We start from the raw sequence: 70,948 nt of genomic DNA, 5'->3' as shown, positions 1-70,948 counted from the left end.
TATCTTTCTGACTCATACAAATGGAAGATACCCCTGCTCCTTCCTTAACTCCACATCATCCTTCCTGGGTCCTTCAGCTTGGATAATACTTTGAGCAGGGGATGATGGGAGTGGGGGGGTGGGGTGATGATTTGCAAAAATAGATTTTTCCTATTACTAGAATTAGCATCTTTATCTACTAAAAGACCTGTCCCAAGAAACTCTGCACAGTAGGATATGAACTGGGACCACCGAAGAACTTTTCACTAGCTTAGATAATTGAGGCGGACCAGAAAAACTTCAATGGAAAAGTCACAATGGAAAATGACCACCACAGTGATTAAGCAGAAATAGAAAAAAGTGGAGGTGGGCACTGAAGATTTTGCTCTGTGAATGCATAAAGTTTTTTCCTTTGGCAGACAGGCCAATTTCAGACTCAATCATTCTGATTTTCTTGACATCTAAAGTGCATTCTCACACATTTTCACAGGACATAGTAAACACAGGACTTCTGGCCTCTGTGGCATTCCCAGATCAAATTAGGCCATGACTGCTCCTCTATAGACATACGTCAATAGCACATTTAGTCTCCTTCCTTTCCTAACCTTTCCCCATTCCTTTCTTCCTTTGCCAACCATCTCTTCACCTTCTACTGCAACATGCACTCTCCAAATAAAAGTGGCCTGTCCTTCAAAGCTTTTTTCCATTATGTCCCACTGCCCCTTAAGCAGGAAGCCTTTCAGGGTTCCTCATCTGTGGTGCAGATTGGTCACACTCAGGGACATCTTTATCCTCCCCATAGCATCTCCCATGAGCCTTAGGTCAACATGTAGAGCACAATGGGCCTAGAACTTCAGTCCTTTACTACCACTTCACATACTTGTATACAAGTGTGTTCTTTCTCAGTGGACTCACATAGGCAAGGCTCTATTGCAGCCCTGGATGCAATGGGTACAATTACTCAACTGCTGTTTCTTACAATTGGCACAGTGATGATCTTTGCTAGTCTTCACAAGTGGGAGTCCTAGTTTGGAAACTTTCAAAGGTTGTAACCCCTTCCTCTGGCATCTAGCATGAATATGTCCTCTAAGAACCTTACAATTAGAGATATTTCTCTATATTTCCAGACTAAATGTCAATTGTCATGTACTTAATGACTATGCACAGGAATCCTGGTGAGATTGAGAACTATAACTGAATTTTGAGACCCATCGGTCCCAAACCACTATATCCTGTGAATAATGGAATATAGTGCTAAAAACTTTATTCGTTTCTTCTATTCGGTTCAAGTTTGTCTGTGCACTGCAAGCCCTTTCTTCTCTCCACTGAGAAAGTCTTAGGGTTGTTAAGTTGCTGTTGGTCTGTGCTCACACAAGAAAGGCTCATCCCTTCCAGAATGAATTTTTTATTTGAATTTACATGTGTCCATTGTCATTTAAGAATATTTGGTTTTTCAGTTTGAATTAAAAGTCCTGTGAAGAGAAGCATACTTGATCACGTGTGTTCTTTGAAAGCTAGAAAATGGGTCTGCTTGATCCAGGATCCATCAGTGACCAGTACCAGACACCTCAGTCCTGAGTTGAGAAGTGAGTGACATGAGGAAAGAGATGTCATGTGGAATGTATTTCTCTGCTTAGACAGAGGTACAGAGTTTTAAGGTACCTCAAAATCCATGGTCTTTGTGGCAGGGCTCCCTTTCCGAATGTAATGGTGACCCTCTATGCTTGTGATTAACATTGGGAATTGCGTGACTACTAAGACACAATAGAAATTGAGTACTTTTCATGGCTGCCTGTTTTCAGACTGTAATTGGAATGTCTTGGAAATTGTGTGAACTGATTAATATTCATTATTAAATTTACTGTATAAACTTTTAAAAAGTCCTATGAAGAACCTAATAAAAACTTCCCCAATTTTGAGAATGAAAGAGAATAAATTAGTTAGTTGTTACATGATCTTCATTCACTGCCTAAGAAACTGAGCTGTCCTGGAAACTGCAAGTTGGGATGCCATCTTCTAGACTTAGACTGCCAGACACCTTAGGGGACACCGAATGGGAGAGAAGAAACTGACAAAAAAATGAAAAAAGAAAAGAAAAACAGTTCTTGCAGAAAGACACAGACAGCATACTGGGTGTGCTCGCTCACACACCTGCTGGGTCACAGCTGTACCTACAGCGTGTCTCAAGTTAAGGAACAGGCTGTGCATGCATCCACCCAGAGACAAAGCAGAATCTTGGCTGGAGCTAGCACTGAAGTGGGCATGACTGTGACCGGGATGGGGCCACAATATTTGCTAAGGAAGCAAGAAGTTTAAAGTGGTGAACCACTCCCCATACTTTTAAACATCAGCTTTTGCATTTCGTGAATTGATTGAAAGTGGGATTTTTGTAATTTTTTTTCTTTGCTTTGAGACAGGGCTTCATTGTGTAGTCCAAGTTGACCTCAAAACCCACTATCCTCCGGTCTCAACCTCCTGTGTGCATGTGCCACCAAAATAAATAAATAAATAAATAAATAAATAAATATTTTTTGAGATTCTACACATGGATTAAATTCTTATACAAGAAAAGTTGAAGAAAAATAAATTTTAAAAACATTGAAATAAATTTTCATTTGAGGGCTGTCAACTTGACATAGCCCATAGTTATGTTAAGGAGTCTAAAACAATTAGGATATTGCATTGATCTTATTAGCCTAAGGGCATGTCTGTAGGACATTTTCTTGATTTCATTTGACAAAGGAGATCCAAGCCCACTGTGGTCAGTACCATCCCTGGGCAGATGCCCCTGTATTGTATAAGAAAGTTGCCTGGGCATGAGCCAGAGACATAAAGCCAGGAAGCAGTATTCCTCCACAGTTTCTGCTTCAATTCCTGTTTGAGTTCCTGCTCCAATTTTCCTCAATGACAGATTGGGATTTAGAAGTATAAAATGAAATGAACCCTTTCCCTCCCTGCCATATTAGAGTATTGGATTTTTATTGGTTTAGCAATTTTCCTGTTATTACTGTGTACAAATCTTTCCCGTCAATGTTCCATGTCATAACAAATTCCAAAAGTGTGCTTTTCCTATATGGGAAAGTTTTGACAAGTCTTTTTGAACATTCCTCATGAATGTTTGGGGCCATTTCAATTCTAACTTTTTATACTGTCTTGTTTACATTTTTTAAATGTATTTAATGCAGCCAAGCTCTGGGCTAAATCATATAAACTTACCTTTTTCTACTGAAGTCTTGTCATTTTTAATACCACAAAGACTATTTCTGTTGACTGTTTGAGGGTAATTGATGGCATGATGCTTTACAAGCCCTGAGTCATTCAGCATGTTTCTTAAAAACAAGAACGTTTCCTCCCTATCTACAAGATGCTCATCACAGTCACAGATTATGACAGCAATGATGTTATATCATCTACTGGCTAAGTTTCAACAAGTTTTCAATAACATTTCTGTAATGGAATAACTCAAAATGATTACAATATCACACTTAGTTACCACATCTAACCAGTCCCTCCAACCCAGAATAGTTTCACAATCTTTCTTTTGTCTTCATGCTCTTGATATTTTAACATTTCTACAGTTCCTCCAATTGGATAAGTCCACAGTGTCTGCATGATTACACCAAGTGATGAATCTGTAGCCAGGAACATCACACAAGGTTGAATACAGAACACTGCGTTCTTCCCAGTACCTCCCATCCACGAGCAGGTGATTCTCTGTCATCACTAAAGATCTTAACCTATGACAAAGTGGTTTCTCTTCTACAAAATCATGCATTTTAAAGAGTCCAGTCAAGATGGTAGCATGAAAGCAGGCTTACTGTGACACCAGGATTGAGAACACTCAGAAAAACAAAGGATAAACTTTAAACCAAAGAGAGAGAAAGAAAGGGGCATCAGAATTCACACCAGAGTTCATTTGACCAGTAAAATAATTTCCCAGTGAGGGCAAGGGGAAGTTGAAGATGAAGACGCACAAATTAAGCCAGGTGGCACTGTTCAGAAAGGGCCTGGAAGTCAATCCTAGCTACAGAGCAGGCCCACAGTTGTGATATTTTGTTTATCTAACAAACAAATCTTGCCTGAAGATTAGAGTGCAAAGCTAGCCACACTAGTTAGCCATAGAGGACAGGCAGTGGTAGTACACACCTTTAATCCCAGCACTCGACTAGGGAGACAGAGGCAAACATCTCTGTTAGTTCAAGGCCCACACCTTCCCAGTAGCTACATGGTGTCTTCCTGTCGACTGTGTCTCTGCCTTTCCTCTTCCCAGAATTCTCCTAGTCTGGTGGTCCCACCTATACTTCCTGCCTGGCTACTAGCGAATTTATTCATCAACCAATAAGAGAAACATATATTCACAGTGTACAGAAGGACATCCCCCATCACAGCCTCTAATTAGAAGCTTACAGAATGAAATTTCTGGTCGCAAATTTGCAAATTGTTGTCACTACAGAGCTGATAGACAGTAGAAATGACAGTTTTTTCTGTGGTGGGGAGAGAGTGGAGAGAAGACTCACTTAATCTGAGAAAGCTCCCAAAGCCTGATTCATGCACCATCCAATGCAATCCCTCTTGTCATACTGGCTAGGAAGGTACCCCACCAAACACAAAGTTAAGACGGAAGCCTGAGGGTCCTGCCTGCCTACTCTGTGCCTTTGTGACTCTAAAGGTAAAAAGAACTATGACAGGTGTGCCCAATCTCAGGGGTAGTTGTTAGGACTTAGGAACTTGTACTTAGGTGGTGGGGAAGAGAAGGAAACACATTTAACTGTAGGGAACCATGGAGTTGATCTGCCCTAGCTGCCTTGAGAAACAGGCATCATAGGTTTTTCTGGTGAGGGTCCATGGCTCCTTGGGGGCACAGTATACCTGCCTATTATGAGAGATCAGTGAAGTGTTCAGGCTGCTTTGAATTTCTCTGTATGGTCCCTCAGAAGTCAAGGAATCATGGAAGCTCAAGAGATCAATTGGTCTTAGACATTAATCCTGGGTACCCTGCAAAATTTGCAAACATCCTAGTATCCTAGCAACTACAACTGTATTGAGCCTGACAATTGCCATTAAATTATGTTTCTGATAAAGCTTTAAAAAGTCTTATTGTTCTCACTTTGTCCCCTGGAAAAGGGGAAAGGGTCACCATCCTCTGAGCAAATTGAGAACATGGGAAGAGGGGGGAGGGAGCTACGAGAATGAGAAGGGAAGAAGAGGAAGGATGCAGAGGTCATGAGGGAGCAGAAAGGTTGAGTCAAGTGTAGATTAGAAGAAAGTATATGTGATAGGTAGGGTTTTAGTTGGGGGTGTTAGGGGAGGAAGGGAGGGAGAAGAGAACTGGGATTGTCATGTAATTCAATCTTGTTTGTAATTCAAATAAAAAAGTCAAAAAAGGTCTTATTGTTCTCAATAAAATGCCACAGCCTCAGTCTTACTGCAGCCCTTCCAACTTGGTCCAGTAACGAAGCATGGGAGCTTACATTTAACAATTCCCAATTTAAGAATGAAAATTTAGACATTCTCCAGAGTTGTTGCCTGTTTATGTCTTTGAATTCTCTAACAGTATGGTGGGTTAGAAATAACTGACCTTGTCTTACTGATGAAGACCAAGGAATGTTAGAGATGAAACAGTTTTTCACCAAGGCAACAAATGTCCACACCTGTGTGATTCAACTAGATGTTAATCTTTTCAGTCCAGCTCTGTATTTAAGGTCTAGAACTGGGTTCCCAGGGTTGGTCTGGATGGCTTCTCCCCTAGGCTCATAACAGCAATGGTGAGTAAAACATAATGGAATCTCTCACCACCAATAAAAGTGAGTTTCTCTCTGCCTAGCAGAGACAACAGTTACTAGCAGATTCCATGGAGACAACAAAGCTCCATGAGCCTGACTAGACTCTAGAATTTACAGGCCATTGTAGGAAAGAATTCCCATGCTGGTTTGCAGATCTCCTTTATGAGACTCGCATTTGGAACATGTGACATTCAGCACAGTCCAAGGGGGTTTGAGCTAAGAGCATCAATTCATTCCTCCCAGCAAAAGAGCCCTTGTCCCAGCCCGGAAAGATGTCCATGATTAAATATGCTGATGGCATGCTCCACACAACCCCCGTCTTCTATAGTTTTCCTGGCAACTCTGAACATGTTTCCCAAAATAGGAGTAATAGGAAATTTAGAACTATACCAAGATTGCTTAGAAGTAAATGAAGCCAGGCATTGGTGGCGCACACCTTTAGTCCCAGCACTCAGAAGGCAGAGCCAGGCGGATCTCTGTGAGTTTGAGGCCAGCCTAGTCTACAGAGAGAGTTCCAAGACAGTTTCCAAAGCAATAAAGAGAAAACATGTCTCAAAAAACCAAAATAAAGGTAAATGAAAATCACTTTTCTGTCTCTAATTTTAAGACATGACGTACATCTTTCCATCCAGTATTATTTCCCTACATATATCACAAGTCCATGTTAATAAGTTTGGTTGAAATATTAATAAATGTGTTGTTCTGATTTTTGCGCTTAATATGTTACAGTATAATTTATCACCTTAAAACATTATTGGTTCTAGCTGGGGTGGTGGTGGTGCACACCTATAATCCCAGCACTCAGGAGGCAGAAGGAGGAGAATTTCTGTGAATTCGAGGCCAGCCTGGTCTACAAAACAAGTTCCAGGTCAGCCAGAGCTGCTACACAGAGAAACTCTGTCTTAAAAAAAAAGTCATCTTCCTTCTAGAAGGTGAATTGAGCAAGCAATGAATAAACCAGTAGTCAGGGGAACCCTGGGAAGGGCAGATGCCCATGATTGCCCTTGAAACCATTCATTCTAGCAAGGTTTGTTTAGACCATAGACAGTCTTGTGATACCTGAAGACCCTTCTCCCTCCCTCAGAGAGGGGACTTGCTGTCCAACCTGCCCTCCCCAACTCTTTATCTCAGCTTCCAGAATCACCCTGGCCTTTCCTTGAGCCTTCTCCTCAGTCTGGAAAGTATAATCTTCTCATCCCCAACACTGGCTCTGACTTAAAGCCTTGTCATTCCTCACTGCTCTTTTTTACACCAGGGATTGCAGGACAAACTTTTCTGTCCTTCTGTTCTCCTACCCAGAGACTCCCCTCACCCATTACCCCTCTGTTGCCAAGGGAGGGCCAAGTGGTAGATTTGAAGCCACGTTAGGCTTCTCTGTGTTTACCTCTGTAGGGAAGCAGAGGGAAATAAACTAAGACTAATGTCTCCCAAAGGAAGTACTTCGCACTCAATGAAAATAGGGAGGAGACCTGAAGAGTAGAACCATCACACAGCAGTGTGCCAGAGAGGAGGCCACATGGTGGGGCTCCACCAGAGCCTCCACACAGACAGAAAAAGGAAGCAAGTGTCCCAGCAGTCATACTTCTTCTCCACAGCATCTAACCCACCTCACTCCCAGGTCTGCAAGGCAAATGGAGCCGGGGCACTTAGGTCTCCTTACCTGTAGACCTCCTCGGACCCAAGCATCCTCTGGCAGCTACGCTCACCTGGGTCATTATCCTGCCCACCTGGATGCCAGCAAAGAGTCCTTTAACCTCCATTTCCTCATGTACCATCAACCAAGGGAAGCCTCCTGCCAGAGCCCTTGGGACCCTTCTCCTAATCACTCTCCAAACCTGTTGGCCTTGGGTGGTGTAAAGGTACCATGGATAATAGTATTTTGTCATCTGTGTAAAATAAGGGATTTAGGATTAAAATCCATAGAGTTTAGCATCTATTTTACACATGAGAAATAGGAGTCAGTTAAAATGTCACCAAAACACGAAGGCAGAGCAAGATCATGATCCATTTCCTCTCAGTTATCAGGCCAGAGACCAGGTGAGGAAAGTCTGGAGTATAAATTTAGTTTTAGGTAGGGATTCTGAGTCACCTCTTTTCACAGGTCATGTCTACCATGTCCCTGACATATTGTCGTCACATATTCACTTGGTAAATGGAATTCAGGGAAGCCTAAAACATCTGCACTTAACTTCCTCAGGAAGGTTTCTCTACAAGGCTTCTTACATGACCCCCACCTGCATCTTTGTCTGGCCTGAGACAGCAGGATCTCAGTGTGCCAGGGTAAGAGGCTTTGCCCTGAGTCGACTCTCACAGACTGTCCTAACACATAACCTCCTGCCTCCCAAGCTCTCCATCTGATGGGAGCCACCATACTTGGTGGGGGGAGGGTCTCAAGAACAATTCTGCTTCTACTGTCACAGTTGCAGTTACAGAAATTATGTTCAAGTCATTGGAGAAGAGTGACTGGAAAAAGATCCACAGTATGACTTCTGACTACCTCTTCTGCCCACGAAAATCTGTATGAGCTACTGACTAGGAGTTAGACAGTCTGATTCCTGGTAAGCAGATAGATAGGAAGAGGGTCCATCCCTAAGTAACAACGGTGGAGAATTTCCAAGATGGCTATTTCTTCCTCACCCTCCTGGCTTGAGACAAAAGCCTGGCAGCTTAAAACAAAGAAAGGCATTGCATGCTTTTGACTCCCACCAGCAGGCCCTCTGCTGATGGACTGGTTCAAGGCCTACTCAGGACATGTTATTCAACAGTTCTGAGCCTTCCGACCATCCTATCTTTTTCAAATTGACCAACCCTAAATTAGAGGAGGAAAACTCTTTAGAGATTTTTTAAAACCCAGGATCTTATTATGGGGTTAGGGAGAAACCTGGTGCCAGGGAAACTCCCAGGAACCTACAAGGATGACCCAAGCTAAGACTCCTAGCAACAGTGGAGACGGTGTCTGAACTGGCCTTCCTCTATAATCTGATTGGTGACTGACTACCCTAATTGTCATCGTAGAGCCTTCATCCAGTACCTGATGGAAGCAGATGCAGAGATCCACAGCCAAGCACTGGCCAAGTTCTGGGAGTCCAGTTGAAGAGAGGAAGGAAGGATTATGGGGGTAGGGGTGGTCAAGAGCATGATGGGCAAACCCACAGAGACAGGTGACCTGAGCTTATGGGAGCTCACGGACTCTGGATGGGCGGCTAGGGAGCCGGCATGGAACTGACAGTTGTGTAGCTTGACCTTTTGTGGGGCCCCTAGCAATGGAAGCAGGACCTATCCCTGATGCATGAGCTGGCTGTTTGGAGCCTATCTATTCACTATGGTGGGATGCCTTGTTTAGCCTTGATGCAGAGGGGAGGAGCTTGGTCCTACCTCAACTTGATATGCCATGCTTTGTTGATTCTCATGCAAGGCCTTACTCCATCTGAATGGAGACGGAGGAGTGGATGGGGGAGAGGTAGAAGAGAGGTAGGGGAATGGGAGGAGAGGAGGGAGGGGGAACTGTGGTTGGTATGTAAAATAAAATTTAAAAAATGATGAATTAAAAGAAAAAACTGGCCCTTAAGAAGACACTGAAATTTCTGTCTTTCTGAGCCCCATCAATGCCACCACCCATTTTGCAAAAGGTCTTTTTCTCTGTGTCTGCTGCATGCATGCATTTCCTCAGCCCTAATAAAAGCCTTTCTTCAGCTGCTGATTCTGGCTGCTACTGTTTACAGCGCCTGAAGATTTCTCCACTGCCTCCTGGTGGGTGCACTCAAGATTTTCCTGCCTTTTAACTGACAGAGAAAATGAACCTGATCAAGTTCCCAACACTGTATCGCCACCATGTGGACCTTCTTTTTGCACAAATTTCTAAACAGGATCCTGGGGGAAGAAACACTGCCATGCAGCATCATTGTCTAGGATTCATTACATCAGCAAAAGTGACCCCAGGTCTGCCTTGCTCTCCTATGCCAATGCACAATACAGTAAGAGATTCCAGGTAATAGAACTCTTGGCATTTGGGATTCTCAGGAGCCATATAGAATCTCTAGCAAAATCAGGTCTCAGAACTAGGTGAGGTAGTGTGCATCTTTAATCCCTGCACTTAGGAGGCAGAGGCAAGTAGATCACTGTGGACCCAAGGACAGCATAGCCTATATAGTGAGTTCCAGGATAGACAGAGTTGCAGAGTGAGACCTTATCTTGACGGAAAAAAAAAAAAAGACTCCAGTCAGAGACCACTCTTAGAGATCATGGTGCGGGAGCCCAAGGCTTATGGGTGACAGTCTAGCATGGTAAAGGAAAGAACCTGGCAGTGGGAGATAGCTGTAGGAGTTGTCTGAAAAAGGTCACAAGGTTTCAATATGGTTTGTATGTTGGAGTGGGCAGGAAATAAAGAACAATTTCTTCTAGACAGCCTTTGAAGTATGGGCTGAGGTTCAAAACAGGCTGAATTCCTTCAGATAGCTGAGCAAACAGATTAGCTACACAAACAGATTAGCTTAACTATCAGTCATGAAGAGCCTGGAGCTATACCTCCCCACCCCAGAGTAATCAAAGACACACTCAGGGCTGTGGTCAGCAGGGACCTCCACACCTGTGTCTGGAGCCTTACTTCATCTCAGGCCTTCCTTCTCTTAGGGGTGTTCTGAGAGCCTCTGAGTGCCATGCCTCTTAGAGGCAAGCTCTGAGGCTCAGGTAGTTTTCTTCTAGAATACCCACAAGCTCTGGTCCAGAAAGATTAAAAAAGAACCTGATCCCAGCCCAAACCCAGAGTCAGGCAGTTCCCAAGTTCAGAGTGCTGCACCAGGCCTGCCAATCTCGCTGTGTTGTCCCAAAAGCACGATCCCATGTACTGCCAAGGTATCCTATCTAGATATGGAACAATCAGCTCTTCCCTCAGCAAGGCCCTAGGAGAGGGCTTCAGACTCAGACAATGACCCTCATAACAAACAGGCACAACCCTTAAACACAGCATTCAGATATCCACGACAGTTCTCCACATTAGTCTGCTAGGGCCATGACAGAATATCATGAACTGGTTGCTCAAACCACAGAAACCTGAGGAAGCTCGAAGTCCAAGATCAAAAGGCAGACAGGGTCGGCTTTTCGGAGGCTCCTTTTCTTGGCTTGCAGATGGCCACCTTGCTGTGTCTTTTCCTTTCTACATGCAAATCCCTAGTTTCTGTTCTCTTCTCCAGAGATACTAGTCATTGAGTTAGGTACCACCCATATGCCCCCATTTAGTCATAATGACCCCTCTAAAGATCCTATTCCCAAATATGGTCACTGTCTAACATACTAGAGATAGGAGTTCAACATACAAACTCAGAGGATGCAATGAAATAATACATTCTGTAAGTGGGGCCGTAAGCAAGGAGTAGCACGACCCACCAAGTGGCACAAAAGTGCATGTAATACAATAACCTTTACTCTCAGACCTAATTGGAAGAATTAGTTCTAAAATAAAAAGTCTCCTTGGTGTGATTTAAGAACATAAACAGAAAACCATAATGAATATATTAACTCACTCCTGGATCAAGCCACTGAGCTATGGGTGGTGGCAAGCCAGAGGCAGAGGGAAGTAGGTTCTCATCTAATCTTCCTGGATGGAAATGCAAATAGTACAACCATTTTGGAAGATAATTTAGCAATTAAAAATACTTTCAATTCTTATCTTTTGATCTAGCCATCATGCAAAGGGACTTACAATTTTTGCCATCCACACATAGTTGCATATAGCAGCTTTATTGATAACTGACAAAACTCAGAAACAGCGATGTCCTTCAGTAGAAGAGAGGACAATAAACACCAGGTAATGGAATATGGTGGCACTATCCTGTGTGCTTGGGTCCTGGACTACATAATGGGAACGTGGGACCTCATCTCCCCTGCTTCCTGACTTCAGATGCAATGTGACCAGCTTCCCCCTGCTCCTGCCACCATGACTTCCTGCTGTAATGGACTGAACCATGGGGCTATGAGCCCAAACAACTTTAAATTGCATTTTATCACTGCAACCACAAAGAAGCTAATATACTGTCTTTAGCCACTGAGAAACTGAAAATGAAAACTATGTTACGTGTGCATCTCACCACAACTGGATTTTGTTTTTAATTTTATGTGTATTGGTGTTTTGTCTGAGTGGATGTCTGTATACCATACACACCTAGTGCCAATGGAGGCCAGAAGATGGCACTGGATCCTTTGAAACTGGAGTTACAGATAGTTGTGAACTGTAATGTGGGTGCTAGAAATTGAACCCCGTCCTCTGGAAAAGCAGCCAGTGCTCATAACTGCTGAGCCATCTCCCCAGGGGCCGAGTTGGATTGTTTATCACTAAGAAACCAAAACTACAAATGGTGACAAGGCTGCAGAGAAAATGTAAGCCCTTATATAGTGATTGGATGTGTTAATTTTATAGTCTCTCCTTTGCTGAAAGTGTTTATCAGCTGTTAGAGTTTAGTGAGTCATCTTTCAGGTTGATTAGACAGAGAATGATATCATCAGTAAGTAGGGAAACTTTGACTTCATTGTTCTATTTCTATCCCATTCATTTCCTTCTCTCATCTTATTGCTCTTAGCTGTGACTTTAAGTGGTATGTTTGTCCTTATTTATAGGTTTTCAAGAAAATTATTAGAGTTCAGTTGTCAATACTAGTTGAACTGTTGGAGTCCCAGACTGTGACTAGTATTTTTCACTTTCCATTTCATTGATGAAGAAAGTTAATTTTGATACTATCCAACTCATGGGTCTTTATGATTTGTGGTTCTCCTGTCCTCTAGTGATAACCTGCACAAATGTGAAAGCAGGATTATATTTCCAGGTGGGTGGAGTTGCTATGAAGACTATCTAAGGAACACAAGCCAAGAACTCTCACTTAGCCAGCAATCCTTACAATGGAGGAGGGACGAACTGGTGGAGAAGTCAACAGGCTGAGAACCTAGTAGAAGTATAAAAGAATGGAGATGCTTATAGTGATGGAGTCCGATATAGCCATCCTCCTAAGTAAACATTCTTCAAATACTTCACAAGGAAACAGATTTATCCTAGCATTGTGCTATCAATGGCATCCAGTATGTCTCCCATGAACAAGAGAAAATTCTTCTTATAATTTCACATTCAACTATCATATTTTCTTATGGCCATGTTTTAAAACAATATGATTCTGTCTCTCAGGCAACTGTCCGCTACTCCTGCATTTCCAGGAATTATTGATAAACAGACTGTACTCAGTACAGATAGAGGCATGGATCAAGTATTCTCAGATGTTCATCATGTGCCTCCCTGGGGGATGTTCTCACTGTCCCCTTTTGTGATGTGTCCTTAGACTAGTCACCTAATGTCACAGATCATAAGATCACTTTCCAGAAAGGACATTTCCAAGAACACAGCATCCCTACCTGATTTACCCATGCACTCCAGAAGAGTGCTCACCCTAATTCCACAGTCACTGGAAAGCCACTGCACAAAGTGCCCTATTGTATATTTGTATTATTTATTGTAAACTCTCCTTAAAGTTGAACTAAAGTCTCTACCCTTAAAATTTCTACTCCTTGACTAATTTTCCAATTCAGTAAACCATCAGTGATCATTTTACTAAGTGTGAGACTTTCTGCTAAACCAAGACACTGGTTGAGGACCTCACAGAAAGTGAAATCATCTTAAAAAGATCACAGTGTGTTGAGCATAGTTGGCTGTCAGGGACCAGAAGTGACAGGGAAGGATCTCTTCCAAAAGAAGGACTTCAGCTCACCACTTGGCATTAGATAGCCAATTAAGGAGTTTATTCCTGGGGGAAGACAAATTCTTCTCTCATCAGTTCTTTGTCTGAGAATAGGTCCCCATGACATTTCCCCCTTTCATGTCAGCATGTCTTTGGTGTTTTCATTGTTTACATCTTGTATAGGCAGCCATATTGTTGAGGTATCCTGGGTACAGATTATCAGCCCTGAAATCAAATGCACACAAACAACACTAAGAGAACTCAGGGTGATATATATATATTATATATATATATATATATATATATATATATATATAGGTAAAGTCATGAGTTTGAGAGAGCGATAGGAAGGACATAGAAGGAGTTGGGGGAGGAAAGGGGAAGGAGAATGATATGATTATATTTTAATTAAAATAAAACATAACAAATAGAAAAAGAGGACTTTGAAAACTACTAAGAACAAACATAGTTGGGTGAAAAAGACAGTTAATGAAGGCACCAGAAGAACCTCAAATGTCAAAGTATAGAAGTTTTAAATAATTGGATAGACTTAAAGAAGCAGATGTTTGCTGATGCATAAATGAAGAGGATATAAGGGTGTGAGTATTCAAGAAAACCAAGCAGAGAGAGACACACCTTACTGCAGAGGTAATATTTGGGCAAACAGAGATGGTGTCATGATCTTCATACTGAGAGTGTGTAGTGGACAGTGTTTTAGTTTCCTTCTGTTGCCATAATAACTATGACTAAAAACAACTTAGGGAAGAAAGCATTTATTTGGCTCCCACTCCTATGATCCATCGCTGAAGAAAGGGCCATGAACTCAAGGCAGGAATCTGGAGATAGAAGCCATAAAGAAAGGAACTCTGCTCTCTCTCTCTCTCTCTCTCTCTCTCTCTCTCTCTCTCTCTCTCTCTGCTCTCTCTCTCTCTCTCTCTCTCTGGGTGTGTGTGTGTGTGTGTGTGTGTGTGTGTGTGTGTGTGTGACTCATAGCTTCACACTTATCCATCCCAGGGTCACCTGCATAGGAATGGTGCCACCCACAGTGGTCTGGATCTTCTGAGTCGATTAACAACCAAGATGTGACCACAGATTAACCTGAAAAAGACAATTATCAATTTGAGATGTTTCGAGTGATCTAGGCTGTATCCAGTTGGCAGTACTAAATAGGTAAAAGTGTGTAATAACTTTGGAAGATTTTTATTATCCCAATCTCTGTTATTGGGGTATGTTACTGTATATACCCCAAAGGACTTTTAATATCTGATTATGTTAAGAAACGTGGGATAAAAGGTTATCATGTTTCATGTGGTTGAGCCCCAAAATATGCTCACAAATAACAATATAGAAGAAAAGTAGAGGGCTGAGGACATAGTTCAAAGGTCGAGAACTTGCCTAGCATTTGCAAAGCCATGTATTTGATTACCAGAATCTGGGAGTGGGGTTAATTATGGAATGAGGAATGTGATATAATGATGAAAGCAGATTTTGAAGTTATATGCTTTGAAGACAGAGAAATGGGTCACTAGCTATGGGATATTGGAAGAAAATATATTTTCTTCTTTAATGACTCCAGAAGGAACTAGCCTGTTGCTAACATCTTTCCTGCAGCCCCATAAGATTCTATGCTTCTGGAGCTTGAGTAATTCATGGCATCATAAGCCACTGTTTGAAGTTACTTTTACCATAGCAATAGGAAACTCATACAAAGTATATAACTCTGAGAATATAGAATTGAATTCCTTGTTCACTACGGTGCAGTTCCAGGAAGTTGATTAAAAATTAATATTTTTCTCAAGGGTTGAGAAATACATTTTAAAAATCCCACTAATAGAAATAAATGTATGATTTGTAAATTTACCTCAGATATAACTTTGATATAGACATCTTGGGTTCACATCATCTGTAACTTGCTAGCTGGTGTGTGAACTGGACATTTCATTTGGAGAAATGTAAACTATTACACATACTTTCCAGAGTTGTTTTTAGGACCCAGTATGTGAAAGATATGCAGAAGGACAGGGAGACAGCCCCGTCTGTTGAGGTCTTAGAAATGTCACACACCTAACCACACAGGAAAAGGCCAACAAGGAAACAGAAAAGACCTTTGTGGTTATTGGTTTGAAAGGAAGCCCAGACAATGGAGCTACACAAAGACAAGGTCATCTGGGAAAGAACGGTAATGAGACCTGGAACAACTGGAATGGGGTGGGGACAATGCACCCCACCAGAGATGGCAGCATTCATGAAGGAAGTATATCTCCCTGAGAAGTTGGGGAGACCACGAGGACGACAAGCAAGAAATTTTCTTCTAGAAGTTTGTCTAGAATGGAGTTGAATGGCTCAGGGTGAGGCTGGTACCAGGCTATTTCATTTCTGTAGAGTACATTGTGTGAGACAGGGCTGAGGGTGGTGGAGGAATGGTCCTGGTTTTAATTCCAGAAGGGCAGGAGAGCAAATACTCAGACCCCAAGAAGGAGCTCACTGGAAATGCCTCTAAAGAAGCACCCTCATTTCTTCCTTCACCTTGAACTTCCCAACTGTAAAATCTTCTGGGAACCTGAGATACCCCAGACTTCCAGTAGATACCCCAGGCTTCCAGATACCCCAGACTTTCAGCATGATGAGCACTAGAACTCTCTAAGTGGGGAGATGGAGATGTTTGAAGGCAGGAGTTAGGTAGTTGTGTGTTGACCTTTAGGTTCAAAGACTCCCCTTTCCTATGACTCAAACTGGAGAAAGTTCCAACACTGGAATAAGCTGTCAGGAAACCTTCATGCTCCATGTTCCTTCTCTGGAAGCCTTTGAAATTTCTGAATCCTGGGATGAGCAGACATTTCCCACTTAGTATATAGAGAGGTCTCTGAAGGACCAGAAAACTACACCTCACACACTTGCACGCACAAGAGATGAGATAAGGGAGGGAAGCTATCAGACTCAACTGTAGCTAGCCAGCTGGGCAGCCTGTGCTTCCCACATTATCATATATCTGGCTTTTTGAAAAAGAAAAGGGCATTTCCTCCTTGTGCCGATGTTGGAGGTTTCTTCCTGTTCTCCAGTTATATAAAAGGACCGAGTGGCCATCCTTTACTGTACCTCAAGCCACCATCTATAATCCACCAACATGAATCTAGCAACAAAAATCTGCACACTGCTCATCGTGACCTTATCTTTTCTCTGGTTCGTGGAGGGTGAGTTTCCACCGTGGGAGTGGAGGGAGGTGTTCAGGTGCTATTATCTAAACAAACCACTGTCCTCCAGTCACACTCAGATGTCGCAGCTCAAATCTGAAGACTGAGGTTCTAAGCATTAGAGAGATCATGTGACATACTAATCAAGAAGAAAAGAGAGGAACTGTAGAGAAACAGGACAGCAATTTTCAGACCTCCAGTTTTTGAGATTTTATTCATCGGTTTCCATTTTATTTCCCCCTCTCTTGAAACATTATTATGCTGTGCCCTGCACAACACCCTTTTCCTTCCCCTTTCTTTGTCTCATTATTTCTCCTCCATGTATTTTGCAGGTGTTCAGTCAGAAAGAATCTTTCTTTACCTGATTAACCTCTGCTCACAAAGCTCAATACTACTCACACAGATCCCCTCCCACTTCCAAGGCTCCACTTACCATTTATAGCTGAAAATAGTGAGCCTTCCTCCTCAGGCAGATCTCTCTGCTGAGTCTCCATCTTACACCAGTGAATGCACACTCTGCTTCAAAGTCAGCCTTAACACATAGCTCTCCCTCATGACTAAATGAAAATTAATGACTAATTCCCAGGATTTCTACTGATTAAATGTATTCAAGGTACAATGGTGTTTCTATTTTCCCCTTTTACCATTAAGAAATGTTAAACCATAAAATATTAGAGAAATGTAGGATTATTCTTTTATCAATTTGGGAAAGACCTTTCTAACTATAACTCAAAACCCAAAAGTTCCTAAAAGAAAGAACACATGAATTTGAAAGAGAGCAAGGAGGGCCATATGGGAGAGCTCAAAGGTGGAAAAGGAAGTAATTATATTATAATCTCAAAAAATAATATAAAGAAAGAAAAATCAAAAAAATCCTCATAGTAAAAAGCAAAAAATCAATTCATGTCATGAACAAATGCCTAATGTCCCTAACATACAATGACTTACAATAAAAAAATTTTAAATACACTAATAATCTAATGGAAAAATAAGTCCAAGACATCAAAAGTTTACCACAGTAACTACAAATAACTATTAAATATATAAAAATGTGCTCAGTGTCACTCCTTATATAGCAAAGAGAAGTAATATTAAAAGAACCTATCAGATTGTCAGCATTTAGAAACTAAATAACATGCTACAGTGTCCTGGATGTAGTGAGATAAGAATTTCCTAAAAATTGATAGCAAGAGTATAAATAGTTTCATTTCATTTAAAGTGCATCTTTCAAATCTGTCAAAATGATAGTTTATTTTTTATCCAGCAATTCTGATTATATGAAATCATCTTCGATATATAATCACATGCAAATGAAATTATATACTAACAAACTCATTATATTGTAATGAATAGCATTCAGGATTGTTTACTGTGGAAAGTAATATAAAAAAGTAGAAATAAATGTATATAAGGAATTTATTAATTAAAGCATGCTACAAGCTACAATGGAATATTTTGCTTGCATCATATATTGTTAAAAAAGAAATCGAAGTGCAGATTATGTGTAGTGTTTAGCCATCTCACTGTATTATAAAAGGGAACTCGCTCCAGATCTACTCCTGATACCAAAATCCATGAATGTTCAAGACCCTGACATAAAATTTTGCACTGTGTTTGCCTCTAACCTGCGCACATCTTTCCATATGCTTTCAATAATTATTACTTATAAGTGAACAAACAGGCATTGTATAGATTAAGCATCTTTGTCAAAATTAAGGTGTTCATAGGTGTGTGGGTTAATATCAGGGTTTTACTGATGGAGTAAATGGACAGTATATTCTATGTGTAACACTGAAGCCTCTCTTTGATCTTATACTCACTCGTTCCCATAGCCTTACAGTTCATCCTAAATATCCTATTCTCTCCTTACTCAACAAATACAGGTCTGACCTGTAATGTCTGTGATTTCTCAAAACATTCAAGATGTAAAAGTGGCCAAGGCAGATGCAATGCAAAACATGGTCAGTCATGTTCTACCATATCACAATTTTATGGTAAGTGGAGCTGATACAGACTCCAAAAAAATGCCTTCAAAAGACTATTACTCCTACTAATGCCTAGGATAAAGAACTTAACTTTGTTGAGCCTTGCTAAGTGGTAAGGCAATGAGTAAAATTTGGGGAGGAGGGAAAGGAGTACTTTCTAATTTATCATTGGGGGCCTTGGCATCCAGAGTCAGAGTCAACATGGGAATGTGACCCCAAGGAGCCAGAGAAGGGGATCCAGTGTGAAGGGGTTTTTCTCTTGGCAGTGACTTTTAGGAAGATGTATTAAGATAATCTCCCCCAGCATGTGTAACAGGCTTCTTCTTTATTTTTAGGATCACGCCATATGTCCTCCAGGCAACTGTGTATGACTCACTGCAAGGAAAGACAGGATTACCACAATAAGATATTAACTTACTATATGTGCTGTAATAAAAATTTGTGTAATAGTTTCTAGATGTAGAAGAGTCTCTGGAGGATCATTTTCTATTCAAGATCCAAAATTACACACCAAGCATATGAGGAACTTGCTTTCATACACTGTTTCCACACTGACCCGAGATTCCTGAGATAGCAACAGGGGCTGTGTCTTCATTTCAGTGAAGGACTCCTAACCATACCATTAGACCCTTAAAATCATGACCATTGTAAAATGATTCGTTATTTTTCTCTTCCAATTTTCAATTTCTAGCCTTGTAATAGTCTCCCAAGGGTTTTTATTTTAATATCTGGAATCTGTGAATGCTGCTGTAGATAGCACAAGAGACATTGAAAATGTGATTAAGAATCTTATTAATGGAAGTCTATTTTTTGATTGTCAGGGTGGGTCCTAATTGAAAGGACAAATGTCCTTATAAGATGGGGGGTGAATGGACTATAGAAGAGGAAATGATTGTATGATGGTGGAAGCAGTAATTGGAGTGATATCCCTTGAAGATGAATCAAAGGTTCATGAGCCAATAAATACAGAAGGCCACTAGAAATTAAGAAGGAGAGTGAAATTAATTTTCCTTGGTGCCACGCTGCTACTTGATTTTATCCCTAAAACATTTATTTCTGACTTCAGAGTTCCAAAAATTGAATAAATGTGTGTTGTTTTAAGCAATTAAGTTTGTAGTCATTTATCATATCAATAATAGGAAGTTAAAACAATTCCAATAAGTGTTTAGGAATTAAAAGAATTGGTAATCCTGACCCCCTACTCAGAGGGCAATATAGAATTCTTTGTTCCAGATTTAGAGTAACCTACAAGAGGAGAGGTGTCTTAGTTTGGGTTTCTATTGCTATGAAGAGACACCATGACCATGGCAACTCATATAAAGGAAAAATATTTAATAGGGGTGGCTTGAATTTTCAGAGGTGTAGTCCATTATCGTCATGGTGCAACCTGGTGGCATGCAGGCAGACATGGTGCTAGAACAGGAGCTGAGAGTTCTTACATCTTGACGCCCAGGCAACAGGACATGGTCTAACTCATTGTGTATAGCTTGAACCTAGGAGATCTCAAAGGCCACCTCCACAATAACACACTACCTCTAACATACCTACTCTAAGAAAGCCATACCTACTCCAACAAATAGTGCCACTTCCTTTGGGGGTCATTTTCTTTCAAACCACCACAAAAGGAATGCAGAGTAAATGCTGTGAGTGAATGAAAGGTTATTCCTTTAGAGTTCAATCTCACCACATGCTGCAGGTAATTCTTCAGAGACTTTGAAGCTAATAGTACCCTACTACTTTCTAAAGCAATCAAATATATGCTGTAACAGATTAACTTACAGCTTCTCACTGGTTCATATGCGGACTGCACCTGTCCAATTCTTCTGGTTGTTAGGTTCTGTACACATAATTTTGGGTTGCTTTCATTATGCTGATGTTTTTATATTAAGGCCCCTAATCTATTGTGGGAAGCCACTCACAATACACTGTTGAGGAAAAGTATTGATTATTATTTTTCTTCAAAGAGTAAACTTTCCTGATATGCTTTGCTATAAAAAGAAATTATCCTTTTATTTGTGATATTGTTTTATAATATATTGAAAAGGGAAAATCATTGCTCTTCCTCTCACACACACACAAAATCTCTGATATTAAAGGTATGAGCTTCCCCACACAAATGAATCCCCTGCATTTCTAATGGACACTGGCAGTGTCCTACAATTTAACGTAACTTTGCCATAACTGCCAGCTTCTGTTCCTACAGAGTGTGAGCAGAGCCATTTTGCCAGGACACAAGTGTGTTCTTATTCACCATTCCAGTAGCACTCCTCTTTTTTTTTTGAGAATCTTAGTGCAAGATTCATAATACAGCAATGATTTTAATTAAGTCATCACCTCTTGGTTGATGAGTTAATTCAACCTCCAGTCTCTCTCCTATCTTCCCAGAGACTGGGGAGGGAGGGAAGAGGCTGAAAGTTCTAACAGTATGAAGTAGGGTGTGTTTGAAGTCTGTTATTAACAGTGAAAGACATGGAGATATTTCAGGAGCTGAGAACAGAAGGCCAAATATTACAACACAAGGTGTTCCTGTTATTTTTATCACTTAGGAAGTCACAGAGATTTTAGCGCCAGAAGCCATGCTCAAATACAAAATAAACTGCTCTTCAACTTACGAGGGAACCACCCCCACCTCACCCACTGCACACTGGAACTATCATGCAGATAAAAATAAATTTAATATACTTAGCTTGAGCAACTTAGCTCAGCAACACAGTGCATTAAAGGGTGTTCAACATTTACCTTCTGAGTGTGGTGCTAACTGGTGGCTACAATTCCCTGCTACTGCTTAGTATTACAAAACAGTATTAAACTTTGTGTCATTGACCCAAAAAAAATATTCAAAATTCAATGTTTGGTGTCTACCAAATGGCATTTTCTGACATCATCATAAAGTCAGAAATTGAGCAATGATGCATGAAAAGCTATTTGTATGGATTTTGTGTGATATCACTAGATACACCATTCTACTTGGTTGTCTATTTGTGCTAAGGTATTTCAAAATTTATATGTTGAAACCTAGTTTTCCATATAATAATAGTTGATGAAATAACTATACCTTGAGGATGGGGCTAATGAATAAGAATGGTGACCTTATAAGACCTCCCACCCCAGAGAAGTTTCTGCCCTTTCCAACATGGCAGCATTCAACAAAAAAGCACCACTTGCAAAAAAGGCAAGCAGGTAGAAGCTTTGAAACCGGATCTTTGGCTACCCAGCCTTCAGACTTCAGAGCAACAATTGTGTGTTGTCTATATTATATATGCTCTCATGTTCTTGTGATAGAAACCCAAACTGTTTAAGATAATTTTATTTTTGAATGACTATTACACCATTTTATCACTAGGGTTCTGAGGATGTCTTCTATGTCTAATTAGAAATGCCTACTCACTGTGACATTTCTTTGTCTACTGTCTGTCAATTCCAGTGTTACTGTTTCAACATACATGATAGAAACTTAAGAGTGAAAAGATTTATTTAACTCACAGTTTCAGAGACTTTAGTTCATGATTTCTCGGCTCTACTGATGTAGCGACCATATAAGGAATCGCATCATGGCAGCATGAGCAGTCGGGTAGGGGGGATCCATTTAATCTCATTACAGACAGGAAGCAGAGCAAGAGACAGAAAGAATCAAGATTCAAGTTATCCCCGAAGACCCACTCCTGCTAAGCTCATCTCTAGAACCTCCCAAACAACACTCGATGGTTAAGAGCACTTGTTGATCTTGCAAAAGACCTGGGTTTGAGTCCCAGCATCCAGATGAAGGCTCAGAACCATATGTAACTCCCGTTCCAGGTGTCCCAACATCCAATACCCTCTTCTGTCCACTGTGGACACCAGGTGGACACGTGGTGCACAGATAGACACATGGGCAAACCATTTATATACATGAAATGTTTTTTGTTGTGTTTTGTTTTTTGCTTTGTTTTGTTTTAATTTTTTAATCAGTTTAAATTAGGAACAAGCTTGCTTCACATGTCAATCCCTTCTCCCTCTCCCTCCCCTCTCTCCAACCCTCCCTCTTTCCCCTCCCTTCCCACCCCATCAATCCTCCACTCCCCAGGCAGGGTAGGACCCTTGATGGTGGCTCCCCAAAGTCCACCACATCATCCTTGGCAGGGCCTAGGCCCTCCCCCATGTGTCCAGGCCAAAAGTGCATCCCTTCACATGGGATGGGCTCTCAAAGTCCCTTCTTACACCAGGGAAAAATACTAATCCACAACCAGGGCCCCCCTAGACTGCAGAGGCCTCCTAATTGACATCCATGTTCAGGGGTCTGGATCAGTCCCGTGCTGGCCTCCCAGACAGCAGTCTGGGGTCCATGTGCTCCCACTTGTACAGGCCAGCTGTTTCTGTGGGGTTTCACCAGCCTGGTAACGACCCCTTTGATCTTCATTCCTCCCACTCTGCAAGTGTCTGTGGGTGCCTCTATTTCCATCAGCCACTGGATGAGAACTCGAGGATGGCATAAAAAGTAGCCATCAGTCTCATTATAGAGGAAGGACATTTAGGTTATCCTCTCCACCATTGCCTAGATTGTCAGTTCGTGTCATCCTTGTAAGTCTCTGGATATCTCCTTAGTGCCAGGTCTCTCCTCCAACCGATAATGGCTCCATCTAATATGGTATCTCTCATCCTGCTCTCCTCTATTCTTCCCCCAACTCAATATATCCGCTCCTCCATTTCCTCCTCTCCCCTCCTCTTCTCCTCCTTTCATTCTGGCAGCTCTCTCTCCCCGACCCTCATGCTCCCAATTAGCTCAGGAGTTCATGCCCCTTCCCATTCCTGGGGTCCATGAATTTTTCCCTTAGAGTCCTTCTTGTTTCCTAGTTTCTTTAGTGAAGAGGATTGTAGGCTGATAAACTTTGCTCTATTTCTAAAATTCATATATGAGTGAGTACATACTATGTTTGTCTTTTTGTGACTGGGTTACCTCACTCAGGATGGTTTCTTCTACTTCCATCCATTTGCCTGCGAATTTCAAGATTCCATTGCATTTTTCTGCTGAGTAGTACTCCATTGTATAAATGTACCACATTTTCCCTATTCATTCTTCAGTTGAGGGGCATCTAGGTTGCTTCCAGGTTCTGGCTATTACAAACAATGCTGCTATGAACATGGTTGAACATATGTCCTTGTTGTATGGACATGCAGTATTTGGGTATATACCCAAGAGAGGAATGGCTGGATCTTGAGGTAGATTGATTCCCATTTTTCTGAGCAACCGCCATACTGATTTCCAAAGTGGTCTTACAAGTTCACACTCCCACCAGCAATGGAGGAGTGTTCCTTCTTCTCCGCATCCTCTCCAGCATAGGTTGTCATTGGTATTTTTGATTTTAGCCATTCTGACAGGTGTGAGGTGGTATCTCAGAGTTGTTTTGAGTTGCATTTCTCTGATGGCCAAGGATTTTGAGCACTTTCTTAAGTGTCTTTCAGCCATTTCAGATTCCTCTGTTGAAAAATCTCTGTTTAGTTCTGCACCCCACTTTTTAATTTCATTGTATGGTGTTTTGGTGGCTAGCTTCTTGAGCTCCTTGTATATTTTGGAAACCAGCCCTCTGTCAGATGTGGAGTTGGTGAAGATCTTTTCCCATTTTGTGGGCTGTCGTTTTGTCTTACTGACTGTGTCCTTTGTCTTACAGAAGCTTCTCAGTTTCAGGAGGCCCCATTTATTAATTGCAGATCTCAATGTCTGTGCTCCTGGTATAATGTTCAGGAAGCAGTCTCCTGTGCCAATTCGTTCAAGGGTATCTACCAATTTCTCTTCTAGAAGATTCAGGGTGGCTGGATTTATGTTGAGATCTTTGATCCATTTGCACTTAAGTTTTGTGCATGGTAACAGATATGCAATCTTCTGCATGTCCAAATCCAGTTGTGCCAGCACCATTTGTTGAAGATGCTATCTTTCTTCCATTGTATAGATTAAGCATCTTTGTCAAAATTAAGGTGTTTGTAGGTGTGTGGGTTAATATCAGGGTTTTCAATTCCATTCCATTGGTCTATCTGTCTATTTTTGTGCCAATACCAAGCTGTTTTCAGGACTATGGCTCTATAATAGAGCTTGAAGTCAGGGATGGTGATGCCTCCAGAAGATCCTTTATTGTACAGAGTTGTTTTGGCTATCCTGGGTTTTTTGTTTTTCCATATAAAGTTGAGTATTGTTCTTTCAAAGTCTGTGAAGAACAGTGCTGGAATTTTGATGGGGATCGCGTTGAATCTGTAGATTACTTTTGGCAAGATTGCCATTTTTACTATGTTGATTCTACCTATCCAAGAGTATGGGCGATCTTTCGATTTTCTGGTATCTCCTTTAATTTCTTTCTTTAAAGACTCAAAGTTCTTACTGTATAGGTCTTTCACTTTTTTGGTTAGTGTTACCCCCAAGATATTTTATGTTGCTTGGGAATATTGTGAAGGGTGATGTTTCTCTGATTTCTTTCTCATTGCATTTATCATCTGTATATAGTAGGGCTACTGATTTCTTTGAGTTAATTTTGTATCCTGCTACATTGCTGAAGTGGTTTATCAGTTGTAGGAGTTCCCTGGTAGAGTTTTTCAGGTCACTTATTATATCATCTGCAAATAGTGAAAGTTTGATTTCTTCCTTTCCAATTTGTATCCCCTTGATCACCTTTTCTTGTCTTATTGCTCTAGCTAGAGCTTCAAGTACAATATTGAAGAGATATGGAGAGAGTGGACAGCCTTGTCTTGTACCTGATTTTAGAGGAAACACTTTGAGTTTCTCTCCATTTAGTTTGATGTTGGCTGTTGGTTTGGGGTGTATTGTTTTTATCATGTTTAGATATGTTCCTGTATTCCTGTTCTCTCCAAGATCTTTATCATGAAGGGATGTTGGATTTTGTCAAAGACTTTTTCAGCAACTAGTGAAATGATCGTGTGGTTTTTCTTTTTCAGTTTCTTTATATGGTGGATTACATTGATGGGTTTTCGTATGTTGAACCATCCTTGCATCCCTGGGATGAAGCCTACTTGATCATAGTGGATGATTTTTCTGATGTGTTCTTGGATTCGATTTGCCAATATTTTGTTGAGTATTTTTGCATCAATCTTCATGAGGGATATTGGTCTTTAGTTCTCTTTTTTAGTTGTATCTTTGTGTGGCTTGGGTATCAAAGTGATTGTAGCCTCGTAAAAAGAGTTTGGCAATTTCCCTTCTGCTTCTATTGTGTGGAACAATTCGTGGAGAAATGGTATTTGCTCTTGTTTGAGTTTCTGGTAGAATTCTGCAGTGAAGCCATCAGGCCCTGGACTTTTTTTGGTTGGGAGGCTTTTGATGACTGCTTCTATTTCATTAAGGGTTATAGATCAATTTAAACTGCTTATCTGTTCTTGGTTTAATTTTGGTAAGTGATACCTATCCAGAAAACTGTCCATTTCCTTTAGATTTTCAAATTATGTGGAGTACAGGTTTTCAAAGTATGACCCGATGATTCTCTGGATTTCCTCAGTATCCATTGTTATATCCCCCTTTTCTTTTCTGATTTTGTTAATTAGCATTCTCTCTCTCTCTCTCTCTCTCTCTCTCTCTCTCTCTCTCTCTCTCTCTCTCTGCCTTTTGGTTAGTTTGGATAGAGGTTTGTCTATCTTGTTGATCTTCTCAAAGAACCAACTCTTTGTTTCATTGATTCTTTGTACTGTTTTCCTAGTTTCTACTTTGTTGATTTCGGCCCTCAGGTTGATTATTTTCTGGCGTCTACTCCTCCGTGGTGAGTTTGCTTCTTTTTGCTCTAAAGCTTTCAGTTGTTCTGTCAATTCTCTAATGTGACTATTCTCCAGTTTCTTCATGTGGGCACTTAGTGCTATGAACTTCCCTCTTAGCACTGCTTTCAGAGTGTCCCATAAGTTTGGGTATGTTGTGGCTACATTCTCATTAGATCCTAGAAAGTCTTTAATTTCTTTTTGTATTTCTTCCTCAACCCAGGAATGGTGCAATTGTGTGTTATTCAGTTTCTACGAGTTTGTAGGTTTTCTGCAATTTGTATTGCTGTTGAATTCTAGCTTTAAAGCATGGTGATCTGATAAGATACAGGGGGTTATTTCAATTCTTTTGTATCTGTGGAGGGTTGCTTTGTTGCCTACTATGTGGTCAATTTTAGAGAAGGTGCCATGTGGCACTGAGAAGAAGGTATATTCTTTTGTGTTTGGATGGAATGTTCTATAGATATCTGTTAAACCCAGTTGGGTCATAACTTCTGTTAGATCCTTTGTTTCTTTGTTAAGTTTCTGTCTGGTGGTCCTGTCTAGTGGTGAAAGCGGGGTGTTGAAGTTTCCTACTATAAGTGTGTTTGGTTTTATGTGGGGTTTGAGCTTTAGTAATGTTTCTTTTACAAATGTGGGTGCCTTCGTATTTGGAGCATAGATGTTCAGGATTGAGACTTCATCTTGATGGACTTTTTCTGTGCTGAGTATGAAATGTCCTTCATCTCTTTTGATTGATTTTAGTTTGAAGTCTAATTTGTTAGATATTAGGATTGCTACACCAGCTTGTTTCTTGGGCCCATTTGACTGGAAAATCTTTTCCCAACCCTTTACTCTAAGGTATCGCCTATCTTTGAAGTTGAGGTGTGTTTCTTGTATACAGCCGAAGGATGGATTCTGTCTTCGTATCTATTCTTAACCTGTATCTTTTTATGAGCAGGATAAGACTATTGACACTGAGGGATATTAATGTCCATTGATTGTTGGCTCTTTTTGTTTTGGATTTATTGGTGGTGGTGTCATTGTGTGTGCATTTTACCCTCCTGTTTCTTTTCGTGTTTGGTAAAATTGGATTAACTATTGCCTATGTTTTTTCGAGTATAGTTATCTTTGTTGGGTTGGAGTTTTCCTTCCAGAACTTTTCGTAGTGCTGGATTTGTGGATATGTATTGTTTAAGTCTAGTTTTGTCATGGAATATCTTGTTTTCTCCATATATAGTGATTGAAAGTTTTGCTGGGTACAGTAGTCTGGGTTGACATCCATGCTCCCTTAGTATTTGTAGGATATCTATCCAGGACCTTCTGGCTTTCAAAGTTTCCATTGAGAAGTCGGGTGTGATTCTGATAGGTCTGCCTTTATATGTCACTTGGCCTTTTTCCTTTGCTGCTCTTAATATTTTCTCTATTCTGTAGGTTTGGTGTTTTGATTATTATGTGTCGAGGGGACTTCATTTTGTGGTCCAGTCTGCTTGGTGTTCTGTAAGCTTCTTGTACTTTCATAGGCATATCTTTCTGTAGCTTGGGGAAGTTTTCTTCTATGATCTTGTTGAATGTTTTCTGTGTATTTCTTCTTCTTCTTCTTCTTCTTCTTCTATACCTATTATTCTTAGGTTTGGCCTTTTCATGGTGTCCCATATTTCCTGGATATTTTGTGTTAGGGATTTGCTGGACTTGAGATTTTCTTTGGTCAATGTCTGTATATCCTCTACAGAGTCTTCAGCAACTGAGATTCTCTCTTCTATCTCTTGAATTCTGTTGGTTATAATCACATCTTTAGTTCCTGATCCAGCCTATTTCCAGCATCCCCTCATTCTGTGTTTTCTTTATTGTGTCTATTTCTGCTTTCATGCCTTGAACTGTTTCGAGTGCTTCCTTCACTTGTTTGGTTTTTTCTTGGCTTTCTTTAGATTCTTTAAGAGATTTGTTTACTTCTTGAATTTTTTGGTTTGTCTTTTCCTCCATTTCATGTAATTTTTTGCTTGTTTTTTCTTCTATTTCTTTAAGGGATTTTCTTGTTTCCTCTTTAAAGATCTCTATCATCTTCCTAAGATAATTTTTGAGGTCCATCTCTTCCTCATCCTCTGTGTTGGGCTTTTCAAATCTTGCTGGTGTGGAGTCCCTAGATTCTGGTGGTATCATATTGGTCTTTCTGTTGTTGAGTGTGTTCTTACTCTATTTTCTTCCCATCCCTTCTTCCAGTGAGTGCAGGTGGGGTCTCTCCCTCTCTCAGGTGGCAGGTAGAGGGCTCAGCCTCTGGTGGCAGCTGGATGGCAGAGGGCAGTGGGTGGACAAGGGTGAGGTGTGTCTGGATTCAGGGTGGGTCTTCCCAGTCTGGGCGGGTCCACTCTTGTCAGAGGGAGGGGATGTTCAGGCAGAAGTAAGCAGGGGTTGATGGGGAAGGTTAGGGAGCAGAGCAGAGCAGCGCCCAGACTCACCTGAGGCTCGAGTACCCACCTCAGGACAGAGGGCAGAGTCGAGTACCCACTTATTGCTATTGTAGAAGACCTGTGGTTGAGTTCCAGCATCCACAGAAAGACTCACAGCCATCTATAACTCCAGTTCCAGAGGACCCAACATCCTCTTCTGTCCACCATGGGCGCCAGGCACACATGTGATATACAGATAGACACACAGGCAAACCATCTACATACATAAAATATTTTTAATCAAAATTACATGTTAATAAACAACTTGTGATATGAATTAGAGCCAACATTGAAAGATGCTTACAGTGCGTATAGTAGAAAAGAAAGGCTGAAAATGCAGTGGCGTAAGGATCCTTCTTAAATTAAATGTAAAGAAAGTAGAAAAGGGGAAATACAAAGAATATAGTTAGATATGGGGAAATGGCTCTGTAAGTAATGAACCTGAGTTCAGTTCCCTAGAACCTGTATAAAAGCAGAGCATTGTGGTATGTCTGTGACCCTAGGGTTTGGGTGTAGAATCAGGCAGATCCTAGGAGCTCTCTGGCCAGCTGTTTCAGCTGAATGTGGGAATGCTAGATTCAGTGAGACCCTATTTCAAAATCCAAGGTGGAAAGCCGGTTATATGACGGCACACACCTTTAATCCCAGCACTAGGGAAGCAGAGGCAGGTGGATCTCTGAGTTCCAGGCCAGCCTGGTCCACAGAGATAGTTTCAGGACAGCCAGGATTACACAAAGAAACCCTATCTCTGGGGCAGTATTGAGGAATAGAAGGTGGAGAACCAACATAAACCTTTGGCTGCACAGGCACGTGAACACACTTGTACACATACATGTGCATGCACACACATTTATACACAGAGAAAAGTATAAAAAAATAAAATGGAGTGGCAAATCAATTTTAAACTAGGTAGCAAATTACAATTGAATGGATAAAGTTGGAGTTGGGAAATTTTAAAGACTAATACATCCAACACATTTTTCATGAGAGTAATCAAGAAGGGAAGAAGGCATAAAACAGCTACCTGTGGATGTATTCTGTTCTGTGGCAAAGGGAGAATTAACATCGCAAGTAGAATTAAAATTACTAATCAGCTGACTTGGAAGGTACATTACATGGTATCACCTGGATGATCCCAATGCCATCACAAGGAAGGGAGACAGTGAGAGTGACACACTGTAAAGAAACGCAACCTTTACTGAGTTTGAAAATAATAAGAAACCGCTATCATAAACTGTCTTGAGCCACAAAGTGTGCAGAATCAGTCATTGATTCCCTCCCGGATTTTACCCTTTTACTGTGCAGATGCAGAGCGCCATCTCCTGGAAACTCTGGCCCCTACAATTCTGCTGCACAGAAACTTCAGAAAGGAGGGGGAAATAAACGGTAGAGTGAATTAAGATAAATGTATTACTGTATCTTGTAATGGTACCTTATTTAGGAAGAAAAGGGTGTCTTTGCAGAAGTGATTAACTGGGCAGGTCTTTAATGTATTAACAAACGTCCTTAAAATATTTAGAAAAACACACATCTCTTTGACAGACATGGAGACTGTCTGCTGATAAACTTTGTGCTATATGTGCAAAGTAGTATTCTAATCAACCTCTCTCCCTCCTTCCCTCCCTCCCTCCTAACCTCCTTTTTTTCCCACCTCTCTATCAGCCCTAGGGTCATATAACAGCCCTAGGGCCTGTCACTAGCACTTTCCTATACCCCCAACCCTATTGGTATTTTTTGACTAGCTCAGGGGTTCTCAGCATGTGGGTTGCGACCCCTTTGGGGGGTGGGGTTCACCCGGGGTCACATATCAGATATCCTGCATATCAGATATTTACATTACAATTCTTAACAGTAATAAAATTACAGTTATGAAGTAGCAACGAAAATAATTTTATGGTTGGGGTCACTACAAAATGAAGGACTGTATCAAGGGGTCGCAGCACTAGGAAGATTGGGAACCACTGACCTAGCTGATTGTAAAGCCCAAGACTCAATAGAGAAATAGAAACAAAATGTTTGTAATTCACTGCAGTGAAGAGGCACTTCAAAAGAAATGTAAGATGTGGATGAAAATAAAAGTAGACAAAGGTTGTGTGAAAATAGCCAAACGGGCTACACTGATTCTCTGAGAACCAGAAGCGCTCCTACAGAGTTAGGACAGGGGAGAAAGGGATTCTCCCCCACAGCACCCGAGGGAGCCCACAGGAGTTAGGCCATGCCAGGAATATTCTCTCCCCTATAGCCACAAGGGGGAGCCTTTAGGCTGTGAGAAAAGAAAATGAAATCCTTTTGAGATAGGCTTGAGGCTATTTCTCTATCCTCTCTCCCCTTACACGGATTTATTGTGCAGATGCCCAGCTCATCACACTGGACACCGTGGTTCTTATGACTCTATGGTTCTTGTCAAGGTCTCCCTCCTATGAGTCTGCCATGTTTGTCAAGGTCCCCATATTCCCTAGAAATAATCCTCACTGTAAGACCTTTCACACAAATTAAAAACTGTATTCTCTGCCCACCCCAACCCCCCACACACACACACACCATTTTCTTTGGAACCAAATCTTCACCTACAGGACCTGAGTAGACAGCACTCAAGTACTGTGGTTTTTTTGTGTCTAGCATTATATTCCATTTATTAAGAAGTGTAACTCTTGCCAAGTGGTGGTGGTGGCGGTGGCGCTTACCTTTAATCCCAGCATTCAGGAGGCAGAGGCAGACAGATATGAGTTTGAGGCCAGCCTGACCTACAGAGCTCGTTGCAGGACAGCTAGGGCTATTACAGAGAGAAACCCTGTCTCAAGAAAAAAAAAAAAGTGTAATTCTCTTTGATCTCCTTAAAAAGACACAATTCCGAGGACTGGAGAGATGGCTGGGAGATTAAAAGCACTGGCGGCTCTTCCAGAGGTCCTGTGTGATGATATTTTGTTTATGATCTAACAAATAAAGCTTGCCTGAAAATCAGAGTGCAAAGCTAGCCACACTAGTTAGCCATAGAGGTCAGGCAGGCAGTGGTAGCATACACCTTTAGTTCCAGCACTTGGAGACAAAGGCAGATAGATCTCTGTTAATTCAAGGCTACCCTGAGCTGAATGAAATTGATCCAGTCTAAAAGAGAAACAGAGCTCACACAAAGGTGATCTCAGCACTTGGGATCTCTGATCTTCAGCTTTAACCAATATCTGTCTCTGAGCTTTTATTATTAATACCAATTATTAATACCAATTAATACCAACTAGAGTCCTGAATTCAATTCCCAGCAAACACATGGTGGCTCACAACCATCTGTAATGAGATCTGGTGCCCTCTTCTGGTGTGCAAGCATACATGCAGACAGAATACTGTATACATAATAAATAAATAACTTTTTTTTAAATATGACACAATCCCTTTGTCATCTCTTATAGGGTCTTACTGTTCTCTCTCCAAAAGCTCTTCTTCGTGAACAACCCATATCTTTCTTTCTGGAAAGCCAGAGGACAAAGTGGGACTTGTCACCTGAGCTGGCCATGTGCTTCCTAAACAGAGGACAGTTCTGTGTAGCACGTTCCAAGAAATAGTGCCTGCCTGTGTACTGGCTTATCAATCAGGTTCCCCTGGAGACAGGAGGGAGCATATACAAAATAGGATTTCTATTTTTCTCTAGAATAACCAGGGTAAATTAAATTACATAAATGATGAGTTAGAAGGCCCCTTCATTTTTGACCTGTCATTTTCTTGAGATAGAGAGGTCAATTGGGGTGAACAATGACATAATAGTAATTATATTATATTATATAATAATGATTGATTTGTAGACAGATTGTAGGCCAGCAGAGCTTGGCTATAAGATAAAATATCAGTTGATTGATAAATATAATCAGTTACTTCAAAAGCATCTCATTAGCCAAAATATCAGGAAACCCAAAGTATCAGTAGATCCAGTACAAATTTTTGTGCTGAATGTCAAGCCTGTAAATTTTGTTCTGTCTTCAGGAAATGTATGGGGATGTTCTCAAGCAGTCAACACAAGGCATGTATTTTTGTGAGCCATGAATTTTCTAACTAAATATTAGATGCTTTTTCTAAACATAATTCCAAAAAAGATTTGTACTACTTTTTAACTTTATATATGAAGGGACTCTAATCAGCCAAAGCATGGCAAACATGGCACTGGCAGTCCTTGCCCTTCTCCCTGATTCCCTCTGCCTTGCTAAAAATAAATAAATAAATAAATAAATATTAGATTACATTCCTAAAGCTAGTCACCAAGGTCTATTCCCTTATTTGGCCACTTCCTCCTCCTAAGGTGACTACCAGGGTTCAACAATCAATAGCCCACCTTGACTCACCCAATTAACATGACCAATTAAAATCAAGCACCTCATCCTAACATGGGTTTTTCCCCTTTTACCTTTAAAAGCTGTCATTTGCCTCTCTATCCAGAGCAATCCTTTGTCCCTCTATAGCAAATATCCCTTCCCCCCTCCCTTCATCTCGTCCCCTTTTTCCTCATCCTCTATCTCCTCTATTTGTCTCTTATTCCCTGTCCTTTGTCCCTCTGGGGCAAATAAATCTCCTTAGTGCTAAGAACTCGATCTTGGGGCATTCAGAGCTGATACAGGTTCCTACAATGTATGTGTGTGCTTGTGAGTTTGTGTGCCGGTGAGTAAAGATGCCAGAGGAGTCCAGAAAAGGGTGAGGGATCCCCTAGAGCTGGATTTACAGACAGGTAGTTGTGAGCTGCCTGTTGTGGCTGCTGGGGACCAAATCCAGGTCCTCTCAAGAGCACTAAGGCTCTTATTTGTTTGCTTTATATTGTTTTTCAGGGTTTCTCTGGCTATCCTGGCTCTACTGGAACTCACTCTGTAGACCAAGTTGGTCTACAGAGATCTTCCGCCTGAGTGCTGGGACTAAAGGCGTGTGCCACCACCGCCTAACTAGTATGTGCTCTTAACCACTGGCCCATGGATATGGCCCGATAACATGATTTTTATAGAATAATGCTTTGCTTAAACTGCCAAGTGTAAATTTCACTACAAACTGTACTATATAATGCACATTATCACTGAATGAACTTCTGTTTTAAAAATCATATGGGTTCACTTATATTTTCCAAATAAATACTTCTGTAAAGAAAAAATAAATGAAACAGAACCCAAACAAAGGAAAAATTATGGATGAAGGAATATTAGTCAACAAAATGTGAGCATACGACTGTTTCTTTCTTTCAAAGAAAATTGTAAGCACTCTTCTTAGCATTTAGGGAATTGGTGCATGCATTTAAAAACTGTCATTTGAGAAGGTGCCATATGCAATAACATGCTGCCAAATCTGGTGGATATCAGAGGCTGTGTCATATGGACAAAGTAACAGAACTGAAAAGTAAATTTGTCTTCCCAACAACAGCAATCTTTAAAAAGGGAGTTCTGATTCAGATTCTAATTATCTCAAACCTAATTATTCATTTCGGACAATAAAAGCTAGTTGTGTAGTAGCATATTTAATAGCAAGAAAATCAAGTCATACTGATGACGAGTTTATTAAACAATGTATGGGAAGCATAACAGATATAACATTATACAAAGGAAGATATATAAAAAGAAGTAATATCTGAAAAAATGAGAAAAAAGGCAGTTATGTCATCACATGTCACATAGCTGATGGTGGAAAGTCACCCGGTGACATGTGATGACATAACTGCCTTGGCAGCAGAGGCAGGCTGCTGCTGCTGCAGCAGAAACTAACAGAGACACACTGTGAGCAAGGCAGCTCTTACAAAAGAAAGCACTTAATTGGGGCTTGATTACAGTTTCAGAGGTTAGTCCATTATTGTCATGGTGGCATGAAGGCAGACATGGTGCTGGAGAAGTAGCTGAGAGATTCATCCTGATCTGTAAGGAAACAGAGAAATACTGAACCTGGTATAGGCTTTTGAAACCTCAAAGTCCATACCCAATGACATACTTCCTTCAGTAAGGTCACACCTACTCCAACAAAGCCACACCCCTAACCCTTCCCAAATAGTGTCACTCCCTGGTGACTAAGCATTCAAATATATGAACCATTTCTGTTCATATCGCCAACATTGGTCCAAATTCTGCAGGTTTGTAAGCAGAGTGACATGATTATCATTTTAGGAAACTTCATCTGGCAATGCTATGAGGACAGATTGATCCATATAAGATATTAAAAAAGGCATGGAGCCATTATCTAATGAGAATAAAGAATAAAGATAACATATATCTATAATATGTTGAATTATTTGATAGGTACTATGCTAATATGCATTTCTCGATTACTGATCACTCCAAGTTTATCCAAGTTTACAAACAGAAGATTGTTGTGTAGAACAAAACTTTCCCTTACTTCTCATACGTCACTTAATACACTTCTTTATGTAGATGAGTGTTCTGCCTGATGTATGTATATACACCATGTGCATGCCTGGTGCCTGTGGAGGTCAGAAAGCATTGGATTCCCTGAGCCTGGAGTTACAGAGGGTTGAAAGCTGGCACACAGAAACTAGGACTCAAACATGGGTCCTAGAGCAACAAGTGTTCCTAACCACCGAATCAAGTCTCCATCAACACAACGAACTTTTTAAATCTAACTGCTTACTCTTATCTCCCCAGGATATCTCAAGGTATCTTCTGGATGAATATCATCCCCTAAGCTCAATGGTTTGAAGGACGGGTCCCCAGTGGGTGAATGTACTCATTGGAAGGTTATTAGATCAGAGGGCTCCAACATTATCAGTTGGTTAACCCAGTAACCATTCACAATTTGGTGGTATTAGGAGGTGGGCCCTGGATAGAAGATGTAGGTAAACAGGGTATTCCCCAGCCCCTTCTTATCCCCCTCCGCCCCCATCTCTTTGCTTCCCAGCTGCCATAAAATGAATAGCTGTGTTCTGCCACATGTACCCACCATGATATTCTGGGTCACCCCCCCCCCAAGACCAGTAGAGCTAAGTGAGCATGAACGAAATTTTTGAAGTACAATAAATCTTTCCTCCATTTAAATTTTTCTGTTAAGTCACAGAACCAATGCGGACTAACACACATCTCAAATTCAACATGCTCAAAACCTAACTCTACCTCCTCCAGGTTTACCTTTATCCAGGATCCCAGAAAACAGCATTCAGCTGTACAAAGGAGAAACTTATGAACCAAGAAAGCCTGCCTGCTCTCTCATACCTCAACCTCAGAAAATCTATCCTCTGGTAGTAGACCCAAAATACATCTACCTGTCCTCTTCTTAATATCCTGGCCATTACCATCCCAGCTTAAAGTACCACAACCCACACCTGGAATACACATTTATCTTCATTAGATTTTACTTAGAATTGTGCACTTTTTAATCCAGTCTTCTCAGTAAAGAGAAAATAATTTCAAGTGTAAGCCTGAGTATTTCATTGCACACCCCAATTCTGCTTCAGACAGCAAGTTTGGATAAAAGCTCTTTGGATATCAGAATCCTTCCCATTGGCTTACATGACCTACCTCTTAATTTCATGTCTACCACCTACCTTTTTCCTGGTTCTCTTTCACTTTCTCAAATCTAAGTCTCCCATCTCCTAGATCTTTGCGTATGCTTTCCTACTACCTAGAACATACATTTCACTGCATCTCTACCCTCCACGTCCTTTCACTTATCTTTTAGTTCTTGGATCATGAGATAATACTGTGTATCCTTGCTATTAGATGTTCTCTCTGAATACTTTGCCACCCCTTAGTGCTGACAGACCATAATTTTGTTTTGTGATTGATAAATGTCAATTACTCCTAAATGACAGGAGGTTTTGGTTTCATAAGGGCTGAGATTGTGTCTTTTAGTTTTGGTACTCAGGATTAAACCCAGAATCCTGTACATGCTAGGCAAGTGCTCTATCATGAGCTACACCCCAGACTCTTGTGTTTTGAGACAGTTTCATTAGCAGCCCCAGCTTGCCTCAAACTCAAGATCCTGCATTTCCAGCCTCCCACTTGCTGGAATTTTTATTCACTTATCAAATCACCAAAACATTCCACAGTAAATTGCACGAGTGCCCAATAAATATTGATTGGATAAACTATCAAATACATATAGGGCTGAGCAAGACAATTGAAGTTGATGGTTAAGATCACTGGAGACCATCAAAAGTAGCCTGGGTTTACAGATGAGGCAAAATTCAGAAGCCACTGAGCAAGAGAGTGAAGAAAAGATGGACAAACAAGCTAAAAGAACAGCAACCATGTCAAGAAAAAGTTGCTTATTTTCATTTGCTGTTATCATTATGATTATACTCCTATACTGAGAAGATAAAGAACAAAAAATTGAAAATGACAGAGACAGGATATAATCTGATAACTATAGTGAAGAGGATTTTAAAATGTCAACAAAGGGGTAAGGTAAGCAAAAATATCATAAGGGTTGGTTAGCTTAAGCATGATCATATAACCAGTTGAAAATATTTGAGTCTATAAAGATGTTGATGGGCTAAAATCAACTACACCTGGTTAGGGGAGCAAACAAAAGAGAATTGTGTCAGAAAGTAAGGAAGACACTCACTAAAGGGATTCATCAAAATCAGTAACTTGGAGGGAAATGGAGACATTTCTAGAATAAAAGAAACAAACCGACCAATCACAATGTGAAATCTAACTGAATTCTGACTTGAAGCAAGTGAAAAATTAAACATGGATACTAAAACATCTGAGCTACCATGTAAGAAGAGAGTGCAGCTGTAGCACTGTGGTTACATTTATCATCATTTACCAGCAAGTGAGCACAGACCTACAATTGCAGTACTAGTGAAAACAGAAGAGGATCTTGAGATCAAGGCCAGCCTGGGCTACACTGCAAGCTCCTAACTTGACGTATAGGGATAAAATTGAATGTCAAAAAGTGGGTAAGAAAATAAATCACCTACCCTTCTGTTTGAGACTTGTTAACTGGAGGTTCTAAGCCAAAGAAAAATCTGTAGTGTAATATGAAGACAGGATATTTGTTCCTGAGGAAAGAATGTGTACACTAAAGAAATGATTCGTTTCAATCAAGAGGCAGTCGCTAAAAAAATCCCGTCTTTCTGCCATTATCCCGATTTCATTCAGTTTTCTTAAGTAAGTCCTCAAGTGTCTCGGAGGTAGAGCAAGGGCCCCGAGGAAAAGGTAAAAGACGGGGTGAGTGTTTGGAAGAGTTAAGCATTCTAAATTTTAAGAAATAATGTGTTCTCTGCTTTATTTGTGTTAGAAAATACAACCGTCAGGATTTGGACGAGATTCTTTAGATTCGATGCGCCCCAGTGACTAGAACTATGGGGGCCTCTTTTCCAATCTTATCCTCAGCAATTCCCAAAGCACTAGGATCCTTTTTACACACGCGCGCGCGCGCGCGCGTCAGGTAATATTTTTTTAAAAAATATTTTGTCCAGAGTACGCTCAGAAAAGAGAAAGAGAGAGAGAGAGGGGGGGGGGGAAAGGGGGGAGAGAGAAGAGAGGAGAGAGAGAGAGGAGAGAGAGAGAGAGAGAAGAGAGGGAGAGAGAGAAGAGAGAGAGAGAGAGAGGGAGGGGGAGGAGAGGGGAAGAGGAGAGGGGAGAGGAGAAGAGAGAGAGGAGAGAGAGAGAGAGAAGAGAGAGAGAAGAGAGAGAGAGAGAGAGAGAGAGAGAGAGAGAGTAATAATAGTGCATTCTGGGAGAGGGCACATTGTGCCGCGGGAGGGGTGCGGCTGGCATTGGTCAGGACGTCCTACAGTGGCTACAGAGGAGGCCGACCCACAAGCCCGGCCAGCTGCGCCCCAGAACGCTCCCCTCCGCTCCCCTCCGCCTGCGGCCGAGGGCGGCTGGGACACCGAGCAGGGCCAGCCCCTTGTCCCTCCGCCACACTAACGTCCAGGGAACCAACGCCAAGGCTAACGCGCCCAGGGAACCAACGCCAAGGTTTCCGCGCCACTGCCCGGCGGGTTCCCACTTCAGCTCCGCGCCCCATACCCCGCTTCCGGGTCCGAGGGGCGGGCCGAAAGAAAACGTGCACCAATCTTTGTGTAGGCATGGAGGACGGCTGGCTTCTAAGCCAATGAGAGAGGTGGTGGGCGGGGCCAAGGGCGTGGGCTCTCTCCGGGATTTAAACTTGAACGGCCGACCGTTAACGACTGCCTTGAGCGAGGGCGAGTGGTACGCCTGCGTGAGTGGGAAGCAGTGGTCCGCGGTTAGCGGCGACGAGACGACTGAACCGGCGGCGGCGGCGGCGGGCGGCGGCGCGGCGGCGGCTGGTGACGTGCCTAGAGCCGGGTAGCGGGGGACACTTCCTGGGACAGGGTGCGGCGGAGGCCCGAGCTCCTTCCCTGGACCGCTACGCGTGGATTCGCGTTCTCCTCCCTGGCAGGGCTGTTCCGTTCAAGGTAAATGCCGGCGTGCGCTTGCCTGAGTCGTCCTTAACGGGCTGCCGGGGTAGAGGCCACCCAAGCTCCTCCAGGTCACAATGTGCACCCTGTGTGAGCCACTCTTGCCCGGAGGCCCAGCGAGCTGACTGAGCCCTCGGGGCCAGCGTGGAGGCTGGGGACAGGTCCCTGGAGAAGGAGCCGAGCTCCCGGCACGCCCACCGCCAGATGGTGTGACCGATGTTGTTATTGTTCGAAAAGCAGGGAAAGTCGTCTCACGTTTGGATTACACCTTTCGTGGGCTCATCCTACATCCAGCCCTCCATAGCATGCTTAGGCGCTTAGGATATCGGGTAAAACTGAAAGAACGGCTCTGTGTGACCCTTTCCCGGGCAGAGATAAGCCTTATAAAAATTGTACAGTAACAATGCAGACAAAAATATTACAGTGACCTTTCAGGTTTGTTAGGTTTTCAATACCCAGCGCTTATCAATTTTTCTAGAGAGCAGTTTTGTCATTTGACTTGAAAGTTAAATTGCACTATAATTTCAGTTATATCTGCATCCAGGAATTTTAGGAGTTAAATATCTCAGCCTCCAAATCCTTTCAGCTGTAACTATGGTAACCCTGAACCATTACACTTAGTAAGTTTGCTTTTGTTTTGTCTTTAAGATAGGTTTTTGGTCAATATTAACCATATTTATTCACAAAATATTAGGTGGTGGGTTAGCTTCTGTGTAAGTTTCTCTCTAGCTGTTGAGATTGTTATGTTGTATTAGAAACCAAAAGAACTGACCATAACCTGTAGACCTTAAGGAAAGTTGCATTTCATTCTGTAAGCATCAACACATTGAGAGGTAAAATGAAGAGGACATAATTTGAACACAATGAGACAACACTTTATCAATGTCTTGTAAACATGCTATTAAAAATCCTCTTGGCCAGGCCAACTCCAGAAGACAAACACACAGAGACATATTTCAATTAAACTTCAAAACCTACAGAAATGAACAAAGTAAACCCTTAAGCTCTCTACATTTTTCTATCATCAGTCCTTACATTGGAGTTTTTTGTATAAATATTGCCTCAGTGATTTTGCAAAAAAATCCATTTGGGGGCTTCTCAGTTGCTTCTCCTAAACATAAGGTTACTGAATCAATTCTCTTAGATTCATACCCAAGCAATCTCTTGAAAGGATTTTATTCACATCTAAAGCCTTGAACTCTTGCTTCAATAGACTCCTGAGTCTAACACCTTTTAATTAGGGTTTTGGAGGTGACTTCAAATAAGGACTATTTCTTAAAGTCTGTTTTTCTTTTCTAGGTTTTTCCTTTTTGTCAAATACTGCCAGTCAAGGCACACCGAAATAAGGTAAGAAATTGCTCTATCAGAAGACCAGAGTTGGGATCCCAGCACCCAATAGATGGCTCGGGAAGGCCCAATTCCAGCTCCAGAGTCTTAAGATGCCTTCTCCCAACCTCTGTGGACACCCATGTGATACACATACAGATGATAAGGCTTAAAAATTAAAGGACAAAGCAGTCCTTTTTAGGTTATATTTAGAATATTACATTTATCCTGGCTCCTCTGATAGGTTATGAAAGCACCACTTCTTTTGCCTAAGTCACCACACTTTTCAAGCCACTTTATCTTCTAAACCTGGAATTCCCTCAAGTCAGTGATTATATACTCTATCGCTATAGCACTTAGTTAACACCAAATTACTATAAATATTGTTTCTAACTACCTATGTGTTGCTTATACTTAGCAGTTTCCAGATACAATCCCTATATGTTTTGAGTCTTGAACATAAGAAAAAATAGTTACTGGTTGATAGCCAAACATTTGGGTTTTGTAAACATGTCTAGTAAATGTGAGTAACACTATTGTAGTGGCAGTTACTAAAGTAGGAATCTTAAGTGCATTTGCTATGATATTGTTACAAAGGATAATGAGTTAACAATTTCATATGTTTGAATACTTATTTGTAGTGCTTTTGCTACATAATTTTCTTGCTTTTAAAACATTTTAGTGGCCCCTAAAGACACACTGGCTTACATAAATTAAGCTTTTGTCACTTTGTAGTATGTGCTAATTTCCCTTTAAAGGACTTGTATTTTCTACCATAGACTCTTTTTATCTTGTTTGGTTGTTGAGGAGTTTCTTATAGCCCAGCTGGCCTTGAACTCACTCTATGATAAAGAGATGACCTTGAACTCCTATCCTGCCTCCACCCAAAGGCTGGGATTATAGGTGTGAGCCAGTACACCTGGCTGGCTCAACACCCACTCCCACTCCCCAGTTCAGCAAAGTTGAACCTTCCAGAACTCGGCTAACAAAAACCAAAAATGTTTTATTACATCTCTAAAGTGTCATAAGAGTGCAACATAGAATTTTTTTTAGAACCTAAAATATTTGCTCTTACCCTTAGTAGAAAAAAAATGCCAACCTCTGCACTTAGCTGCCTCATTAAAGACATACGGTGCTACACTGAGTCAGTTAGATTCCAAGTAGCTTCACACCGAGCACTAAACCCATCTATCCACTCTTTAATTGATGGAATTCAATAAGAAAGTAAGGCACTCTGGCAAAGTCTTTCAGATGAGTGCTTATCACATTTGCCTAGAAAAGAACAATGTGAGGTGCTGTTCACTTAGCCACAAAGGAACAACAAATGATATTTGTGGGATCAGGCTTTAATGAATTTGAACACAAGGCACAGATTTCCAGGGGCATATAGCTCACAAATGCTTTTTGCTTCTTTCATTTCATAATTCTTTTGGATAGGGATTAGAAAATATGTAGACCCTTTATTGTTTAAAGAGCCAGTCATTAGAATTAGCTGGTTGTTGCTTCTTGGATCCTGGCAGAGATCCTAGCTTACTGGGATTATACAATACTGTTAATTTCTGCATCTATTATACAGACCCTCTTCGTTGGATTCTCTAAAACAGTATTTTCTTCTTCTGTGTCAGCACAGTCCCTTTTGGCCTTTGTTTCTTCCTTATGGAGTAAATGTGGGTGCTCAATGCGTCCTCTACGTACAAAATGCTGGATCCGGGATTCCAGTCCTTCGCATTTAGGGCGATCCATGAGGGGCTTATATGTGCGCGTTTTCACTCCTTCTACAAAGGCACTACTTTGCTTTATGACGGAGGGCTTAATGTTTCTCCATTCTGTTGCTTCTTCCATCTTTGTTCCTGCCCCACATGTTATCATGACAGAGTCTAGTCCTTGCAGCATACTATACAGCATGTGGGTTTTAACAGCATGATTAGCCCATAGCTGTTGTAGGTGGGTAACATTGAACTCTTGAACCTCGTGATCATAAATCCATTTGGTATTTTCAAATTTACAGTCATACAAGACTAGAGGAAATTCAACAGCCATGCTAAAGAGAAACAAGTATGAGAATGCACAGCAGTTAGCCAATAGTTCTTCTTTTTTAAAACACTGAGCTTTAGTTGAGATTAAGAAGCAGAGAAAAATCTATTAATGTCAGTGGTTAGTAACATCTAAGATTAATATACAACACTGTCTTAATCTGGAGTGACTATAATTCCTTTTTAAAAGGGAAAAAATGATCAATTTGATCAGTATTAAGTTAATGTCTGTGGTAGCAAATCGTCAAGATGTGGGTTAATAAGAAAGACACTTTGGCTCCCCATCATACCATAAAATTTATAACAAGTTACTTATCCAGATTTGTTCATGACATTCTCACAACCTAGGAATGAATTACTGGTGTCATTCTGCCACAGCCTGTTCAAAAAAGAAAAACCTCTTTTCTACCTTCCCTACAATTCCAGAAGCTGGGAATTAGAAGCCCAGTCCAAATACCCATTTCCTTATTAATGGGAAAGAACAATGAGAAAACGAGTAGATAGCATCCCCTGTTGCATGTTCTTAACATTCTACAAATCAGAAGTTTGTGAAGGGAGATGGGAAGATGGCTCAGTGGTTAAGAGCACTCACTGTTCAATTCCCAGTACCTCCATAGTAGGCCACAACCTTCTGCAACTCCAATTCCAAACTATCTGACACCCTTTTTTGTGGTTACCAAGCACACAAGTGGTATGCAAGCATACATGCAGGCAAAACACCCATACACATAAAGTAAAATCTTCTAAAAATATGTTTAATGAAGGCAGAGTCAGTGGTTGAGTTATTTCAATAATCATGAGAGGAAAGATGTACTAGTTTAGTTTAACTTACCTATATTGAGGTTTCTGGGGATTTTTTTCTATGTTTAGCAATTCATCAATAATCTCTGGCTTCTCCATTCCTTGGCCAATCAGAAAGAGGATAGCCATCATACACCGAACTTGATGATACAGGAATGCCTGACCTATCACTTCAAATTGACATAACTGGAAAGGTTCTTGTCTTCTTTCCTCACCTAGGCTCCAAGTCACTAGTTGTACTTGTGCAGACAGAATAGTCCTCTGAAAATTAATCACTCCATTGGCCACATCCATTTTACACAAATTTCTGAAATCATGAGTGCCGACATACTTCTGAGCTGCATAATTCATGGTTACAATATCTAAATCAGCACGAGGGAAAAAATAGCGGTAAGTCCTCTCAAGACAGTTAAATCTAGCACTGAACCCAGGCTCTACAGGGGCCCAGGCCAATACTCGGATGTCTGCAGGAAGCACTCGGTTGAGAATGTGGGTATAACGGATCTCTTTAGCAACATCATCAGCTTCATCTTTTAAATCAGAATCATCTGAATCCCTGCCCCTTGGAAACTGAGAACGTAGGTCCAGAGAAATCACCTGTGGAATAATAGAAACTGTTTCAGAAATAATCTCAAGACTCAGTATGTCCACTCAGATTTCCTGTTATTACTTGCTTTGAGAAACAAGGTATTTTGATCCTTACCTGACCAAAGGCACTAACTCCTTTGTCTGTTCGACCACACCTGTGATAGTTGGATGTCTGCCTGCTTTCTACTAGTCGGGTCTTAGTTAAAGCCTCAAACAGTTTCTCTTCAATGGTATTGCTTGTGTTTTCCTGACTGGCAAAGCCCTGGTATCCCCAGCCTAAATAAGCTATTTTTAGAGCTACATGTCTTCTGCCATGAGCACTGAAATCAAATGCACGCTTAGCTTTTCCAGAGCCTAAAGAATTTTCTCTGATGCTTGAATCTTTGGTACTGTTGGCCTGTTCTTTCTTAAGTCTTTTCACCTCCTGCTCCAGTTCCTTTACTCTGTTTAGGAGTTTCTCGATCTGATTTCTGTCTGTGTTTTCAGCCATGACAGACGTAGGAAGAAATCATTCAGGTCCACCCTGTGGGAAAAGAGTGAAGTGATTCATCAGTTTCAGTGCTAGTTCCATTGGATAAGTCAGTGGCACATGCTAAGCCGGGCATGGAAATACAATCTTATAGTCCCAGTACTTGGGAGGCACAGACAGAAGACCACAAATTCCAGGCCAGCCAGAGGTACAGAACAACATACTACCTCAAGAAAACAAAAGAACACTGAGATTTAATTTGATGTTAAAAGTGTAAGTTTTTTTATTATTATTATGTATTCAGTGTTCTGTCAGCATGTATGCCTACAGGCCAGAAGAGGGCACCAGATCTCACACAGATGGTGTGAAGCCACCCTGTAGTTCCTGGTACTCAATGCTCTTAACCTCTGAGCCAACATCTCTCTTTGATTGCCCAAAGGTACCAGTTTAATTATTATGGATTTATCACTCAGACACTGTTCTTTTACATTCTATCTGGCTACTTCACAAAGAAAAAAAGGGGGAAAGTTTTTCCTTACTAATCAAAATGAAGATTCATGTAAACTGCTTTTCTCCCTATATTTCCTCTTGATTTCTCAGTACATTTGTTCAATATTTTAAATGGTAAGAATTATTTATATGGGCTGTTTCTGTTTCTATTGTTTAATATTTCAAGTAAATGGCCTATAATGTTCTGTTTTGTTTCAAAGGTGGCACAAGAGAAGCTAGTAATTGAAGAACTGCAATCAATGATTATATTTCACATTAGAAGTAGAACCTGGAGGAAAAAAATTCTTTTTTTAAGCAGTTGTAATGGCAGAAAAAAGGTAATTGATAATTACTAGCTTTTTTTACAAACAAATTTCATGTTTATAAAAGGTTTCTGTAACAATTATATAAGAGTTTAACATAATTTGGATCTGGAAGTTGATTATTTCTGATATATTCCAGAACGTTATCAAAGGTCAACAATACTAGTCTCAACATTGAGATGGTTCTAACTCATCTGTGACTGTAGTTACTTGGTTAACATTTTTACATCAGTTCTAAGGCTGACTATGACTACATGGTTATCTTTAATCTTCTATGATTAAAACATTTAAATCTTAATTGAAACTAAGAAGTGGGGACGCAACACTAGGAATTGGACTTAAGAGCCTCCTATATGCTAGGCAATCACTCAGTCACTAGGGGAAAGGCATTGCTAAGTAAAACATATTCAAGTATTTGAGAACAGTTAATTCTAAACAGTCTACAAGCATGGGAAAGTTTGATGGTCTACCACTGTGGAGGGGTGTAAAACTTACTTAGAGGTAATCCCATGCTGGAAATTGAACCTATGTTACATGCTTATGAAAGTATGTAAAAGCTTATAAGATATTCACCAGATTGCCAATAAGGAACTGGATAAATTTGGCATCACATTAAATGATAAAGTGCTGACAGAGCCAAATCACCACAACTCTTCAAATTCAGAGAGGTTCTGTGCCATGCTCCTTTTATAGTGTGTAAAAATTTAGTGTGAATACAGAAAATTCTAGAAAACTGCTAAGGAACTGCCTTTTAGAGAGAAATTTCATCAGGGAGGGGAAATCTTTTAAAATTATAAGCATGTATTTTTCAATTTCAAGAGAAAGAGTAGGGAAACAAAGTAGCAATAGATAACTACCTTAAACCCAGTCAGGAAACCAACCACTAGGTGTTTCAATAGTTGATTTGGATACTTGTTATTTTTATTAGGCTTAGAATATATGCATACACATCTGTGTGTACACCCCATTATGTTGTTCAGGCCATTATCAAGGACTCAGTCTGATTCAGACTGCTGAGATACAATTCCAGTTCCACTATTTACTAGCTGTATACCTTTGGGCAAGTTAACTTCTTGAAACTCCCTGTGAAAAAGAACTAATCCTAAAATGTAAGGCTTATATACACATAAGTAATGCCACATACATAAAGCATCCTCTAAACATGTTATATAATGTTAACTGATCATCATGCTCTGTTACATGTAATAATCTCTAGCTTTCCATATGCCAGAACTCAGCCCACATTATGGGAGCCACTAAATGTGACAAGGCAATAGAAAGTGTAGGAAAGAATTAGAAACGAAGGCAAGTAATAGCCATATCTCTGCCACAACTACTGAATTTATTAATGCTTTGCATTTTCCATTTGACTATAAAAATGAGAGCTGAATGAGCAATTAATGAGGTGAAAACTGACCAGTGTTTATCTCTTACAGACAGTTTTATAATGTAGAGGAAGCAATGGGGCAACTGATAGGACCTGGTGGACAAAAATGGGCCAATATGGGTCCAGAAGAACGAATGTTAGCTGCTGCTACAGCTTTTACACACATCTGTGCAGGGCAGGGCGAAGGAGATATTAGGAGAGAAGCTCAGGCTACCCAATATGATCCCTACAGTAAAGCCTCAGTGACATCAGGAAAAAGACCTGCTCTTCCTGTGCAACTGCACTACCCACCTATAAGAAGTCGTGTGACTTCATCATCAGTTTCAGAGGCTTCCCAAAAATCCAGAAAGCCAGTGATGAAGAGAAAGGTTCTGCGCAGAAAGCCAGATGGGGAAGTACTAGTGACAGATGAGTCTGTTATCAGTGAATCTGAATCTGGTACAGAAAGTGAAGTGGATCTCTGGGACTTAAGACACAGGCTGATGAACCTGCAATTTCAAGACGGCACAGAATCTCTAAGTGATGCTCCACAAAAATTTAACCTACCACGTGACTATCAAGGAATTTCACAAGAAGATCAGCTCATTTGCTATCTACAAAGAGAAGAAATGGGCCCTCCTGTTTATGAACAAGACTTGATTGTTGCCAGCAGACCCAAGTCCTTTATTCTCCCCAGGCTAGATCAGTTAAGCCGAAACCGGGGCAAGACAGACCGAGTAGCCAGATATTTTGAGTACAAAAGGGATTGGGATTCAATGCGGTTTCCTGGGGAAGATCACAGAAAGGAGCTACGCTGGAATGTCCGAGGACAGATGCTTTCCAAAACAGAACCCCAGTACAAGCCTCAACATGTGTATGTTCCTAACAATTACCTAGTACCAACTGAGAAGAAAAGATCTGCCCTTCGATGGGGTGTCCGTTGTGACCTTGCAAATGGTGTCATGCCCAAGAAGTTTCCTTTCCCTCTATCTCCTTCTTAAGTCTTTTTTTAACACTGGATTTAGGATAGCCTAGTTCTTTATCTCTCTCCTTTTAAATACAACTGACTTGAAAAGCCCACAGAACATAGGGTAAGGACTTCACTGATCCTTCCTAACTTTATTATGTCACATTAGGTATCACACACCATTTAAATTTCTAAATTGCCATTCTCAAATGCAGCAATTGGGGGGAAAAACTAGCTGAAATGTGGATTTTTGTCAATAATTGCCATTTTGAAAAGACTTGCAAACTGTTTTTCAAATTAGTGGGCATTGAGCTCAACTATTAAAGAATTTGGAACATGATGAGTCTGAACCTTGTTTTAAGTACTTCCCAGTATAAGAGGACCTCAGCTGTAGGCCATGATTCTCCCTCTGATCATTTAATCATATTCAAAGTTTCTGTATATAGACTGACATGAAGACACAAAAAAACTAGATTGTCTGGGTACAGATCAAAATACTAGCTCTGGGTTTTGCTAGAATTTACATTCTTGATAATCTTGACAATCCAGTAAGGAATAGCTAAGATCAGAGATGTCTTTCAAGTACTAAATTTAGGGCTGAAAGCTGACAGCACAGTGCTTGTTGGAGAAGTAAACACTACAAACATGAATAGACCTGTCATTACTAAATACCGAAAAACACTGTGAACAATTTGAGGCTATCGATACATTTACTCAGTGCCACCCACAGCTAGACATAATAGGAAGAAAGATAATCAATGACTCCAAGAAAGTAAATACTGCAAACTTGCAAGACAATGCCACAAATGCCTGGCAATACAAATTATGTTGTAACTCAAACAAGACCTGTCATACATGCAGAGCACAAGGAAAGCTTAAGCTCAGCTCTAGGTGCAGAACTAAAAGTTTAACAGCTTTCTCAAAAAAGTTGATTAAAAAGTTTTCCTTTCCCTGGATCTCAAAGTTGAAACTCCAAAAGTTAAAAGGGTTTTCAAGTTAAGTATCCCAGTTTAGCTCGTAGGCATGAGATCAACCCAGTCATGAGGCAGATTTGTTTTAGACTCTTGGCCCAACACACCAGTTTTATCAATGAAATTCAGAAGGTAGAGAGGCAGTGACTAAATACTCACAAAGGAAATTTCTGGGTGCATTAATCATCCACTCCAAAATAGCAAGCCTAGAAAGCACGAATCTTTTTGAAGTTTGGGGGAGGGGAGATAGACATTTCCTCGTGATAAAGGGTTCAAGACGCGCTATATCATTAACTCTGAAAAGTATCGCGTAAAAGCGAAACCTAAAATGAACTGCTAGTTTCCGCCATACCTTCCTCCCATATAATCTTTACTGAACACTATCGTTTGTATTTGAGCATTTCTGGTGCAGCAGAGGCCCTCTATGCCAGTTGCAGAACCTAAGCCCCGCTGGTGGGACTTTCTTAGCTCCAAGAAGTCCCATGCACGAAGTCCCACTACATACTCCAGCGCCTTCTTGAAGCCCTTAAACCAGGGCAGGAGGTAGCCATTTAGCCTCCCGCCGTTTGCTCATTCCTCTTTAGGACTCAAAGCACCCTACCTGGGAGACTCAACACTTACCTTCCGGTCATCGGCGCTCAGCCACGCGACTAGCAGGAAGCTGTAACTTCGTGTCTCCAGTAAGCATGCGCGGTCTCACGGGAAGCGCGCCTGGAGTTATGGGAAATGTAGTTCCGAGACCCGGGTGTGGGCTTTTAAGCCAAAACCCACCGCAAGTGCAGGTTTCTGATGCGCCCTGTCTTCACCCCAAGGCACAGTCAACACAAGAACAAATGACGAAATTATAATTCTGGTGTAAAATAAAGGTTTTAAATGCTGGCTATCCTATATGAAAACTAAGAGATTGAAGATCGTGTCCCAATCTTGCACATCGTTTAATTAACAGAAATTTAACATAGCGAGTCAAAAACATTTACTATTAGAATGTGTAGTGTAAAATGGTAAAGGGAAATGCCTGAATGAAAAGATTGTGACAGTACAGGGCAAAGGAGTGCTGCTTCAGCACCACGGAGAGATCATGGCGACACTTGCTTTCTTATTTTTGCCGATTCTAGAAACGTTGCCAAGACTCTTAAAATTCCAGTCGGAAAACAGAAAATCCTGGTTCTTTGATCCAAACTTAACATAAGGGATCCACCCCCGAGCTGTGCAATATATCATGTAGGTAGTGGTGCTCGGGGTTGCTTTAACAAGGGGCCACGCCTTAGGAATAAAAATTAAAATGCGTGTGTATGTGGGTACATCAGAAATACCCAGGACTGAGACAGATGTCTGCATTTGAACTCTGCTTTCTTTCCGAATCTCCAGTCAAGCCCATCTGTCCCTCCACTGTCCTGTGCAATCTCACACCTCTGATGCCCAGGCGGAGCTGTCCGGGTAGGCACCAGCACGAGAGCCTGCAGCGCGGTGTGGGCACCGCCTTGGTGCCCAGTTTCTCTCAGCCGTGCGATGGCCGGCTGGCCAAACGGAAAGCTCGCGGGTGCTCCGCACGGCTGCGCTCCGCACCTCGCTCTCCCTCCGCCCGCCCCGCGCTGGGCCCGCGCCTGCGCACTGCTCCGCGCCGCGGGTGGTCGCGAGGCTGACGCCGGGCCGGGAGCCCAACCATTGGCCACTGAGCCGAGCCGGCGCTGCCCCGCGCGGGGGTGGCAGCACGTGCCGGGGGCGAGAGCGGAGACCGCAGCTATGGCGTCGTTACTTTGGGGAGGCGACGCTGGGGCGGCAGAGAGCGAGCGGCTGAACAGCCACGTAACCGCCGCTGAGCAGGGGAGGGTCCACGGGCGGGAGCTAGAACAAGGACTCCCGAGGGAAGTCCCCTGGGAGGGGGGCGCGCCCCGCTGGCGTTTGGAGTGGGTGTCAAGTGATGGGGGAGGTGTGGGCAGGGGTGGAAGGGCCACGGAAAAGGAGACCCCCAGAGGGAGGGCAGACCTTGTGAAAGGGCAAAGACCCTTGGAAATCCAGATAGAGAACGCAGCTGCTAGTTCTAGTTGTACTGAGTTTTCTCCTCTCCTAATTTTGACCATGTAGCAGGTTTCCCATTTTCAAAGCCACCTTTCCCTTGTAGGCATCGTAAACCCCCTTCCACCTAGGTACTACCCGTATTCAGACTAAGAGACCTTATGAAGAGACTATGGAAACTGTCATCCTTTTATAGAATGATTAATGCAGTGGACCGATTAATGAAATCATTAATCCTTAACATTGCAAAGGAAGCAGTTTGGGGTGGTCTTCCCTGTCACTGCTGTAGGATAGCACCAGGATTCCTGCTTCATGTCCTCCTTCCTAACATTGGTTGAAATTTGTGCCTTTCAATAGTTTTCAAATCTCGTCCACCCCAGGAAGAACCTCCGTGGTATTAGGAGTACCACAGTCCCAAACATAGGTGAGTGCTGCTAGGCTAAATGAGACTTGCTTAATTAAACATCTTTGCTTTCACCCTGCATCTGCCAGCTGAAATAGCTTTGGCTCCTTTTAATTTACGTGCACTTCCCAATAACTTTAGTCTTCCTGGAGACAATTGTCTGCATACACTGTAAAACCTGTGAGAAATTTTAAGAGTGCACTGTATTTTTTTCAACTTTTTTCTTTACATTTATCATTTCTCTTTTACCCTTTTAGACGGCTCTCTTAACACCGAGGAAGATGATGATGAAGACGATGTAGGTAAGAGCTGTTTGTTTGCGTGCACTTTTCTAGTATTGCTTGGTTTATTATCACTTTAATAATGTTACTGAATAGGTTTGCATTGGGAAAGCACTATCTTTGCTTTCTTTTTGAATAAATACTATCGGACAAAATTACTAAATTAAGAGAGGGTATATATACTTCAGAACCCCCTTTATTTTCTAGTATGTTGTATTAAAACAGATTGTATATATTGCATGCAATTAAACTCAAGGAATGCTTGGAAACCCAAGTTGCCTAGCATACTGAGCACATTTTGGTAGTATTGGTAAAATGAAAATGGAAACTGCAAGGAATACGTTAAGAATTTTCAATTTTTGCAAGGAAGAATTAGATCCTGTCATGATTCCATGTTGGTTTGCTCAAGGTCAGGGGTTGGTGCAGCAGAGCATGAGAAACTGGATCTTTGTAAAAGAGGGAATTCTCAGTGCTATGGCATTCCTTCTCGAACTTTATTTTTAGAAGAAAGATGAGAATAGTTGCAGTTGTTTTGTATACTTCTACTGAGTAGGAGAAAACAACTAATTAGATGCCATTCAGGAAGCTTGATGCCCCCTTTTGTTTTTGCTCTTCTAGTGGATTTGGCAGCCAATTCACTCTTAAACAAGTTAATCCGTCAGTCCTTAGTAGAATCCAGCCACCGTGTGGAAGTCTTACAGAAAGATCCCAGCTCTCCACTCTACTCGGTGAAAACATTTGAAGAGCTACGGCTGTGAGTATCTTAACTTCTAGAATGTAAGAATGCTTATGCTAACAAGCACTAACCAGTATGCTGATACCAAAAACATCAGAACCCCCTTTATTTTCTAGTATGTTGTATTAAAATAGATTGTATATATTACAAGCAATTAAACTCAAGGAATGCTTGGATATCCAAGTTGCCTAGCATACTGAGCACATTTTGTTAGTATAGGTAAATATTTTAGTCTTGCAGGAGTCAGGGGGATACCAAACCAAGCACAGCCATATTGTCACTCTCCATATCAGAGCATTGATGACCCAAACATTACCCTCTTAACCACCTTTTTAAAAGTACGAGCCTTTGCTTTGCTAACCATAATTTATTTCAAATGGTAATAAAATGAGTAATTTTCTCAAATGAGTTTTCATCCCCTATGGCTGAAATTGCAATGAAGAAAATATATTCTAACAAAAAAAAAGGAAAGATAACAGATGCGTGTGGGCCAAACCAGGCTTATTTTGCCTGCCATACACAGTAGGCAGAATGGACTTGGTTAGGTAGTAGTTTGGCCAACCACCAAAAGGCAAATCTAGACACACCTTTAGCCCAGCCTCAGGGGTCCCATTGCTTGAATTTAGAGCCTGTGAGTGAGTGTGAGCAGCTGCTGGGTCGATCATCCCAGGACTCATTGTAGCTCAGTGTTGCTTCTATTTAGCAGGAAATTTTACTGTGTAGTAGAGAAATGGTTTGTGGATCTGGAAGATATCTTACTTGATTTCAGAGGATTGGATTCCTCTTTCTCATTTGGCCTTTGTTGCCAGGGTCCCAATTGGGAACACACAATATTTGATTTCCAAGAGAAAGGTATAGTAACATATGAACTTACATAAAGGAAAATATCCAACATCCTGATGCCCAGACATGTTCTAAGTGGTAGAGTTCTGCCTGTGATTAAAATGTGGCTGCCAGTCATGCACCACATAATGTACCTCATTAAGAACATCCAAATGTAGTCATGCCACCACACCTTTATTACCAGCTCTCAGGAGGCAGAGGTGTGAGTCTGAGGTCAGCCTGGTCTACAGAGACAGTGCCAGGACAGCCAGGGCTACATAGAGAAACCCTGTCTTGAAAAAATAAAATCAGAAAAAAGAAAAGAACGTCCAAACATGTGAGTGACTTGGGAAAGGTATAGATATTCCAGCCCACTGGTGTTGCTCTCCTCCTGACATTTTGCAGAGAAGTACAGGAAAGATACATTTAAAGTTCTTACATCAGCAAAGTGATTTCAGGATAATGAGTCTGAGAGAAATGATAACAGAATCACCCCAATAAAATGTTTTCTTTTCTGAAAATTTCTATCATTCACGAAAAGGAATTAAGCTGTAAATGCCACTTTGTTTCCCAGTTCCATGGGAAAATAACTCTTGTAGTAAACAGATACACTCCTTTTATCCAATGAATCTTCACCCACAGCCACCTCCCTAACAGAAAGTTGGGCTTTAGGCCTTGCCCACTTCCTTTAACCTAGGCTGGAATATCTTAGTGATTATTAACGTAGAGGCATGATTGTATATAGTTGGGGCGAGCAGTGTTGAGGTATAAATAATGTATTTCTAAGTATTGCTTTCAGTGCTTGTAGATGGTCAATCTTTATTGCCAACTTCACTGGATTTGGAATGACCTGGGTCATACACATCTGGGGGTGTCTCTGAGGGTGTTTCCCCTGGGGTTTAGGTGAGGAGGAAAGAACATCCTGCTTGTGGGTGGCACCGTCTGGTGGCCAAGCATCAACATTTGTCTCTCTATCTTCTCACTGCGGACACAGTGAGAGCAGCAACCTCACACTCTCTCCAGCATGATCTCCCCCACCTGCATAGTGAACTCTCTCCCTTCTTAAACTGTGAGCTAAAATAAACACTTAAGTTGTTCCTGTCAGGCACTGTGTCATAGAAAAGTGACAATGCTCGGTTTCAATTTGGCTTGCCTCAGAAGTGCATCTATCAAGTTCTAAAAGCTACTGGTACACATATTAATGAGGCTGCTGACCAGCAGAGGCTTTGCATGTTTGAGAATTTTATTAATTAATTTATTTATTTAGCTATCTACCTATGCTTCCATCTATTTATTTATCATTTTACAGAAAGGAAGAGTTATTAAAAGGGATTTACGCAATGGGATTTAACAGACCATCCAAAATCCAAGAGATGGCCCTCCCTATGATGCTTGCACATCCGTGAGTTTACAGGGTAGTGGTCTTCTAAGTTGGTTGTTTTTGGTTTCTTCTATTTATACCCAGAATCTCGTATTCAGTTTATACCCAGCCCTCTCCTCTTTTCACAGTCCCCAGAACCTCATAGCACAAAGCCAGTCCGGAACCGGGAAAACTGCTGCCTTTGTCTTAGCAATGCTAAGCAGAGTGAATGCCTTGGAATTGTTTCCACAGGTAAGGAAAGGCTGTGGTGGAAATAATTGTAACTGTGATGCCAACAATGTTTCAACAATGCCTGGTCTTTCTGCACATGTGTGATTACTGCAGTAAAATGCAGAATAGGCATTCCTTCATAAAATCCTAGAGTAATGCACAGCACCAGCCTTAGAGTCCAGCTGCCTCCAGTTCCAGCCTTGCCACCACTGGGCACCTAGCTGAGTGTCAAGGGCCAGTTAGTAAATCTCCCAGAGTCTGTTTCCTCTCTGTAAAGTCAGCACTCTGAAGGTATGGAGCATCATACTTGACTCCTCCACCCATCATAGTGCCTGGATCATAGACACGGTCCATTAAGCATTGGATGGTAAATGTGTGTGTTTTTCTCGTAAAGCTGTCATGTGGAGTCAGTGAAACCACCTACATTGCTAGCACTATGCTTGGAATAAGTAAGCGTACAGTACAGTGATGGTGGCTGCTTAGTGGTAGGGTTAGAAGGGCATACAGTTCACTCATTTACCAGAGACTCTTGGGGGGAGAACATGTCACAGAGTGACTGGTTGGGGCACCTGGCTCACAGTTCTGTTCATGTTTCTTTGCACAAAAAGAGTCTGGTACAGTTTCCCTCTTTCCTCCAAAGGGAACTCACAAAGTTCTTTCACGGGCTGACTTCTCATATATGCTAAAAGCTTTTCTCAGCCAGCTGCCAGCGATTCCTATAAATTGTAGATGCACGTGATGGAGGCCAAGCACAGGAAGTGTGCTTTCCAGTTATGGATACTGAGATTGATATTGAAACTGTAGTATCCATTAAATTATTCCAGAGAGCCATGCTTGAGCCCATGTGTTGAAAATGTGTATGGATACTATTTTTAGCACTTTAGTGGCTGCCTTCTCTTCCATAGATCCTGCACACAAACACATTAAATATCACCAGTTTCTTCCATCAGCATCTTCATCCACATAGAAGTCACCACTTCTATGTGAGATGGACTAGCAAATGGGAGTAGGGGGGATGTTACGAGTCAGGATTATGCACTTATAATGTGGATTAAGCAGAGCACACTGGAAACAGGCAGAATCTTAATTTACAGCAAATCAAAAGGGATAGCTGTTGTACAAGCTGTGGTTTGTCTTGCCTTCTTCATGGATTCCCAGCCCCTACATCCCTTTCTCCCACCATCAAAAGACAGTGACCAGTAACTTGTATTTCTAAATAGCCCTGTAGAGAGGAATATATAAAGTAACTTATTTTTTTGCTCTACAGCCCCACCCCACCCACCACCCCTCACCTCCTCACCCCCCCACCAGTATCCACCTCAAACATATCAACTCCTTATCTGTCAAACTGCATTCAATTTAAAATGTTTCATTCAGCTAAAATCTTGTGTCACTTCTATGCCTCTTCCCGTACAACTTTTAATTGTGGTTCAAATTTGAACAGTGGCTTGTGTGAACCTTCCCCCTCCCCTCTTCTATCTCACAGTGCCTCTGCCTGGCTCCTACCTATGAACTGGCTCTACAGACTGGCCGTGTGGTTGAAAGGATGGGGAAATTCTGTGTGGATGTTGAAGTGATGTATGCCATTCGAGGAAATCGAAGTATGTACCAGTCAGCCTGCCTTGGCTATTTGTTAAATCCTGGCTTCACACCTAAGTTCTCTGCTTTCTCACCTCTAAAGTGGGAAAAATACCACTAACTGAAGCAGTCCAGACTTAAGCACTGGCGCAGCCTGGCATATAACAAGGACACAGCAAACAGCACATTATTCCCACATCTTGGAAGAGGATGCCTTTTTTATTGTAGTTCACTTTTGAGACTTGGTGATTTTGTGCCAAACAAGTTTTTTGTTTTGTTTTGTTTTGTTTTGTTTTGTTTTTGTTTTTCGAGACAGGGTTTCTCTGTGTAGCTTTGGAGCCTGTCCTGGCACTCGCTCTGTAGACCAGGCTGGCCTCGAACTCACAGAGATCCGCCTGCCTCTGCCTGGGATTAAAGGTGTGTGCCACCAATGCCCGGCGACAAGCAAGTTTTACTGGAGATTTTTCGTTTAATTACTACATGCTTAGCATGGAAACTGCAACTTTAAAGGATGAAGATTAGGAGATGGCAGTCTGCCCTTCTTTGCCCCAGGAAAAGGATAGGAAGCCAGCTTTGCTGTTCTTGAGCCCATGCAAATGCATGTGCACGTTTGCTTCACTGAGTGCTCACAAACATGGAAGCATGTCACACCACCCTCTGACTGGCTTTACAGCAGCAGCCCATATTTTTTTACATCTAGACTTAGTGAACATTTTTGTTGTTGCCGTTTGGAAAGGCTTTGTGGTTTGGAGGGTTTGGTTTTGTTTGGGGCGTACCGGAGTTAGACACTGGGGCCTTGTGCATGCCAGCTGAATGCTGTCTCCTGAGTGTACCCCCAGTTCCTGTAGCTGAAATGGGGTCTCAGATCATGCAGTGGTACACTAGCCATGGCCTTCACCCCAATTGTAGTCTCCAAAGAAGCTGGCTTCCCTGCCTGTACTGCCATAACTAACCAGTTTCCCAGAGGCCATGCCATTATTTCCACAGGACAATAGAAATGCAGAATATGGTTTTATTTGCTTTACTTTGCTTTGGGTTTTCTTGTTTGTTTGCTTGTGGGGTTTATTTATTTATTTATTTTTGAGACAGTGTCTCACTGTGTTGCCCAGGCTGGTCTTGAACTTATGTGAGCAAGTGATCATCTTACTTCAGCTTTCTGAGTAGCTAGGCCTACAGGATGCCACGATATCCATTTTATCTATGCATAGCTTTTTAAATGACCATGGAGCATAATCAAATATATAGGGATATTATTATCATAAATAGAACTCTGGAATCCATCCTAAAATTATGCAGAATCTAAATACACCCATGACCCTCAGGATTTGTACTTGAAAACTGATACTCTACTCTTGCCACCAATCACTATGTCACATTATCCTAGCCTGTGTCCTATTAGAGTGAGTCTAGCTGCTGTTTATATCTACAGGAACTTAAAACCCTTTTCTCCACAGTTCCTAGGGGCACTGAAGTCACCAAACAGATTATAATTGGTACTCCTGGGACTGTCCTAGATTGGTGTTTTAAGCGAAAATTGATTGATTTGACTAAGATCCGTGTATTTGTCCTGGATGAAGCAGATGTGATGATTGACACCCAAGGATTCTCAGATCAGAGTATTCGTATCCAAAGGTAATCTTCACATTCATCCTTTCTCCTGGATTTTCAGTCTAAATGATCAATTTTGTTTGTCTACTCTTCCTAATTACTTCCATTGCTTCATTTCTTGCTCTCTTCACCTCCGGATTGACTTTAGGTTTTCACTGACTCTGGGACCCCTCAGACTGCTTCACTGTGTGCGTGCCTATCTGCTGTACTTTTGCAGTGCAGGCCTCCAAGTGAAGGGTGTGTCCTGGGTCACACCAGATTTTGCCAATCATGTTTTATATCCTGAGCAGAATCCTGAAGGAATCTGCTGAAGGCTGCCTTGAAGATGTGATGGCTAAGGGGCTAGAATAGAAAACACGTGGTGTTGGAGCAGGTCTAGTCCTGCTTCTAATTTGTAAGTAAATCATACCATTTCCCCAAATTACTCTATCAGATCACCCGAAGGGCTTCCGATAACACATTTTGAGCTCTTCCTCGCACTCCCTGCATTGAGATTTGGAGAGGGAAGTTAAAAATCTGCATTGCTCTTTTTTGTTTGTTTTCTTTTAATGAAGTTAAGGTGGTGGTGTACACCTTAAATCCCAGCATTCAGGAGGCAGATATAGGTGGATCTCTATGAGTTGAAGGCCATCCTGAAACAAAGCAAGTTCCAGGATAGCCAGAAGCTATTACACAGAGAAACCCTGTCTCAAGGAGGGGGAGCAGGTGGGAGTAGTATTTACTCAACTTTAAATTCAGTAGTATTGCCAGGTGGTGGTGGCACTCACTTTTAATCCCAGCACTTGGGAGGCACAGGCAGGTGGATCTCTGAGTTTGAGGCCAGCCTTGTCTACAGAGTGAATCCCATGTCAGTCAGGGCTGTTACTCTGTCTGTCTCAAAAAAAAAAAAAAAAATTCAATAGTATTTCAAATCTTATAATGAGTGCTAGTAGTCTCCTGTCTGTTCAGTCCCAATAACATGCCTGTCTTTTCTGATGCCAACCTTCAGATCGTAAACAATATGCTCACATTACTTTTTGCTGATATACAGTCATTGTCTTCTTACTTCTCAGTGTAAGAAGTAGAACTCAGTTCTTTTAAAAATACTACCCTTGCCCATTCTCCCTATTTTCCCTCAGTGGTTAAATCATGAGAGTTTGATTATGGCAACACTGTTTATATTAAGTACACACATACATGCATGCATACACTGTTTACTGCTGGGCCCAGCAGTGTAGTGTTACTATTTTGTTTTTGTTACACAACTTTTCCTTTAGAGTTGATTATTGCCTTTTTCCCATGGCATTATCCCTGTGTAGGGATCTTTAGCTTTTCTCTAACCATTCCATCATGTGTGTCATATGCAAGTGGTTTCTTCACATAGTCAAATCATGTTTTTTATGTTTATAACTTTTAACTTTTATTTTTGAGATTATAACATAATTATATTATTTCCTCCTTTTCTTTCCTCCCTCTAAACCATCCCACATACCCCTCTTTGCTTTCTTTCAAATTCATGACCTCTTTCTAAAATTGTTGTTACATGTATTTGCTTATACATATATTACTTAGTAAAACCTACTTGGTCTGCATAATGTTACTGTATGTGTGTGTTCAGGGATGACCATTTGGTATTGAGCAAGCAGTTGGTATACTCTGCCCTGGGGAAGACTGTTTCTCCTGCTCTCAGCATTGCTTTTTGCCTGTAGTACTTTGTGTAGGGTTGCAGTCCACAGATACATGTAGTCTTCACCCCAGGAAACTTCTCTTTGCAACAGACAGAGACCATTATAGAAAACCACAACTGATCAAAATGTAGTTGTGGAGCCAGTCCCATTGGATACATCTACAAAAATCTCACCCACCTAAGTCTCAGAGATCATTGAGGAAGAGGGGTAATGAAACTGTAAGGGCCCAAGGAACAGGTAGTCTACTGAGGTACTGTGTTTCCTAGTAATGTCAAAAGCAACACCCATAAAGAGACAGTGACATGGCTGCCTAAACTTGAGCTAAGCAAGGACAACAGCAGTAGACACACCCTATTTTTAATCCATTGGCTTCTATTTATCCTGAGGTCTCTCAAGGTCTCCCTCTCCAGCCCTGATGTGTGGTCTAACCATGGCTGTGTTGTTGTTTGCTCATTTGCTGTTTTGCATCTCTCAGTTCCTGTATTCTTGTGTAATTTCCTTAATGTTGTGGGTTGTATTTTCTGATCTCTTCTTTATAGCAAATAAGAAGTTCCTGGGCTTTTTTTTTTTTTTTTTTTTTTAGCGTTCTGTGTCTCACCATGTTTTATTGCCGTGTAAGTCTGGTTTTTTGACTGGTATTTATTGCACAGGAATCCTGTGTTGAAAACCATTCTTCCAATTTCAGATGCATGTTGAAGACAGAACAGTTTTCCCTGGGTAACTTTATACATGATCAATACTGTGAGCTTCTGCTCCTGTGGCCAAAAGCTTCAATGTCACCCTGCTCTCCCAGACTTTGTTTTTAGCCTACCGGTGGGGTCTCCTGCCATCTCCATATCCTGATATTCTTACTAGAGTTTGTTGATTTTCATTATCAAACCCCATGCCTGCAAGTTCTGGGAATTCTCTGAAGTTGTTTCTTTTCCTAGAATGACCAACTGTTGAGAAAGCCAATATAGGACACAGTCATTGCAAACAAGAAGCATTAAAAATGGAAATAATTATACATTATGTTACTAAAAGCAGGGTACCATTTGTGTTTCCTGGTGATCCATTCTCTGTTCCCTTTCTCACTGTGTTTCCAATTTGGAGAAGGACATCTGTTTACACTCATTGTTCATCTTTCCAGAGCCACCAACAGTGTAGTCACCATATGAGCATGTCTTCATAGTTCAAGATCTTAACCAAGTACAGACTTTAAACTGAAAAGTGGCCCAAAACTTTGATAATGAAAGGCTCAATATCATGGCCAGATATTACATGCTTTTTAAGATGTCAAGTGCAAAGTATGCCAGACATGTAGCTGTTAGGACCATTTTTGTTATGTTTGATAAGGAGTTTTGTGGGATGAATAGAATTTGCCACAATTTATATTTACACCCTACTGCTAGTTTATATTTGGGTGAGATACAAGCAAAACTGTCTTTTATTTTCTTTGTTTTATGAAAATTTCATATATATCATCTCCATTTTAAAATCTAAGTATCTTTGTGTGTGTGTGTGTGTGTGTGTGTGTGTGTGTGTTGAAAAAAACTTCTGTAGCCCAGGCTGATCTGGGACTAACTTATATAGTCCTGCCTGTTCTCAAACGCAAAAACTTTCATATTGAAGTTGAATACGGCAGCAGAACAGAAGGAAGAGTCACAGGAGCAGGCACAAGAGCCAGAGACCCACTCAATCTTACACAAGGAGTCCCATAAGAATATTAAGCTGAAAGTTGTAATATATACTCAGACCATGTCAGCCCTGTGAGTTCATATGAGCCGTGCTTGAGGGCCTTGTTCTCCTGGTGTCCTCCTTTACCTCTGGCTCTTACACTCTTTCTTCCCCCTCTTCTGTGGGGTTCCCTGAGCTCTGGGGTGAAGGATGTGATAGAGACATACCACTTAGTTTTAAACCAGGCCTTAAATTCTCTCTGCTTGCCGGGTGTTGGTGGTGAAAGCCTTTAATCCCAGCACTCAGGAGGCAGAAGCAGGCTGGTCTCCAGAGCGAGTGCCAGGATAGGCTCCAAAGCTACACAGGGAAACCCTGTCTCGAAAAACCAAAAAATAAAAAAAATAAAAAAAATAAATAAAAAATAAAAAAAATCAAACAGCCCAGAAATCACACTATACTAATTTGAGAAGAACATGCTAAGGAAATTTTTTTTCTATGAGAGCAGAAAGCTTTGTAGGGAGCTCACACGCATACATACAGTAGTGACCAGTCTGAGCCGAGTGTCTCAAGGAGCATTTGTTGATATTTTGTATGGCTTCAGTGGTATACATGGCACAAAGTGAACTGGCCAAGTGCTCAGGGAAGTCTCACTATGCGACCCAGGCAAGTTCTACTAGAAACTCCTCAGGTTCGTTATGTGTTTGATTTTGAATTAATTGTTGGCCTTTGCTCACTCAGATGCCTTTTACGCAAATGCAGTCTACATTCAGTTACATTACTCAGATGCGGTCAGAGCCCACAGTTTAAGATGCCGTACTATAAACCATGCACTACAGCTACTCCATGTCACGGAGGTAGATACCAGGGACAACACAGTAACACATGCTCATTTGGATGCTGTGGTTAAGTAATTGAGGGGCTACTGTTGTCAGTAGCACTGGGCTCTTGAGGAATCCAAATTCAGAAATTTGTAGGCACTGCCTTTCTCTCCATAAACTCACAAGTCTGTCTCTACACTGACCTCTTACATCCATGCCCCTATCACTAGTCTAAAGGCTTTCCTCCAGGTGCTGTGTTCATCTGTGTTTTGTTGTGCACATCCTTCTGTCTGAGGTGAAAATGCAGCCTTTGGCTTTCTTTTTCCTGTCTGGATCATACCAGTGGTATTTTCTGGTTGTTTCTTTCCCATCACTTTTCTTTTTTAAAGAAGATTTATTATTTATTATATATACAGTGTTCTGCCTGCATGTATCCCTGAAGGCCAGAAGAGGGCACCAGATTTCATTACAGATGGTTGTGAGCCACCTTGTAATTGATAGGAATTGAACTCAGAAGCTCTGGAAGAGCAGCCAGTGCTCTTAATCTCTGAGCCATCTCTGCAGTCCCCACTTCCTTTTCTTGTGTTGTGGATACAACATCCACCTTCTCTCACCAAGGGTACCAGTTTCAGTATTTTTGCAAGGTATTGTTGCTGGTTTGGTTTTTGATCTAATCCCAGTTTCAACATCATCTGTGAACTGGCCAGCTCTTCTGTTTGTTTGTTGCATCTGTCTTTCACAAAAGGGTGGACCTTTCTTCTCCCTTTCTGGCAATACTTGCCTATTCTTTCATAGTCAGAGACACTGAAATTCCAGTAGGCAGCTCAGTGTACGTCTGCCTTGGAAGCTTTACATTAGGATGGTTGTCATTGGGGGAGGGGGACATTAGAATAGAACTGTGTGATGCTCCAATCTCCTTCCAGGAGATAGAGCTTAGCTGTAAGCAGAAGTTTCTGTCCTGCCAGTAGCTCCCAAATAAACAAACTGAGGTCTATATTAATTATAAATGCTTGGCCAATAGCTCAGGCTTGTTACCAGCTAACTCTTTCCTTTAAATTAACCCATAGTTCTTATCTACACTTTGCCACGTGGCCCAGTACCTTTTCTCAGTCCAGAATGCCCATCTTGCTTTGCCCTGCGTCTGCTGGCAACTCCTCTGACTCTGCCCTTCCTCATCCCATCATTCTCAGTTTGGCTTTCCAGCTTAACTTTACCCTCCTGTTCAGCTATTGGCCAGTGAACTTTTTTATTAAACCATCACAGCAACATGTATTCACACAGTATAAAGGAATATTCTGCACTTGGCTGCTGACAGTCTGTGTGAGGAGAGGCTACCAGGAAGTATGCATATTTTTGTTTGATTTCTTCCCTTCAACCACGTGACTTATGCCCACCTACCATTAAGCCTCATAGCTCCAAATGTGGCATTTCTGCACTAGTCTCCTGGTAGTAAGTGCTTAGCTGCTGAAGTAAGGAATCCGGCAGTTCATTACTGCTAGAGGTCAAGGGAGACTCCCCTCTTGCCATCCTCTATAACCAGAAAGATAGTGTGTTTATGTTTTAGAGTAAAAGAGTCAGAACTCAAGATTTAGAAGTCAAGGGGGGTAGGGCTTCTAAAAAGGTCCCTTAATTTCCTACCCAGGAGAATATTTATAATAATTAGAGCGCTTGTGGGAGTTGCTCACCAACCCCCAGTCTGTTTTCCTTTCTTTTGGTTGTTAAGTGGTTCATGTCATTCCCTTTAGATGTATATCCAGTGTGAGACTACTGCATATTACAGTAGGAGAAGATTAACGTGAGTGACTGCCGACCCTCTACAGTGTTTACCTAAACTTTGCTCCGAGAGTCACACTCCATTTATATTGTTCCAAATTCTTGGTGGCAGATAGGGCCAGGATGTTTGACGTGTTGCATGAAGGAGGAGCTGATCACAGCACATAGCGCCACTTGTGCTACATGTGTGCATAGAGCCGCTGAAGCCAGGGCTTAAAGAGTGACAGGCTGCTAGCTGCGTGATGGACATTTTCTTTCTCTTTCAGAGCTTTACCCTCCGAATGCCAGATGCTCCTCTTTTCGGCAACCTTTGAGGACTCTGTGTGGCAGTTTGCTGAACGAATCATTCCTGACCCCAATGTTATCAAGTTACGAAAAGAGGAACTGACCCTGAACAACATCCGACAGTATTATGTGTTGTGTGAAAACAGAAAAGACAAATATCAAGCCCTGTGTAACATCTATGGCGGCATCACCATTGGCCAGGCTATCATCTTCTGCCAGGCAAGCCTGTGTCTTTGCCATGAACAGATTCCATACAAGTGGACGGGGAGACTATGAATAAATGCACTCTAGCCAGCCAGGCACTGCGTTTAGTTTAACCCTCAGATCAGCTTTGAATAGAATCTCCCATTTCAGGGTAGAACTTAGGAAGCTTGGCTGATGGGATAGGATCATAAATCAAGGTCCCTTTTAGAAGCCCTGCTGCTAACACTTCCATACTTGGCTTGAGGTTTCCTGTAGCTTTTCCGAGGCTATGATGTTACTTAAACTGATAACCCCACTATGTTTATTTTATGTGGGCTGGGGTGGAGGGAGTTGTGTTTGCTTTTTGTTATCTGACCCTTTTCATGCTCATATTTTTTATTTTTGTCCCTACCATGTGAACATGCTAAGCTTTATGAGCAGGGTGTTGAGACACATCCCGTACTCTATCTAGCCTGGCATCTGGACAAAACTGAAATCCTTTGTAGAATGAGACAACTTCAGTTCTGCCCCAGATTAGCCATTGGAACTGGGCAAGTTACTTAGCTTTGGAATTGTTTCCTTTTTTGGTCTGTTTACCAAAAATGATGGTGGTGGTGGTGGTGGGACAGAAATGGGGTAGCTATTTTATTGTGTACATAAAGATGGTTAATTACATGGCTCCTTCGGAGAACTCTTATAGTATTTGTTGGTTTGCTTTTGTCATCTGTCTGTGGAAAAGAAGGGCAAAGATTGGTCAGGTTGAGAGATCTGATTCTTAGAAATGCAGAGAAGGCCATGTCACAGACTAGGGCTTCGTGGAAGACTTCGAGAAGAAGGAAACAAATCCCTCTGCAGCTCTCACCCTGCACCCAGGGGCATCACAGGGATAGCCAGTCTGCTTTGACCCACTACTTTTATTTCTCTCATAGACACGTCGAAATGCCAAGTGGCTGACGGTGGAGATGATGCAAGATGGCCACCAGGTGTCCTTGCTAAGTGGGGAACTCACAGTGGAACAGCGAGCTTCCATCATCCAGAGGTTCCGAGATGGGAAAGAGAAAGTTCTGATAACAACCAATGTCTGTGCTCGAGGTTCGTGCAAGTTAAGTGTTACTGTGAAATGTATGCAATCATGTAAACACCACTGTAACCAAAATCAGAACCTGCACCTCTCCAACATTGCGCTATCTTTCTCTGCACTTAATCTCCTCCCAGCACATAGACTCTGGCAACTGCTGATGAGATTTCTCTTCCAGACTGCTGCCTAAGTTGAATCATATAGTGTATAGCCTTTGTATCTGACTTTGTCCACTGAACATGCATGGTGCTGCTGAATTTCCCCAGCTATGTTTGCTACATGCAACAGTAGTTTTGTGTCTTCATTGACCATAGCATTCCACTGATAGTTCAGTCATTTACAAGTTGGTTATTTGAATTGCTTACAGCTAGGGGTTACTTTGTATGCATCTGTAATAAAAACTCATGTGTAGGTCTTTGTATCTACATATGTCTTCATTTCTCTTGGGTAAATTCCTAGCAGTGGGACTGCTTTCTGAGAAACTGCACTGCTTTTCCACTGGGCCTCAACCATTGTGCACTCCCACCAGCAGGGTGTTCTCCCATTGTTATTGTTCCACATCCTTGTGATTCATTAATCTTGTCAGTGTCTTGTTTCAACTATTCAGGTGGACATGTGTAGCATCTCCATGTGGTTTTAATTTGCATTACCCTAATAACTAATGATGTCAGCATTGTTAGTATCTCAGGTGTTTTGAGTTTGAAATCTACAGTTTCAGGCTGGGGAGTGTTAATAAAGGGGACTGCCTATTTTCTTTATCCTTCCCACACCCTTGATAGGACCCTATACTCAAACCATGTTCTCTAGGTCAGCCTACACTCAAACCATGTGGCCACTAACCATGTCAGCTCCTGAGCACTTGAAACACCACAGTCTGAGTGAGGAACTCGATTTTTTAAAATTTGTCTCATTTAAATGTGAATGAAGTTTCATGGTTTCCTTTTTGGACAGAACAATCTCAGGCCCTAGGGGGGAAATGGTCACAGAAAGCTCCAGACTGAAGGCTCAGAGCAGAGAGGACAAGATCATGATGTGGACAGCCTGTCAGTGCGGGGATGGCAGGCCCAGAGAGCATACAGGTATCCTAGATAGCACTAGGGTTGAAAATTATGGAAGGAAGATAGTTCTGATTATTTTTAATACTGGGGATTGAACCCAGGGTCTTGTGCTTGCACGGTAGGCAATCTACCACTGAACCATGTCATTTTCCTATTGGGTAGGAAACTACAGTGGCTTTGGAAAATGCTATTCCTTGTAGCTGGAACTGAGCATGAAGATGAGATGAGCCCGAGGTGGTTTGAGGGCTTGAGGAACATGTATTCTTGGCTGTGAGCACAAGTGCCCTTCATGTTGCTGTGGTGACCATCCTGTGAGATGTTAAAGAGTGGGAGAAGAGATGGAGGGAAAAGCATTGTAACATGGAATGTAACATGGAAGTTGTAACAGTTGAGGCAAGGGATGAAAAAAAGGCCTGATGAGAACATAGCCATGGGAAAGAGTTGAGCTGCATCCCACAATGGGTAAGAAGACCCTGCACCTATGAGCTTGCAGGGGATTTAGCTCCACAAAAGTAGGGAAGAGCTTGGTCTTGTATGCTCGGTGAGGGCCTCTCTTTCCCCTGTCCCCACTCACGTATACATATACACACTTTGTACCTCTTTAGATTTCTGAAGAATTAGCCTTGCTTACCATCAAAGACACCACAGTGTGCAAGCAAATGGACCTATTTTCTGACCCACTAGTGAGAATTCCTTTGTTAAATACAGGTCTTGGTGGATTTGTCCCAAAAAAATTATCACAAGACCCTGTGGTGTCTTTCTTCTCCTAGGAATTGATGTGAAGCAGGTCACCATCGTTGTGAACTTTGACCTTCCTGTAAACCAATCCGAAGAGCCAGACTATGAGACCTACCTCCACCGTATAGGGCGGACAGGACGCTTTGGGAAAAAAGGTCTGGCCTTCAACATGATTGAAGTGGATAAGTTGCCCCTGCTTATGAAAATTCAGGACCACTTCAGTAAGTAGCAGGCTTTCACATGCTCAGTGGGAGCCACAGACTTGCTCATAGTGGCCATGAGGGCAGGGGGAGGGATCGTGTGAAGCAGAAGCCATACGGGAACAAGAGTCATAACATAGGCTAAGTGATTAATAATACCATTATGGCTAAACAGAGGTTGTAAGCATTGAGTAGAGTTAACATGAGCTCATTCTGCAATCTGTAGAATTGTAAGCCCATAAAGCAATACCACAAAGTTATGATACCCTTTAGGATTTATTGTGTCCCAATTTCCTCCTTTATAGTTTCTCCTTCTCTTGTCTCACCCTCTCGTACAGAACAGTCCTGACTTCTGAGCTTTGCAACCCTTTCCCTACCCCACACCTAAACAAAGAGGCTCAGCTAGCCTAGGGCAGGAACTGGAGACTGCACTCAATGGGAGCCTTGGGTAGCTGTACCCCCTTCTGCAAAAGCCAAGTGTAGCGGCACATCTTTAATGCCAGCACTCAGGAGGCAGCAGCAGTAGGATCTCTGTGAGTTCAAGGCAGCCTGGCCTGCATAGTGAGATCCAGGACAGGCAGAGCCACATAGTGAGAATCTGTCTTGAAGAGACAAGCAAAAGAATACCCCAAGCCCAAGAGAGAGCAGACATGGATGGGGAGCATGGCAATAAGGCCTTAGGTACCATGTTCTTGGATGGGGCTTTGTTGGAAGTAGTGGGCATGCTCCCCAGGAAGTGGACTCACAGAACATTTGGAATGGAATTTGTAAAGGTTTTCAGGCTGACTGCTGCACATCTCACAGACACTTTAAATAATTGCTTATGCACCCCATCTTAAACTACCTGCAGTGACTAGGAGAGAATCGCCGTGCAGGCCACTACTCCTGTGCTGAACTCTTGGGCAGTAGCTACAGTGAGGAGGCTTGGTCCTACCTGACTTTGCTCACTGTCAGCATAGCCTCTTTTGCTCAAGGTTTCCAGACTTGTACATTCTGGATCCAGTCCATTTACTGCTGAAACAGTTTTGTGGGTCCAGCTATTTGGTAGGTGTTATTTACCTCAGTCTTTCTATGCAGAATGCCTCAAGAGCAGGGTGCCTGTTCATTTGTTTGTTTGTTGAGAAAGAGTCTCACTATGTATCCCTGGCTGTCCTGGAACTCACTATGTATTCCAGGCTGGCCTCCAACTCACAGAGATCCACCTGCCTCTGCCTCCTGAGTGCTGGGATTAAAGGCGTGTGCCACCACAGCCTACTTAGAAAAATATATTTTCTTTTCTTTTTTTTTCTTTTTTCTTTTTTTGTTTTGTTTTGTTTTGTTTTTGTTTTTTTCGAGACAGGGTTTCTCTGTGTAGCTTTGGAGCCTATCCTGGCACTCGCTCTGGAGACCAGGCTGGCCTTGAACTCACAGAGATCCGCCTGCCTCTGCCTCCGGAGTGCTGGGATTAAAGGTGTGTGCCACTAATGCCTGGCAAGAAATATGTATTTTCAAAGGCGTCACTGTTTTCAGAAATGTTTTGCTGGCTGGAATGAAATGCATTTAGGACCTGGGATGAGACTGGTCCCTTTCTCATTCTTTCTTTCAGATAGCAATATTAAGCAGCTCGACCCAGAAGACATGGATGAGATTGAAAAGATCGAATATTGAAGAGAGGCCTTTGTTGTTTGTGTGAGAATGTTCCAGCAGGTTTTGAAGATAATTTTCTGTTGAGGCTTTGTCAAGGTGAAACTGTCACAGATGAGAAAATAAATGTCATGGTACTTACTCTTCATTCTAAGACCTGAGGTCTTTTTGAACCAAATTAATTTGAAGCATGTTATTGTTTTAAATGAGAATGCAAGATTCCTTCTTCTAATCCATTTACAAGTAACATCTCCCTGAGCTGCATAGATGGCATTTTATTTAGCTTATATGATCATACCTATTTGTGAACCACGAGGGGGCAGTAGAATGCCAACGATTTTAGAATTTAAGCTGGCAGGACATAGAAAAGTCACACATTTTCAGACCTGGCTCACAGACTGCCCTTTCTGTGTTTAATTTCCCCATTCCCACCCCATGCTCTCAGATGAAAGTAAACTTTAAAATTTTGGAAGAGAGAGCATTTTGCCTTTTTATATTTAAGATGACACCCAGAATTTCTGAATATTTCCCTCTTCTGCTTGTTACTGTCTTCAAATTAGAAAAGGTTTATTCCGTCATGTTAATTCATAGTCTTTAAAAATGTGGCTTTATTCTAGATATTTCCCAAAAGTTGGCAATAAAGGTTTCAAAAACAACAAGCCAGCACCTGGGGAGATGTGGTTCCACAGGTACAGTGCTGGCTGTGCAAGCCTAAGGGTCTGAGTTCACATCCCCAGCACCCATGGAAAGGCCAGACCTAAATCCAGGAACTCACAGGCCAAGTCAGTCTAACTGCAATGGCAAGCTCCCAGCTCAGTGAAAGACACTGTCCTAGAAACCAGGTGGAAAGCTGTGATGTCAGCCTCTGTCCTTCACTTGCCCACAAGCATCTGCATTCCCACACGCATGCATGTACACCCCCATACACATGCTCCCACCCACACATGCATGGATCACATGAATCCACAAAAAAATTAAAATCAAAATAAGCCCAGAAGTAACATGTCAGGGAGTCAAAGGCTTTGTTCATAAAAACTTGATGCAGTAGAACATGTTGGTGCATACCTGCAATGCCAGCATTCAGGAAGCAGAGTCAGGTGGATCCCCACAAGTCTGGGGCCAGCCTAGTCAACACAGCAAGACCCTGTGTTTCAAAGAAAATTTTAAATCTTCCACGAGAATCCAGACATATTTCTGCAAGCAAAATTGTTCTTAATTACCACATTTGCTACTTAGAAATTAAATCATGAGCTTGAAAAAAAAATGGGGTGAATGGCTAGAGGCTCACAAAGCTTTGTGCCGGAAGCCTGCAGCTCTGCCATACTCCAAGCTGCCGGTGGTGTCTCCAGTGACTGATAGCCACCCTGCTGTGGATGAGGTCTGCGGCTTACCTATTTTGATAGTCCACTTAGATATCACTGTGCCCATGTTGATCCCTAAGTGCAGGGCTCAGAAACAGGAGACTCAGCAGGCTCCCTCGTGCAGCACTAGGTGTTTATCATGACATCGTCATGCTAAGCAGCATGGAAAGTGGAGATAATAAGATTCAAGACACCTCAGCAGAGACCCAGTATAAGCCAGCATCAAATCAGCTAAGGAGGAGGAACACATGTATCTAGTGTCACACAGATGGGTCCCTAATGGCCTCTAGGATATACCAGGCCCTCTACGGTTGTGGGGCATTCTTAGCACCAAGGCAGTCTCCTAACATGGGTCCATAGGGGCAGTGTTCCAGACCCAGCTCATCTTGGGAGTTACCTAGAGAGCTGAGGATAAACTGCCAGTCCCTTGCCTGGCTAGACGAACCCAGCTGCTCTGAGGATGGAATCCCGAAGTTCTTAGGTAGAGCGCTGAAAGTGTCAGACAAGCAGTGGAAAGACCACCACAAGATGTTGAGGCAGGGAGGTTCTCTGAGACAGTTTTCCCAAAGGAGCTGTCATTTAGGAATATCTGCTCCATTATTTATACTGCATCTGCTTTCCTCTCTGTGTCTGGAAACTGTCAGTGTTGTGTTCTTAGTATATGGTACCCATGATAGCAACTCCATGAATATTTACTCTTCTAGCAAGTAAATATTTTTCTTCTGCTGTCTCCTCATCCATTTACATTTCCCCTAGTTTTAGACCCCAATCATAAGACCTAGGATAAGCAAGTGTGAGAGACATAATAAGGTCTTTTTGTCTCGCCATTGGAGAAATGAGTTGGGCTCCATCCTGCTCATCTCAGCCTTGGTGCCCTAAATGGAACCACACACACACACACACACACACACACACACACACACACACACACACACACACACACCATTTCCAGTGCAGATCTCTGGCAAGGCCTCAGCGG

General features: G+C 41.8%; 4 protein-coding genes across 6 annotated transcripts; 3 read left to right on the top strand and 1 right to left on the bottom strand.

Moving 5' to 3' along the window:
- Nucleotides 1–16,601: 16,601 nt before the first annotated feature.
- Pate4 (prostate and testis expressed 4) lies at nt 16,602–19,110 on the top strand. Its single transcript, XM_027412182.1, has 3 exons — nt 16,602–16,668; nt 18,552–18,662; nt 18,989–19,110. Exons 1-3 carry the CDS (start codon nt 16,602–16,604, stop codon nt 19,108–19,110), a joined length of 300 nt encoding a protein of 99 aa, XP_027267983.1.
- A 19,895-nt stretch (nt 19,111–39,005) lies between these two features.
- On the top strand, nt 39,006–47,863 carry Hyls1 (HYLS1 centriolar and ciliogenesis associated). The gene is made up of 4 exons (XM_027411792.2): nt 39,006–39,158; nt 40,461–40,508; nt 45,089–45,205; nt 46,627–47,863. The coding sequence occupies exons 3-4, from the start codon at nt 45,192–45,194 to the stop codon at nt 47,555–47,557; spliced, it is 945 nt and encodes a 314-aa protein (XP_027267593.1). The 5' UTR covers nt 39,006–39,158; nt 40,461–40,508; nt 45,089–45,191; the 3' UTR covers nt 47,558–47,863.
- Nucleotides 41,813–49,190, bottom strand: Pus3 (pseudouridine synthase 3). Of its 2 annotated transcripts, none has more exons than XM_027411790.2 (4): nt 49,116–49,190; nt 44,025–44,432; nt 43,353–43,918; nt 41,813–42,528 (listed from the first exon to the last, which is right to left on the bottom strand). In XM_027411790.2, exons 2-4 carry the CDS (start codon nt 44,397–44,399, stop codon nt 42,027–42,029), a joined length of 1,443 nt encoding a protein of 480 aa, XP_027267591.1. In that variant the 5' UTR covers nt 44,400–44,432; nt 49,116–49,190; the 3' UTR covers nt 41,813–42,026. The 2 variants fall into 2 exon arrangements, with proteins under 2 accessions (XP_027267591.1, XP_027267592.1); XM_027411791.2 differs by lacking the exon at nt 49,116–49,190 and adding an exon at nt 48,654–48,798.
- A 986-nt stretch (nt 49,191–50,176) lies between these two features.
- On the top strand, nt 50,177–68,790 carry Ddx25 (DEAD-box helicase 25). 2 transcript variants are annotated; one of them, XM_027411789.2, is made up of 12 exons: nt 50,177–50,300; nt 50,868–50,934; nt 51,171–51,215; nt 51,813–51,948; nt 54,062–54,154; nt 54,262–54,364; nt 55,830–55,944; nt 57,376–57,553; nt 63,710–63,947; nt 64,841–65,003; nt 66,818–67,006; nt 68,571–68,790. In XM_027411789.2, the coding sequence occupies exons 1-12, from the start codon at nt 50,238–50,240 to the stop codon at nt 68,630–68,632; spliced, it is 1,452 nt and encodes a 483-aa protein (XP_027267590.1). In that variant the 5' UTR covers nt 50,177–50,237; the 3' UTR covers nt 68,633–68,790. The 2 variants fall into 2 exon arrangements, with proteins under 2 accessions (XP_027267590.1, XP_035299460.1); XM_035443569.1 differs by having other exon boundaries at nt 50,212–50,300; nt 50,891–50,934.
- Nucleotides 68,791–70,948: the final 2,158 nt, after the last annotated feature.

Source organism: Cricetulus griseus, chromosome 4 (genome assembly GCF_003668045.3).
Source record: "Cricetulus griseus strain 17A/GY chromosome 4, alternate assembly CriGri-PICRH-1.0, whole genome shotgun sequence".
Lineage (NCBI taxonomy): Eukaryota > Metazoa > Chordata > Mammalia > Rodentia > Cricetidae > Cricetulus > Cricetulus griseus.
This window is presented reverse-complemented; position numbering and strand designations above follow the sequence as displayed.

Coding starts and splice junctions, on each gene's coding strand:
- Pate4 (XM_027412182.1), top strand. CDS start 16,602: ATGAATCTAGCAACAAAAATCTGCACACTGCTCATCGTGACCTTATCT. Junction 16,669..18,551: donor TTTTCTCTGGTTCGTGGAGG/GTGAGTTTCCAC, acceptor CAACAAATACAG/GTCTGACCTGTAATGTCTGT. Junction 18,663..18,988: donor TACCATATCACAATTTTATG/GTAAGTGGAGCT, acceptor CTTTATTTTTAG/GATCACGCCATATGTCCTCC.
- Pus3 (XM_027411790.2), bottom strand. CDS start 44,399: ATGGCTGAAAACACAGACAGAAATCAGATCGAGAAACTCCTAAACAGA. Junction 43,919..44,024: donor GAGTTAGTGCCTTTGGTCAG/GTAAGGATCAAA, acceptor ATTATTCCACAG/GTGATTTCTCTGGACCTACG. Junction 42,529..43,352: donor CCCCAGAAACCTCAATATAG/GTAAGTTAAACT, acceptor GTTTCTCTTTAG/CATGGCTGTTGAATTTCCTC.
- Ddx25 (XM_027411789.2), top strand. CDS start 50,238: ATGGCGTCGTTACTTTGGGGAGGCGACGCTGGGGCGGCAGAGAGCGAG. Junction 57,554..63,709: donor CAGAGTATTCGTATCCAAAG/GTAATCTTCACA, acceptor TTTCTCTTTCAG/AGCTTTACCCTCCGAATGCC. Junction 65,004..66,817: donor AACCAATGTCTGTGCTCGAG/GTTCGTGCAAGT, acceptor TTCTTCTCCTAG/GAATTGATGTGAAGCAGGTC.